Genomic DNA, 71,072 nt, shown 5'->3' with positions numbered 1-71,072 from the left:
TGATTATTATTATTATTATGAGTGATTATTACATACTACATAAGGCAGATCCTCTATGTAGAAGACAAATGCCTTTCCTACTATACTATCTCTCTTACGCTCTTAGATTTTCTCTTATTTAGAAAGTGAATCCTTCTTCTGAGTCTATAAAATCTTTTTCCTTTTATGCCTTAAAATGTATTTATTTATATTTATGATTATTTAAATTAAATTTTTAATATTTTTTACATTGTTCCCTTTATGCTTTTTTTGTTGTTTTTGGGCCACACCCGGTGATACTCAGGGGTTACTCCTGACTATGTGCTCAGAAATCGCTCCTGGCTTGGGGGACCATATGGAACTGTGGTTCATCCCAGGTCAGCGTATGCAAGGTAAACACCCTACCACTGGCCCTTTCTTTTATGCTTTTTATTGTACTTTACTTTTTATAGTCAAGTATGAGTAATGTGTTTTATATGGTTGTCTCTTTCCAGTGACTGACTAAGACCTGGTTATTGAGTCACTAAGATGCTACCAGTGTCCAAATCACACTGGCAGAGCACTTGGCAGTGATCGACAAACTTCTTAATCTTAAATCTGGCAAATGAGAGACAGAGAGACAGAGAGAAAGAGAGAGATAGAGGCAGAGAGAAATAAAAATAAAAGAGATGCTGACCAGGCACTTAGTTGGAACTCTCATCTGTGGAGAATTGTCCAGACACTCCCCAATCCACCATGACTTGTACAGATTGTTCTGGGAATCATTTTTATCCACATTTATTCCATTTTCCCCATTTTCCTCAGACTATTTTTATAATCTGGTATATTTTAATACTGAATTGCAATTAAAAAAAGGTTTTTCCCATGACTTTCAGAATAGAGAAAGGACAGTCTCCTAAAAAACAGTTTAAGAATATATGATGTTGGAAGCTGGAGCAATACCATAGCAAAAAAGGCTTTAGCCTTGCACACAGATGACCCGGATTTGATTCCCAACATCCTATATGCCCTCCCCCAGCCTGCCAGGAGTGATTCCTGGTGTGTCCTTCCCCCCAAATAATGAAAAACAAAAAACAGAATATATGATGTTGGACCTAAGCTATAGTATAGCAGATAGAGCACTTGCCTTGTATGCAGACAACCTGGATTCTATCCTTGGCATCCCATGAGGTCGCCTGAGCACTGCCAGGAGTAATTCTTGAGTGCAGAGCCAGGAATAAGCCCTGAGCACTGCTGGGTGTAGCCCAAAAATAAAACAGCAGACAAAATTAAAAATATGATGTCTTTTGTTTTTTTCCCCACACAACTTTTTCTATTCTCCATGTCTTTATCTTTGTTTTGTCCACAAATTTACTCTACCTAAAATGTTGTAATTGTTTTTTTTCCTACCCTGACAGGGACAGCAAATCATTATACACTTATAAAATGTGGGTATACACTTTTTTATTTCAGGTGAGAGGGTCACACTCAGTTGTGCTCTGAGTTTACTCCTTGCTCTGAGCTCAGGTATCATTTCTGAGTTAGTGTATAGAGAACCATATGGATCCTAGAATGGACCTTGGGTCAGTTGTGTACAAGACAAGCACCCTAACCACTATATTGTCTCTCCAGCTCCACATGAACTCCTGTTAGTGGCCATGCACATTTTGAACACAAGGATACACCTCAGGCTATGAAACCAATCTTGAAGTTAGGCAGTGCATTTTCCAGGACAGACAATGCTGTAATTCTAAACATTTTCTCAGCACTGCATAAAAACCTTTGGCACAAAGCTCTGTGCACATGATGGACCTGATGTGACAAATTTGAAAGCACTTGTTCCAGACTTCCAGTACCAAACTTGTCCTTCAGAGGAGAAAGGGTAGCTGAAAACAGTTTCACAGCATTGTCCTCAGCAGTGGACACCTTCCTCTGGTATAGGAACAATGAAAGCCCCTTCTGTGTTGTCATTGCTCAAGAACCATTTGCTATGTTGTAAGATCAATGGAGACTTTAGATGCTATGGAATAAAGACAGAACTGGAAAGAGGAAGGGAACTCAAATACTAGAGGAACTTATCCCCTGAACTACATCCACAGTCCTCCCTTCATACTGTAGTTTTATGGGTATCCACTGTATATTTAGGAGGTTGAAAAATGATGGTGTCTCAAATTCAGAAAGAGGAGGCATCTTTGACCCAGAGAGGTGTCCAGAACACCAGGTAGTGTCCCCCAAGACCGAGTTGGACTTTCAGGACATCTCAAGAGCTTCAGGGGTGGCACATTTTACATATGAACTATAGGTGGCGCTGTGGCTGTAAAAGTTTTGGACTAAGGATTTGGCAAAGCACTCAGGACTCTAGGAGGGAGAAAAGAAGAGAGAATAGCAAAAGATAAAGAGTGAGATGGGAGAGGGATGAGAGAGAAAGAGAAGAATGAAGGAAAGGAAGAGGAGAGATAGACTAATAAGAGGGAAAAGGGAGGGGACGTGCAATCACTGAAGGTTCATTCAATCCACAGCAGTTTCTGAGACCCACTTGGTACCTATTGCTAAAGTAGGTAATGGGGATAACCCAATGGACTTGGCAGCTTCATGAGCAAAGTTGTGCTGCCTGTGAAAGGTGAGGGAGGCTGACAGTAATTGGCCCAGATCTGAATGAATCCTGGCATGCTTGAAATGGCCTGAAGAAAGGAAAGAGGGTCTCTGAAGGCTTACGAGTCAATAGGTGTTCTGGTTTGGAAGCGGGAGAGGACTGTCTGAGGGGATGGCCCAACATAAGATACTTCCAGTGAGATTAGGGAGCCCAGAGTGAATGAGGGAAAGAGAAGACAGGGCCTCCTGGGTCAAAAGAACAACAGATGCAAAGGCTTTGGTCACAGGAGATGGGGCCCATTAGAGGATGCAAAGAGAGAATGAGAGAGGGCAGGGGGAGGTTGAAGACTGGATATGCAATGACACTATATTCACAGCCGAGACTCCAGTCTCAGCTGAATATGAACAGGGGTCAAAACGTATAATGCAAGAGAGGGGTCAAAGTGTACAATGCAATAGCTATGTTCAGAGTTGTTTTAGGGGCACACCTGTGGAAATGGATTGAGAGGACTACAGGCTGAACCGTGACTGTAGAAAGAAAGAGGGTGGAGCCCCAGATTCTGTGGGCAAAGTTGACAGAGTAAGACAACACCCCTACATACATGAGCACACACATATGCACACACACACACACACACACACACACACACACACACACACTGTTGACCTCTGGCTGTTGGCCCAATGTCCTCCTTTGAGCTCGCTCTCCCCTAGCTCCAGGTGGAAGCTATCTGTAGGCAAAGTGTGCTCTCTTCCTGCGCTTGCTGCTTCAGCTCATAGATGAGGCACTTTTACCCTTTCAGAAGAGTCAGGAAGAGAAACTCAAAGACATAGGTGTCAGCCTGATACCTATGCTTTCTTGCTGAGTTCTCTCTGCTTGCAGAATTGGCCTGCTCTGCTCTCCGTTCTTCACTGGAAAGCACAAAGGGCAGGTCCCATCTGCTTCCAGGGTCACCTGGAGGTCAGACCCCTTTTGTTCCCATTATTGGGACTCAGTGGGTATAAAGATGTGATTCTGAAGATTTGTGTTTGCTCAGCTGACCCAGATTCTCCCCTAAGATGGATCAACCCCAGGGACTGGACTTGGTATAAATTTCAGGAAGCAGGACTGAGGCTACCAACCCAAGCTGCATTTCCAACTGAGCTCCATCAATATACTACAGCTGCTTTCTTCATCTGCAATTCGATGATTTCAGTGGGTTCAGAATGGAAGGGAGGAGTGTGACTTATTACCTTACATCCATCTAAGTGCAGAAGCCAAATAGACTCACAGCTTGGAGAAGAGGTCTGGGCCAGAGAGCTATGTGAATAAGCTGTGAAGAGATCAGAGTGGAGGAGAAAGGGGCCCTTGGCGTGTGACTCGAGGAGCTGCAGCACTGGTCGAGAGTGATCGTGCCAAGCAAATACAACAGGAAGACTAGAAGGGAAGCCAGGAGGAGTTAGTCACTGAAGCCTGCAAAAGAGGTTTCAAAACAAGCCACGTGTTGGAGAGCTGAGCCAGTGGGATGGCACAGGGGCAGCTGGTGTCAACAGCTCTCTAGAGAAGTGTGCATTAGGTGTGCAGACACCTGTCTTTCCTTCTGGTTTTCCGGTCACTGCCCTCACCTGCCCATGGTTGGGGATGCTCCCTGCCCTGAGGCAGGATCAAGCTGAAAAGCAGATCCTGCCCCTGCACCTCTAATGGACTTGTGAGATATTCCTGCTGGCCCCGAGCTGGCATGAGCACAGGGCAGCTTCAAAGCCTTGCCAATCAGAAGAGTCCCTTGGAATTAGGAATTTCTGAATGGCTCTGGAGGGATGCTTTCTGAGAGCAATGGTGACTGGGAGAGAGGCTGCTGGGAGAGAAGCCTAATGGGGCTGTAACAGGAAGGTGAGAGGGGTTTGTGGCAGTGGTATAGTGGGTATAGCAATAGAAACAAACCCAAGATGGTCTCTCTACTGTTCTGGCAATTTTGTAAATCAACAATATATTTATCGTCTAGTTATCTTCCCTTCCTAGGGTCTCTCCATCCCTGAATGCCTAGTTATCTGGTTACCAACCTGCCTATGCAAGTAACTTTAAAATTTTGTTTTTAGGGACCAGAGTGATAGTGCAGTAGGTAAGTTCCTTGCACACAGCAGGCCTGAGTTTGATTCTCAGGACCACATATGGTCCTCCAAGCCTGTCAGCAGTGATTATCACAGAGCCAGGAATAATCCTGAGCACTGCCTGGTGTGGCTTAAACCTCTCCCTCACAAAAGCATCTCCTTTAGGCATAGTTCATGTACTCAAAATGAATCTGAGATACAGTTTCATGAGTTTTAAGAAATACATGGTCTGTATATTTTGGTTTGGCTTGACTTTTTGGTGCCAGAGCATCAGGGCTTGGGAAGTCACATAGTGCCTGGTCCTTGTGCCTGTGAGATATCTGCTCGTGACCCTGAGCACTTTTGGGTCAAGGAACAGAAAAAAACTTCCATCACTGCAACATGTTCTGTGAGCAATTGTTCCTCCTCCTCTGGCCAAGGGAACCACTTACTTATTTCTGTCTGCAGATGAGTTTTCTCTTTTCTAGAAAGTCACTAGTAAATTTCATTAGTATTTTTGTGCCTGTGGAGTGAATATTTGGCTAGGGACTTAGCAGGTGCTCTGGTTCCATCCCCACATCATAGGACACACTGAGTACCAGAGATGGAACCCATACCTCCAGCACTGCTCCAAATTTATTTATTTAATTAGGTGTTTGTTTTGTTTTGTTGCTACATCTAGTGATGCTAATGTGTTACTACTGACTCTGCTCTCAGGGATCATTCCTGACAGAGCTCAGGGACTATATCGGATGTTGGGGACCGAATATGGGTCGGCTGTGTGCAAGGCAAGCACCCTACACATTGTACACTAGCTAAGGCTCAAAATGTATTTATTTTAGGGGCTAGAGTGATAGCACAGTGGCTAGGGCATTTACCTTGCATGCGGCCGACCCGGGTTTGATCCCTTGCGTACCATATGGTCCACTGAGCCTGCCAGGAGTGATTTCTGAGTGCAGAGCCAGGAGTAACTCCTGATCACTGCTGGGTGTGGTCTCCAACAACAACAACAAAATAAAATAAAATAAATTTATTTACTTTTGTTCTTGGCATCTTTAGTTTGATGTTTTTCACCTTTATCCAGAATGGTCTATATGAATAGTCTCTGTTGGCAGCAGAGCTGTCTGTGCTCTCCCAATATGCCACCATGCTCCTCCTTTCAGCTGTTTGTGGATATTTACGTTGTAGCCAGTTTGGGGCTCTCATGAAGGAGGCCGATACTAGTTTTGTTGTGGACATATGTTTCAATGTCCTTTTAATCAATTCCATTTTTGCTGAAGTCAGTAAGAGAGCTGGCTTCTGTTATTTGTAGCTCAGAATTCTAACGGCAGCATAAAGAAAGAAGGGAAATTAGCTGGCAGATGGAAGGGGATGTTGGTTCAGAAAGAAGACTTTATTAAGATGTAAACACTTAAACAGGCTTAAACACTGATATTCACTAGCTGATTGAGAGGGAGCTAAGAAGAGGAAAAAAGTGGCTGGGGAAATGTTTGCAATGGAACTCTTGGGGCCAGAATGACTTGGATGAAGTGGGAGAAAGAGGACTCAGGAGAGGACAGGAGTGGGTGGGCTTGTAGGAATGGAAGCCAGAAGCTGAGGAGGCTGTCATCTGAGGACAAGGCCACACACCGAGAGTGAGGGAGAAGACAAAACTTGTCATAGTGACTGTGACATTTGAGGGATGTCACTCTGCCTTACTGTGGACTCCTTCCCATGGTGTTGAGGTTCTTGAGAACCAGACTGGAGAACAGATTGAGTAAATGGAAGATTTTTTATTTTGAGAAGTTAGGTGGTACTCGAACTAAAAATTCTTGGCCTACCCGTGGGACCTAACACAGCACTGTGTGTGTGGCAAGTTGAATATTTGCTGAATGGTTGAAAAGGCATGAGAAACAAAAACTTAGTGATGGTCTGAAACAACTATCTCACTGTAGATGAAAAAACATGAGATACAGAGAGGAAAAGGGATGTGGCCACAGTCACATAGCTTTCTGAGGGCAGAGATGGAATTTGATCTCAGGGATAACTCAGCTCAAGTACATTCTGTGCTGAATGTAAGGAGAAAGGCCTTTTTTCTGTTGGTGTGGTTCAGTGTTTGACTTCGGGTAAGTCTTCTAAATTCTGGATAGCATTATTGCTCCATCTTCTAGATGGAGTTAAATGAGACAACCAAGACCACATAGTTGGGAAAGGCCAAACAGAGATTTAATGTGCTCCTTCTTTTAGTGAATAGTTGTGTTGGTAACTGGATAGGTTAAATGCTGGATGACGTCTTCACACCCTTATAATATGATTACATAGCCACATTCTTAACAAATTTTTATTATATTATTTAAACACCGTGATTTACAAAGTTTTTCACTTGTTTCTGGTATTCAAAGTTTCACCATCAGTGTGACCACCAGTGTAACATTCCCTTCATCGTTGTTTCATTTCCCAACCATCCCCAAGTCTGTCTCCTTGGTAGGACAAAATAATTTACTTTATGTTACTTGCTACACAAAGTAGCAATGGAATTATTGAAAAAAAAATCCTTCAGTAGGAGAACATTTATGGAAATTTTTATATATCAGAATTGGCTCAATAAGTCATTGTCTGAAAATTTTCTAAGCTGTTAGTTGTCAGTCGTGCATTCTGTGTTGTTGTTTTTGTTTGTTGAGATTAGGTGAGATTAGATTAGATTAGATGCTACTTTCATATATAATTTGGTATGTTCCCTTTGGGGTGATAGCATTGAGGAATTTGGAGATATTGCGCAGTCACATATGAGGCCACATGCTGCAGAAATTTCAGAATCTATGGAGCTGGACTGATAATGAGTTGACATGATGGCGACTGTGGGACATGGGTGTGGCAGCTGGGGGTTCCAAAAGTCTGAAGGTATTGGAGGGAGGCAGCCCATTCCCACTCCAAGAAGACCCCAAAGTTTTTTGTGTGTGTGTGTGTGTGTGTGTATGTGTGTGTGTGTGTGTGTGTGTGTGTGTGTGTGTGTGTGTGTGGTTTTTGGGTCACACCCAGCAGTGCTCAGGGGTTATTCCTAGCTCCAGGCTCAGAAATTGCTCCTGGCAGGCACGGGGGACCAAATGGGACACCAGGATTTGAACCGATGACCTCCTGCATGAAAGGCAAACGCCTTACCTCCATGCTATCTCTCCAGCCCCGACCCCAAAGTTTTTATCCCCCAAACTGGTCTACCTGGAATTGCCATCAGGTTTGTGTCTCCAGAGATTAATTGTCTGCCATGTATTTTTGAAGTGCATTTATATATTTTTGGTGTGGTGAAATGCACAAAACATAAGATAAACAATCTCTATCATTTTAAATTGTTCTTTCAGTGGCAGTAAGTGATTCATGTGGGATACAATTATCACCACCCACTATTGCCAGAACTCTGCGTATTGCAGAACTTCAGTATCCACAAAGCAATAGTTCTCCACTCCTCACCCCAGCCACTGGCAGCCACCATTCTATTTTGTATCCCCATGAGTGGGGCTAGTTTATGCAGGTGGAACTGGGTGTTTGTCCTTTTATGAATGATGAATTTATACACTGTCCTTGAAGCTCATCCCAGCTGCAGCCAACCAGGATTTCCTTCCCTTTTAAAGCTGAATAACATTCCATTGTGTGTCTAGACAACATTGTGTCTTGGCAATATTGATGGATTGTTCTGAAGAATGTCTGATTTTCATGCACAAATACCTATCAAGCTGCTGATTTCTGTTCTGGAGGTAATGTCTAAAGGTGGATGCCTTCCTACTTAAAGGTTTTGTATCATATGGTAATATTATCCTCCCCCTCTCCGCCTCCTTTCTGTGAAGGAACTGCCACATCATTTTTCCATAGTGATTGGACATTTTTCACAAGCTTATTAATGGTGCAAAGAGTTCTAATTTCTTTATATCTTTGTAACACTATTTTTTTCTTTTGGGTCACACCCGGCAGCACTCGGGTTACTCCTGGATCTGTGGTCAGAAATCGTTCCTGGCAGGCTCGGGGGACCATATGGGATGCTGGGATTCGAACCACCAACCACCCTGGATCTGCTGCATGCAAGGCAAATGCTCTACTGCTGTGCTGTCTCTCTGGCCCTGTCACATTTTTTTAAAAATAGCCATCCTAATACATGTGAAGTGGTAGCCCATCGTGTTTTTCTTTTTGTTTTGTTATTTGAGGCCACTCCAGGCAGCCCTCAGAGGTTACTATGGCTCTGTGCTCAAAATTACTCCTGGCAGGCTCATTGGACCATATGGGATGCTGGGGATTAAACCCAGGTTGGCTTCTTGCATTGTGCTATCACTCCAGCCCCTCACTGTGCTTTGCTTAAGGACTTACATTTTCTGAATGATAGTTATAAGTATTTTTTTTCATGTGTATCTTTGGAGCTTTGCCCTTTTCAAATTCTCTTTTTTCAAAAAAGTAGGCATTGTAATTTACAAAGTTATTGATAACAGTTTCAGGAATTCAATATTACAACTTCAAACCCATTACCAATGCCAGCGACCTCTACCACAGAGCCAACCTTCCCTCTCTCCACCCCATCCCTTTAGTAAATTCATTATTTTTAAAAACTGAATTATTAAAGTTTGGCTCACATGCTAATACATACTTACCGTATTTTCCGGCGTATAAGACGACCCCCTAATCTTGCAGTTAAAACGTAAGTTTAGGCCTATATTCGCTGTATCAGACAGAATGTTCCTGTGCTGCAACTGTATGTACCACAGTGAGCCCACAACAAGCAAAGGTTCAAATGTTCTACTGTGATAGACTTCCTCTCTGACTCTGGCCAATCTGAGCAGGCTTTTTACAGTATAGATTCAGGTCCAGAAAATTGTCTAATTTGCATGCATCAAAAGCCTGCTTGAATTGGCTGAGTTAGAGAGGCGGTTTCCGAGCAGCCTTGCAGTGATTGGTCCCTTATCATAGGCACTTTTTCTGGCAATTCCCTGGTGGCGTCAGTGAATCTCCCCCACAACATGAACCAAACAACACCCCATCCTCGGACCCTAGCACTGAACCATCAACACGGTTAGCTGGGTTTTGCCAGAAGTGGCCCCCAGATCTCCTGAGTACTGTTTGGGAGCCCCCAAGAAAGAGATTTGGAAACTCTGTGGCCTGATATTTTTGTTGTTGTTGTTTCGTTTAGCAGCATATTGAAACATTTTTCGGGATATACTCGGCGTATAAGACGACCCCCGATTTCCGGTTGTCTTTTTTTGTTTCAAAAGTTGTCTTATACGCCAGAAAATACGGTAAATTGGGTCACATCTTTGCACGTGACTGATCTCAGGTCACTCCTTGGCATTTTATATGGTTCCCAGAGCCTGCCAGAGGTGATTTCTGAGTGCAGAGCCAGAGTAGCCCCTGAATACTGTCAGGTGTGCACCCCCACCATCATTTGATCTCATACTCTACTCATCTTTAAATCAAGTCATTTTGTTGTTGTTGAGATGTAAAAATTCTTTGTTTTCAATAGTAATGCCTCACTAGATATGATTTGTGAACATTATTTTCTAGGCTGCTTTGGCAGTCAGTTGATTACATCCTTTGATGTACTGTTTAATTTTATGTAATACAGTTTTATATATATTTTCTTCTGTTGCCTCTTTTTTTTTTTTTTTTTTTGAGTCTTATCTATGAACTCATTGCCAAGTCCAATGTCATGAAGCTATTTCTTCTAAGAGGTTTTTGTTTTGTTTTGTTTTGTTTTGTTTGATTTTTGGGGCCATACCTGCCAATTCTCAGAGTTTACTTCTGATTCTGGTCTCAGGGTCACTCTTGGTTGTGCTCAGAGGACCATATGAGGTTTTGGGGATCAAATTGGGGTTGGCAGTGTACAAGGAAAATGTTTTAACCCAGTTACTATCTTTCTGGCTCTCTTCTAAAAGTTTTGTATTTTAGCACTTTTGGAAAGGGTCACCCAGTAATTCTCAGGGCTTACTCCTGCCACTGCGCTTAGGGAACACAGGGTGCTTGGGAACTATATAGAGTACAAGGAATTTAATCTGGTTTGACTGCTTGCAAGGCAAACACCCTACCCACTGGACTATCACTTGGGCCCTCTATACCTTAGCTCTTATATCCAGGTTTTTGATCCACTTCGAGTTAGTTTTTTTTTCCATAGTCAATGTAAGGGTTCAATTTCATTTTGCACACGAATATATCTAATTTTTAACACCATCATCAAGGAAGGGGCATTTGATTTTTTATTTGAACTTTGTATGAAAACACAGATGCTGATGATTTGTTTTGTTTCAGTTTTATTTTTTTCAATATAGAATGGTGATGTCTGTCTAATAAAACATATTAGTCTATGAAGTGCTTGAGATAGTTTTTGATCAAGCATGGTCTTTTGGTGAGGGTCTAATCCACAGAGCAAATACATACCTGTGTGAGTAGGGGCAGGAGGGAAAGGGAGGCTGTCATTTCCAGCCTCATTCTCTGAGAACCTCCCTCTGAGGGGTGATGCAAATCTAAACATATCAGTGGCAATTTTAACCAAGAGTCCTTTGGCATCATTTGTGATGAACTTAGAACTGACTCGAAAAGCACTCTTGCTTTTTTGGTGAGCTTAGAAGATGTTCGTTAATGCATTTGATCTTAGGGTCAAGTTGATATTGGTGACTTTCTTAATGTCTTGAAGTGGGTTGAAAAGCACTGAAGCCAGAGAAGAGAGAGAAACTGTAGACAAAGGAGAGAAGTGTAAATGATGATGAAGACTGGAAAGGTGAGGGACAAAATAGGGATCTCACAGTAGTGAAGGGAGTAGACTCATTAGTAGAGAGAGAGGTTAAATTGCTTGTCTGTTGTGACTGGATTAGGGTTAGGGCAGCACCAAAAGTTGAGGAATTTCTAATCAAAGCTTCAAAAAAGTGGGAGGCACTCTGGCTTGGAATGAGGGCCATGGTGTGAGATGAACGTGATGAGGAATAGCAGTAAATTAGTGTGGGTAGGGGTGGGGTTTGCATCTTTCTGCTCTTCTGGTATTATCTTTCATTGATTAGCTGTCATCTCAGCTTCTGCTGTGACTCAATCTGGAAGCCACCTCTGGTTTTCTCTGATGCATATGCTCTGTTTTCCTGGACAGGGAGGAGTCTGTCTTGAGTGCTTTGGAAGCCCTGGCATTGTTTTCTTCTCTCTGAAGACTTTCCTCAGAGCTGGTAGGTACCTTTTACTTTTGTATCTCTGGTCCTTGCAAATATAGGTCTGCACTGAACTCTGTAAACTGGCTGGACAGGTGCCCTCTGCACACTGCTGCCTCTTGCTCCAGGGAGACACTGACCGAATGATAGCCACTGAATGCTGGCATTGGGCATTCACACTTTTGCTGCTATTCCATCTCTCAGGAGCTCTGCCTACTTCTCTCCTCACTCACCTTCTTTTTTGTGTCCTGGCCCTGACTTCAAAATCTGTTGGGCCTTTCAGACTTAGGTCTCTGGGTGCAAATGAGGACAAGAAGGCCTTTGCCTGGAGCTGTGGGTAGATTCACTGTTGCTCCGAGCAGAGCACAGAGCCCAGCTTCCAGATACCTCTTCACTTCTGAACCCAGACTCTGCTTTTAGGCTTCATCAGAAATATGCTCACTGCAACCTCTCTGGACCAGACTCAGGTTTCTCCCATTCCTCATCATCCTCATCACATTGATCTCTGACCCTAGCCAGGCCCTCAGAGGAAGACAGGCCTGTGCTGGCTCACACAACCACAGCAAGCAGAGCTCTTAGATTTGGGGATGAGCCTGTGAGGGACTCAGTCAACGCAAAGCTCCCTAGCCTGGACCTTGGTTTCTGGAGTGATTTTTGGCCCTGATTTATGTTCCTCCGCACATAACACAGGGCTGGGTGGAAGTTGAGAACAAGGAAATGCTATGATTACTGTAAGCAGTAACACAGGCCCAGAAAGTTCCCTTTTCCAGATGCAAGCCTATCCTGGGAAGCTCAAACATTGTTTGTCTGTGACTCCAACAGGGACCCCCTAGGAGGACCCCTCCATTGTATCTCCAGGTTCCGTGCAGTGACACACACAGAAGCCTGGCTTCACTGTGCACAGCATGTTCCACATACAATGCATAAAGCTCCTTTGAGTGTCTCAGGGCTATGCAATGACTGAGGGTGATCCCAGAACATGAAGCTAGGAGTAAGCTCTGAGCACTGCCAGGTGTAGCCCAAAAACCAAAGAAAGAAAAAATATCCCAGAGTCGTTAGTGGGAGCCAGGAAAGGCAAGGGATACTACTGTGGGGTCACATTAAAGACTCTTTCTGGCATTCTGGATGAGCTCTCTGGAAGAGAATGGTGGAAAGAGCGACTGGGCATAGAGGAGAGGTGCGATGGTCTGGAAAAGGCAGAATTTGTAGTTTTGGGCCTAGAGTAGTTGAAAAAATATATACATTCAGAGTTCTTTGGGCCTTAATTTTCATCTTGCTGAGTTGTGGGGAAAGCTCCTCATCTTTCTGAATTGTTTGTCTGTGCCCACAAAACAAGTCCAGTTGGCTTCACAGACAACAGAGTGTGGTGCTCTGTATTGAATGTTGGGGAAACCAGGACCCAATCAAGAGGTCAATGGAGGTTTGATGCTGCCCTTTTCCAGGTTAGAAACCAGCCTGAGTGCCAAGTTTATGACAAAAAAGAAGCTGTTTATAAAAGAATCTCATCTGCAAAGTCTTTGATCAAATGTCTCTCTGGGTAGTTGGGGGCTGTAAGGTGCTTTGAATTCTGGGATATGAATTCTCATGGTCTACACAGACCAGAGATAGCCATACCATAACATATGTAGAGTGGTGTTTTTTTTTTTTAAAGAGGAAATAACATAGGCTTTCATTTGAGAACATTTGAAGGCAGGCACAGAATGTAACTTACACAGAGCTTGCAATTAGGTAACACTATCATACTTGGATTTAAAGTTTCTGAAGCATCTTTATTTGTGAAGTCAGAGATGGGTATCCTCACTGTACTTACAGCTTGTAAAGCATGATTTCCAGGTCTGGGGCAGAATCTTCATGAAGGTTTGGTTTGGATATTTTTCCATCATGTCCTGCCCAATGTTGCTTGTGTGGCCAAGTCTACTGGCCTAGTTTTCAAATGAAGCCTGTAGATCAATCCAGTTGGTCTTAGTGGGCCATGAAAAGGAAATAACTTTAATGTTTTCTCCAGTCCCTCCCTTCAATGGGTTCTCTGCTTTCTGTCTATCCCCAGATGACCTCCTCGATAGATCCACCCTCAGTGGATATTAGCAGTCTTCATTTTGTGTATTAAAGACTTTGATCTGGGACAGATAGATAGCTCTATGGGATGAGGCATAATTTGCATTCAGGATGTCCAGGCTTAATCTCTGACACCACCAAGAGTGAGTCTCTCCCTCTCCCCAGGTGGATGCTACTTTTGATTCCTGTAAGGTGGGGAGATGGATAAAGAAAAGAAGTGTCTTTTCATGTGTCACATGTGTCTTTTATGTGACAAGTATCTAAGTATTGGTCTCTCTCTGTCTGAGGACTCTATCCCAACCCAGACCCCCTGTGAACCCTGTTCTGAGAGTCCACTCATTATTGCCCTTCTTCAAGGGGATTCTCTGGCCTCTTCCTTACTCCCAGGTTGACTGGGTAGGATAGAATGGTATATGAGATGCTATGCCAGTTCAGCCCTCAGTTAGTCCAGCAGTGCTGTCTTGGTTTCTTACTTCCAAATTGTCTTCTGCTTTAGACTTGGAGTCTCAGCAGACACTAGGAACATTCCAAGCAGCATCCTGCTATGTGAGATATGAGTTCCTTTGTCACAAATGCTCAACTTTTATCCCAACGACACATTGTGTAGGTTTTGAAGTTTGACATTGGTTAGATGACTTGAACCAATAATTCACAAGCTCAGAACCTCAGTTACCCGGTCTATAAAGCAGGGACAGAGTGAAGATCCTCACTCCCAAGGATGTCTTGAAGACTGAGCTATCTTCGTACACAGCAAGTTGTGAGGAGCTAGAAGCAGCTTTGTGTACAATTGGGAGGCCTCCCTACTTTCTCCTGTTCAACAGGAGAAGGAGCTTTGGCTTCTCATTTACATTGAGCATCTGGATCTTAGTTATACCTCACAACAGTCTACCAAGTGATAGATAATAATATCATTTCCATGTTAACAGGTAACAAAAGGCTCTGAGGTTCAGTCTAAGTCCCTTCTCTGCACAGAGTGAGATAATTTGTAAATAATAGGACTGGGATTTTATCCAGGTCTATCTGATTTCAAATTTCTCCTTTGTCTCAATGCTCATTTGATGCCCCTTGCCTGCTCTTTATCCTATCTCTTTGTTCCCTTTGCCCAGAACTCTTCTATACTCCTTGTACATAGCCAGCTATCTCTTTGTAGTCATTTCCTGTTTGAAGTGCATCCTATAAAAGGATCCTCTAGTATTCATTATATTGATACTTCCTGTGTTCCTTAATAACAAGTCCCCATTTACAGGTAATAGTGACCCTCATACGCTTTCTGTCTACCTCTGTTTAAGACACTTTAAAGCTGTGTTTCCCTTGAAGATGTCATCCAGTCAGAATTGATTCAGCATCTCTCTGGCATTTTCTGATCTCAAGCCTAGAATCTATTTTGAAAAATGAGATGAAAACAGATAGCCAAGATGTATGTGGAAGACACTGTGAAAAGGTCCAGGGGCTTAGAACAGCAAGAGGTCAAAGGTGAGAAGAGTCTAATGTCTGCTTGGGCAAGAAATGGGGTCTGGGACAGGCAGTGTCAGAGTCCTCAGGAGATTCTGAAGCTGGTTCTGAGCCTTAAAGACCAGGTAAAACTTGGATCAGTGGAGGTGAGGGAGACATATTTGGTATGTTGGCAGCAAAGAGCAAGGAGGGTCCTGGAACCCAGCCTGAATTCTGGGAAGATTTTTATTCAAAGTATCTCTTTTATAACCAAGAGTTCTTGCTGACTGCTTGGGGATTTTTATGACCTGTCTGTCCATCTGTTTGCAGTCAGCCTCGGATTTACTTTGAAATGCAAAGAAGAGAAGCTGAAAGGGAAGCACTTCTCTGAGCCAGCAGCAGCCTGGGCGGAAGAAGGAAACCACCTCCTAGAGCATAAACCCACAGGAGGCAAAGCGCATCTCTTGGCCTTGGCCAATGTTTCTGTGAATCCAGGGGGTCCCATTGCTAGAAGGAATGGTGGGTGATTTGTTGGAATATGCTTCTGAGCTGACCACCTCTGCGTCCACCAGCGGGCAGCCCCTACGGTTGTCTTGGCCTGGTGAAGGGGCTTGAGCTCTTTCTGACCTGATGTGTGTGCCTAGTCCAGATCTGACCAGCCTGTGTTTGTTTCTCTTACCTGTTCTGTCCCATTCAGGCTCAGGTCTTCTGTAGACACCCGACCCTGAGGCTTAGCCACTGGCTTATTTCTGAATTCGCTGACCCAGCTATGCCTCTGCATTCCTCAGGAGCCTCTGGAGCCCACAGAGATCAAGTTTTTCCATCTTCTCCAGTGAAATATGTGTAGTCACAATCATTGATTCAATCCAAAATGCAGTCTGGACTCCAGAGTCAGCAGCCAGCTGACTCCAACCTCAGTTCTTTATCCCTCAAGACCACCTCCTAGCTCGTCCCATTGCCTGGCCACCCTTCTCTAGCATGTGCTTGAATGAATCTTCCTTTCTGTCAGTCACATGCCATCAGAGGGTCGTTCTCATTTTCTGTGGGAAACTCGGGCAACTCTCTCTGATCAACTCGTCTGCATCCTACTCTCTTCTGGCAGTTTCTCCTACCTCCTATGCCAAAAACTCCCCTGAACCTGGGTGTGGTTCTCTGACCAGTGCATTTGGAGAGCTGTGGACAAGATGCTGGAGCTGCTACCAGGACCCTCAGGAAGTCAGAGAACCTGAACTCAACATGTGTGTGTGTGTGTGTGTGTGTGTGTATTGGTAAACAGCAAGCTGAGGGGCTTTAGTACTAAACATAGGACAATTTTTCAGAGAAGGAGCCCCAAGGCCTGTAGGTGAGATAAGAAGTGGGAGCCCATGCCACTTTCCAGTGGGAGAATTGGTGGGAACTCTGGCTTGGTTGGACACTATTAGAACCTACAAAGCAGAGGTTCTGAATTCTAATTTCCCACATGGGGCAGAAGAGACCCAAAATTGGATGTAGCATCTAAGGAGGGGACACAGCCAGGGGTCAGAGAGTCCTGAGTGCAGTTCTATTTCTTTTGGTGGGATGGAGCTCAGTTCCTGACCCTCACTGGAAAAATACCATACAGAAAAGATTGGGGCACAAATGAGGGTCTCAGGCCCTGGGGCAGGGTGTCTAGGCTGGGATGTGAGTGCAGCCATCTTGTTCTCAACACATCACAGATGAAGTAGTATCCAAGCCTCAGTTTCATTCCATCCTCATACTGCAAACATTTTATAGCATACCTTTCTTTACGAAAGGAAAATCCTGTCTAGCACCCAGGAATGTGGTTAAAATCAATTTCATGCTGGAAATGGAAGGACATGGGTTTGCTTGTTTGTTTGTTTTGGGGCTACATCCAGCAATGGTCAGGAGTTACTCCTGGGCTCTACACTCAGAAATTACTCCTGGCAGGCTCAGCAGCCCATAGGAATGGCAGGGATCAAGCTTGGGCTGGCTGCATACAAGTCAAGTGCCTTATCCGCTGTACTATCACTGTGACCCTGGACATGGTTTCTAATGCGTCACATGATTTTTGTGTGTGGACCTGAACCATCTCTTTCTCCTCTCTGTGAAGTCCCTATGAAGCATGAGCTTGGAGACACAAAGGAGTCCAGGATACCTCAGACACACAAGCAGATGGATTTGGGGAGGGACAGCCACTGGAGAGTTTGGAAAGAAACCAAGTCCCTTCACTCTCGAAGCTGTGAACACGGCATTCCTGGGAGATGCAGCAATGAAAGACATTCACACGTGGGGACTTTTGTGTCTGCATAGATGGCTCCAGACTTCAGTGATTTAACAGACTTTTCTCCCTTGTGAATGTCTGCCAAGACAGGCACACTGACAACAGGAGGGAAAGTGCCTTTTTGGTTTTAATATTTTTTTGGCGGTTGCTTTGAAGTCACATCTTGTGATGTTCAAAAGTTATTCCTGATTCTGCACTCAGGGATCGCTCTTGGAGGACTCGGGACCAAATAGGATGTTGGATAAACTAACATGGGTAAACTAACTTGTGTAAACTATATGAAAGATAAACCCCTATCACTATACTAGCCCCTTACTTTTAGTTTGTAAGGGTGATGAAGACAGAAGAAAATGAGTGACCTAGTCTGGAGGAATAAATAACATTTCCTGGGACTTCTGAAGAGGTGTAAAGGGGTTGGGAGGCTTCAATGTGGCTTCTACAGAAAGCATATGTGTGGTTCAGAAACTCAAACCTAGAAAGAAAAAAAAAAAGCAAATTTAGGGGCTCTGAAAGACAGCACAGCCGTAGGGCATTTCCCTTGCATGTGGCAGACTCGGGATGGTCCTCAGAATTGCCAGGAACAATTATTATTTTTTTGTTTGTTTGTTTGTTTTTGTTGTTTTTGGCCAGACCTGGTGATGCTCAGGGATTTCTGGCTATGCGCTCAGAAATCGCTTCTGGTTTGGGGGACCATAGGGATGCAGGAGGAATTGAACTGTGGTCCGTCCTAGGCTAGTGCGGGCAAGGCATAAGCCTTACTGCTTGCACCACTGCTCCGGCCCCAGGAGCGATTTCTGAGCACAGAGCCAGGAGTAACCCCTGAACACTGGATGTAGACCCCAAACAAAAACAAAACAAAAAAGCAAATCTACACATGCCCAAGGGTGGTCTCCTGCAGTCCCTGAGTTGAGTTAAAGTTTTTGAAGTCAAAGTGAACAGGATTCTAACCCCATATCCAGATTAGCTGCCCTGAGCCGTGGACAGATGAGACACCTTAGAGTTCAGCAAAGGTGAATCCCTTTCTCTGCAGCTCCCACTTTCTTTTTTTTTAATATTGTCTTCTTTTTTTTTTTATATAAATTATCTTTATTTAAACACCGTGATTACAAATATAATTATAGTTGTATAATTACAGTCATGTAAAGAACACCCCCCTTCACCAGTGCAGGATTCCCACCACCAATTTCCCAGATCTATCTACTCCCCACCCCACCCACACCTGTACTCGAGACAGGCTTTCTTTTTCCCTCATTCATTCACATTGTTGATAGTTTTCAGTGTTGCAGCTCCCACTTTCAAGCCACCTACCTGTATAGAGTTCAGACGACAGCCCAGATAGCACTGCCCCCTGGTGGCAATTTCCAGATGGCAGGAACAGCCTCCAAATCCAAACTTCCCATGTGGATTGCAGCGGCTGCTTTAAGGTCTGGACTTTGGGGTCTAGCTCAACTGGGCTGTCCCCGTGAGAAAGAGGAAGGAGAATTCTGTCCCGTGCTGTCAGGCACTCCCAGTCGTGCTGCTTCTACCCTCTCATCATCAGGACCAGATGACAGGCCATCTTGTTGCTGGGCGCCAGTGTCCTGGGGTGAGGCACGGCTCTATAAATACCTTCATTCATCCCCACTGCTACCACAAAGGATCCTGAGGCTTCAGGTTTACAAACACTGAAGCTCCTCGATGGGAAAACTAAGGCAGAGCAGCAGGCAAAACTTGAACATCAGGCTTTTCCGTAGCAGTAACTTTGGTTCTACAGCTGTTCCCAGGGAAAGTGCCTGTAACTTGGCCACAGCTCACAGCCCCTCATAACTGATCTGCCTACATCCTCTGTAAAGACAAATGTCAGGCCCTTAAGTGCATGGTCCCTGGGACCAGAGGTACATCTTCCACATTCGTGATGCTCCCAAGAGTAAAGACTCAGGACAGTTGCAAGCTCAGGCTCCTGTTGAATGGTGGTTGTGTATTCCACGATCCCCAGAGAGGGAGAGGGATTCCCATGCCCCTGTCTGGGTAGGACAAGAGATGCAGGTCTGGCAGCAATTCAGACACAGGAAATAATTCACACACAGTTGGGAAGGTATAGCAGAACAGAAACTAACTGCAAGCTGTTCACCTGCAAGCCAGTCACTCCACCATGTGTAACCATGAGCCAAGATGCAGGCCTTAGTAGCCTTTATTGGGAAAAAACAAAGCCCACCCCCAAGGGGATGAGGAAAAAGCCCAGATAAGGAGGCAATGGGGAAACATCTTTGAATAGGAAAACCAAAGGAGCCAATTGAGAAACATCTAATTAGAAGGCAATATGAGGACCAATCCAAAGGCCTCTACCAACATCTCCCCCCTACTTAATTCTATAAAAATTAAAATAAAATGGGAGAATACAAAGATTGAGAATAAGATAATGTTGGTAGAGCTGTGAGCTGGGGATGTGGATATCTTGTTGTCCACCTCAGAGTTCACAGTTCAAGTGATGGCACAGCTGGGTTGAGCCAAAAAATATTTGGATTTTGGCTACTTGGCTTTGATTCTGACTCTAGCACTCCCAGGTCCTGCAATTATGGCCAAGTTTTCCTTCCTTAATTTCTCGGCACCTCATCAGTGGTCAGGGAGAGATGAGGAAGAGTGGTTGTGAGGATAGTGTCTGATGACTTGAAAATTCTTACCGCCTTGTCTGGTGTACAACAAAATGCCCAATAAGCTATTCCTGTGCCACCATGTCATTGCCTCGACCTGGAGTGGGTCTTTCACATGTAGTCTTCAACATCCACCAACCACTGCCATGATGGCTCAGGCTTCAGAATATTGTTGGGAAAGGGTCCCCAGAGTCGACCCCATTGGGGCTAGGCTGTGAGGAACACATAGAAGTTCAACAGAGCAATGAACAAGTAATAGGGAGAAGAAATGGCAGGGTGGGAGGGAGAAGTGCTGAGGATGACAGAAGCTGGGAGGGAAGCATGCTGAGAGAGGTTTGGCCCCGTGACAAGTTCAGGGGGCCAAAGTGTGAAGTTAGCAGGGTCAGAGAGCCCTGCGACCCTGGCCTTTGTCCTGGGAGCCAGGCAAGACATAAAATGTCTTTACAAGCATAGAGGTATGTGGCCATGCATGCAGAGCAGAGAGTGCACATATAGCTTTAGGGAATGCTGTGATTCAAAGCAAGGTAAGGCTAGCCTGGGAAAAGCCAGGGGAGTAGATGGGGATAAGGAAAACTGTTGACCCCATGTGAGGTAGCCAGAGGCAGGGTACCCCCAGAGAGAATTCCATGTTTCAACTCTGATTCTCAGGGGAACAACTCCTCTATAACAGCAGCAGGGCGCTGTCTGGCTGGAATGGATACCTAAACCCCACTTACTGAGGCCTTTCCAGCCAGTGAACCCACCCGCACCTTCCTCTGATCACCTGCCGGAGTTTTGCAAGGCAAATGGGGGCAGGGGTGCCCTTCTAATTTCTGTGCTTCTTGTAGGGGCCTGGACCCTCCCATCCTCTTTCCACAAAGGTTCCCTGTGGCACAGGGGGGACTCTCAGCACAGAGACACGATCCTGTTGAATTCATAATGTCTTTATTAATATATTATGCTACAAAAATATTTTTGGCAAAATAACATTAATAGTATCTTTCTTTGTCTTCCATTATATTCTTAAAGAACTCTTCACGGGCATTCACAGAGATAGGGAGGGGTGCAAATAGCAACTCGACCGTGGCCCTCCAGCACCCCAGGGTCTGTGGCCATGTCACACAGAGTACACGGGTGGGTGAGGGCTACAGATGGGGCAAGGGCCTCTGGCTGCCCCATCTCTGGATTAGTGTCCCCCTGGACCAAAAGCCAGCCCCTGCCACCCCAGCCTCGGGTGTCCTAAGGTCAGAATGTCCCACCAGAACCACCTTGGACATGGACCCACTGAAAACCCACTTTCCCCAGCAGGTGGATCCTACAGGGTGATCGATCAAGCAGCCTTGCGATGGTCTTTCCTGATCCTGCTACAGTCTGCAGACCCAGCAGACAAGCCAGCTCCAGGTCTGAGGTGAGTGCACCTCTGGAGATCACCCCTAGAACAATCCAGGTAAGAAACCAGGGGCACATTTCACAGATGAGGAAATGAAAGCTCAGAGAGGGATGGGGTCTCATCCATGCTTACCCAGCAAGGTAAAGGGTGCCCAGAGCCTCTCTTGGAAAGAAGAGTCCACATGAGGAAAAGGTGGGGCAAGTGATAAGAAGTCCTGAGAAATTTGGGGTCTTCTGCATCCATGATCTCTCTCCTCCCTCTCCCCGGGCTAAGGCCAGGATGGTGGGGTCCAGTTCAGGCCTTCCCACTGCTCAGGAGTCACTCTGCTTCCAGAGACTAGGACACTAGCCCACTCAGGTCAGGCCTGGCTGGGCTGTGAAACAATGTGGGGGTGGCAGGGGATCTGGCTGGACTGACTCCACAGCCCTACTGGCTTAGACAGCCACTGCGTGGCTTTTATTTTGGCTGCTTAGAAGAAATTTTGGAAAAAGAAAATTTTTCAAAGAATTTAAGCATTGCAGAGCCAGGAAGGACCCATGGTGTCACTCTTAGCCCTTGCCAAGATTCCAACTCTCCTGCCACATCTTCAGCCAATGGCCTTCTTGCCCCTGCTCATACTTCTGTTGATGTGAAGCCCACTACCTGTAAATACCTGCCCATCTTCTCCACTGACAAAACAACAGAGCTATGTCCTTCCTTCCTTCCTTCCTTCCTTCCTTCCTTCCTTCCTTCCTTCCTTCCTTCCTTCCTTCCTTCCTTCCTTCCTTCCTTCCCTCCCTCCCTCCCTCCCCATCTTTGTGTACATAAGAATGTAAAGGTGCGGGGCAGGAGAGGTGGCGCTAGAGGTAAGATGTCTGCCTTGCAAGTGCTAGCCAAGGAAGGACAGCAGTTCGATCCCCCCGCGTCCCATATGGTCCCCCCAAGCCAGTGGCAATTTCTGAGCGCTTAGCGAGGAATAACCCCTGAGCATCAAATGGGTGTGGGTCCCCCCCTCAAAAAAAAAAAAAGAATGTAAAGACGCATTCACATAACTGTAGAGAGGCACTCTGTCCCTGAGGGGAGCAAAGGCAGTCAGATTGATCAGAGGAGTGACCAGCTTACGAAGCACTCAGTAACTATAGCAGTAACCTGGAAGAAGTGCTCCCTGAACTGATGCTGAGGATAGAAACCCTGCGGGGGTGGGAGTGGGGAATGGAACAGCACATGTCAAAGAACCTGTCCTAGAAACAGCCTGCTTGACTTGATTCAATCTAACATGCACAGAGGGACGTGGCTGTCAACCCAAAGTCCTAGAAACCCTAACATTGGCTCCAGTTCTTTTCTTGGCCACAGAACCACACAGATGTGGCAAAAACACTTCCAGGGGTGAACTACTGGCCTTCAAAAAATTTCTTTTGGGTGGAGGATTTGCTTCTGGGACCTATTATGGCAGAGATATAGGGCTCAAGACTGGGCAAGTGCTCCTATTTACCGAAGGCAGGAACCAGAAGGCAGGAAAGGTATCCCATGATGCAAGAAAAGGCCTCCAGCTCAGCTTCTGTGCTTTGTCTACTCTGGACTTGGGCTCAAGTATATTCAGTCTCCTAGAAGTTGGATTCATTGTGGTCCTTGTCCCTGCTTTACCTGACTGGCTGATGGGTCCAGAAAGCCTTGGAGCATTTCTTCTGCATTCCTGAGAAATGGGGGCCCAGGGTCACCACAAACTTTTGCCTAAGCAGGCCAGGTCACTTAGCCTGATGGCTGTCATCCTGCATCTGCTCAGTTGGCCTCTGGGCCAAATGAGAATGCCTTTCTCCAGAGTAACAGGGGTAGGGGGAGATCATTTAATGAAGCTAAGCACATTGAACATGCTGGGGAAAATGTCAATAGTGGCAGGCAGATGATTCCTAAAGTGCATGAGGGCGTGCTGAAGGAATAGTGGCTCCCTGGCCCAAGAGAGTAGCCAAGTGCTCCTGCCAGACAATGCGTGCACATGTGTCTGTGGCCTGGGCTTCTGGCAGTCCAAAGTCAGCAAGCTCACATCTCTGTGAACCCTGACCAGCAGAGGGGTCCATGGTCAGTGCACCCAGATTTTGCAATTCAGATTCCCCCTGGGTCTTGGCTGCCCCACATGCACTTGAATGCTTAGAGGAGGTTGTTAGGGCTCCCCCAATGAGCCCAGGGGAAGGATTCCCGGAAGATGAGGGCCTTGGACAGGAACATCCTCTCTGTTCCTTCTGGGCACCTAGCATGGGGCTGCTTGTTCTAGCTCGATGATGAGTTCGTTCCTCTAGGCCAGGAAAGGCGGCTAGATCCAGCCCCAACAGAGCCTGGCACGGTCTGGGCTCCATAATCACACACTGAGTTAATTTACCTCCTTGGCTCAGAGCCTGGCACAGATCTGGGCACGCGGTCAGGTGCCCGAGCTGCTTACCCAAAGGCTTCATCTTTAATTAACCTCAAGTTGCATCTCAATACATCTCATGCCACACTCTGCCCCAAACAGGGAAATCTGGCCCGTGTGCTTCTAATTCCTTTACACTTATCTCATCCCAATAAGGCTTGGCACCAGCTGCTTGATGGCCAACAGGCCCTCACAACTCGCTTTCAAGTCAAGCTGAGCCCCTTCCCGTTCAAAAAGAGGAAGTCACTTTTCTGCCAAGGGTAAATGGACACCAGCCTTGACCGGGGTCAAGTTCAGTTTATAGTCTGGTGCCCATGGGGCTGACTGGACCCTCTGAAGCTGAATTCAGGGCTCCTGCCAGGACTCAAGCTCAAACTTGTCCAACCCGGGTTGTGAAGAGAGTTCAGCTGCCTGCCAAGATGCCCCCAGGTCTTCTGACCAGCCAACAAACTGCCCAGATTCTACCATCACAGCTAGAAAACAGCATGCTGGGCACAATGGCACTAGAAGCCAATCAGTCACTACTAGAACTACCAAAGAAATGGGGAAGACACATGGGCACAGAGAGCTAGGAGGAGCTCCATGGGGCCAGCAGAGCTGCCCAGTTGTGCAGCCTTGTGGAAACATCTCTTCTCAGCCTTTGCTGCTCTCATCTGTCTTGTGTTGGCTCCTTTCTGCTTGGGCTCCAGAGTCACCAAACCTGTAGATCTTGGCCTAAGGGGTTGGCAGACCTGGTCCTCTGCCTTCCCTGACTATGCCTTGGGGACAGGGGAGTTTGTCACTCCAGTTCTTTACTTGACTATTACCTTCCCCTGCTTCCAGTTGAAAATTCCCTGGCTCAGAGCCCAGATTTAGCAGGAGGCAAGAAAAATTGGGGGATGGAACACGGGGCAAACAGCTGGTGGGGGCGACAAGCATGGTCTCTGAGTCACACTAATCCAGACCATTTCCTGGCTGGTGGCTGGTGACCATGAGCCAGTCTCTTTTTCCTCTCAAGGGGTTCTGATTCCTCATCTGTGAAATGGGGACACACAGTGACAGAGGTGTGGCTCTGAGGTGCTATGTTACCAGGCAGAACCTGCCCTAAGCTGGCCCTTCTGCCATTCTCACCTTGCCCAGCTCACTGGGACCTAAAAGACCTCTACTGGAATGCAAGCTGGACTCATGGCATAGGACAGGTTTTGACTAATTCCCAGCTTCCCAGCCCTGCCATGACCTTGGACAACCACTTTCCAGTCTTTGGATCTCAGCTCATCCATCACATGGGATTGGGGGGACCACTTCCCTCCCACAGTATATCCCCGCCCTTTGGGGCCTTTGGTAGAAACCCTTCCTGAGCACTCTGCAGGGCTCGTTCAAAGATGCTCAGGGGTTCACAATAGCAGCATTCTTGTCCCTAAAGTATCTCCCCAGCCTGGGATGCTCGTGCCAAGAGAAGGACCAGAGCAATCATGTCTCTGGCTCCCATGTCCAGCTTCATGGAAGTGAAACCTCCCTCTGAGGGCCTCACCGTGGAGAAAAGTCAAACCTGAATTCCAGTAGCTTCCTCTGAAACAGGAGCAAACTCACCACCGGTCTCAGATTGCATGAGAACTTGGGTGCACTGACAATTTGGGTCAATCTCCCGGGTTGGCAATGGGGCTAATTTCGAACTTACTCACATAGGCCACATGAAAATTGTTTTATCGGTAGAATAAATACATTTTTCTCTTTTAATATGGACATATTTTACAAAAGAGCCCCATAGCACTATGGGAAATTAAGATCCTTCTACAAAAAAGAAGATGTATCTCAGGTACATAAAGCTCTAGTGTTCTAACGGATCCCGTCTGGATTGCTGTGAGGTGTCAGGTTCCCCAGGAGGTGGCGGCAGGAGCAATGGGGTGTGGTTGCAGAACCCCCACAGTTTCTCTGGCTTCTCTGCCCCCTGAGGCCTCGGTCAGGAAGGCCGGAGTGTGCACAGCAAGAGGCTGGCGGCACAGGCAGGGAGGAGACCCAGGGCAGGCTGGGAGCCCTGCGTTGAGCTGCCAGCGGGCCCTGAACTTTCTTGATGCTGGAACTGGTTGGGGAGCTGTAAAGGAGGCTCGGCGGTCCCAGGACTGTGCGTGAGCTGTAGTGGCATTGGGGGCGGTGAGCCGGTGGTGCTGGCAGGAGAAAACACAGGAAACTTGGAGTGACTACTCCAGAGCGTGATTCTGGCCCGGGCCTCCCGGTGCCCTTGGAGTTGCTGTTTTCACATCAAGTGAAGAAGGAAACCAAGGCTCAGGCCAGGGACAAGGAAACCTGAGTCACATAAGCAGCTAATCAGACCAGGCCCTGCAGCACCTCTGGTACTGCTGACCCCAGGAGGAATCAGAGATGCACAGGTACTAAACAGAACACACAAGTCCCCATGTACCTGCTGCCTTAGAGCTGCTGCATCCATCGAGCTCACCTGGGCCCTCAGAATAAACCACCTCCTCTCTAATCAGATAATTTAGCCTAGAGAAGATCAAGGCCAGAGGACGCGTGGGTGGGGTTGGGGGGGGGATGTGGGGGGGTGGTATGTCCTTGGAAGTACAGCCTAGGGTCAGCCTCACTCTGAATATCTCTGGATAATGATGAATCCACCGAGGGGCATGGTTAAGACAAGGGTCTACTTAAGAGAGTAACAGAGCAAAGGGAGACAATGGGTAGGGAGAGGCTCCTAAATCTATGGCTCACATTACTGTGTATAGCCTGGGGCAGGAGAAGCAGAGAGAATATCGACAAGTCCTGTCATACCTCAGGGTCAAGGATAGAGGGAAAGCTGTAGGTGGAGCAGACATAGAGGAACCCTCTCAGTACAGGGCCAGGAAGGCATCCAAACGTCATGGTACCACCTACTGCCAGCCTTGAGTCTGGAGGTCTGTGCCAGGAACTCAGTGCACATGAACTTGTAAATCTCACAGTAACATCAGAAGGCAAAGATCTATTATCCCTGAGTCACTAATGAGGAAACTGAGGCACCGAAGAGGCTCAGAAGGGCTTGGGAACTTACTGTGGGACACACGTCAGTTCAGGGGCTGACCTAGGCTCATCTATGCTCTCAGGCAGGGAACAGAGGACATGAAAGGTGTCCCTTCCTGGCCAGCTTAAGTCATTATTCAGGACACCTTTCTTATAACCTCAGTAAGCCTCATCCAGGCAGTGGTCAGGGGAGCTGAGTTCAGCACCTCCTCCTTTGTCTGGCACCAATATCCAAAAGCTTTTAGTATCAAAAGGGGTCCTGTCTCCCTGCCCCGGACCCCCTTGCTCCTCTGCTTTTTGCCCAGCTGGACCACAAGAACCCATCCTGTAAAGGTTCTCGTGACGTTGTCTTTAGAAAACTCTTCCAGAAGCTGTCAGAGGAGGACGGGAAGCTACAGTGAAGGATGTATGAGGGATGGGTGCCCCAGCTGGCTTTCAATGTCTCCTCCACCTAATGTGCCTCCCATTGGCCCTGACTTCTTCCAGCACAGACCTCTGGCAGCTGTCTTTTCATCCAGGCCTGTCTCCCATCCCCACCCCATGTGATATCTACTACCTGCCCATTGCAAAGGTCTGTCTCTAACTAGTGCCCTAACCTAGAGGCTCCAGACCTGTTTTCCATCCCCTGGTGCCAGCAGAAGAGTTGAGCTCCTGGCAAACCATTTACATCTCCCATTGATAACTGTGAGTCCCATCCAGGTTTCTCTTTGTTTGGTGACTTGCATATAGCTTTCTTCAGGTAGCACTTTAGCCAGCCCTCCAAAGGTGGCATGTGGCACTATTTTTAGCAGCCATCGTGCCAGTTTTTCTCAGGAATAACAGCCTCTGTCTCTAGAGCACGCCCATGGGCCACAGACACAGTGACAGATGCTCAGCTGAGACGGGTGTCAGATTATTATTCCTATTTCCACGCCAAGGAAATGGAGCTGGCAGGAGGGCAGAATGTGGACATGCTTGGGGTAGCCTGGCCTCCCAGCTGGGCTATATCCCCAGCAGAGTGAAGGAGCCACAGTGGGAGGACAAGGAAGGATCAGCTGAGACCTGCTGCGACCTCCAGTAGCCTTGGACCCTGCAGGGGTCCTACCGGTGCTCAGCAAGGTCACAACCTCAGCTCCTTCAGTCGTTCCCTTTATTTTTTTCTAATAAAAAGAAAAGGCTCGCACGCACACACAGACACACAGATACACACACCACCACCACCACCAAACGTTTGTGTAAGTTGCTCCCAGCTGCTGTTGGATGCTTTAAGGGCAAGCGCCGGGGGGGGGGGGGGGGAGCCTGGTGTGCAGACCCTGGGCAGGAGTTGGGCCTGCCACTCCTATGCCCCAGCTGGGGTCAGGCTGGCAGCCAGCCCTGGCGCCGCCTCAGAAGGGAGACCAAGCGGGAGTTAGGAAAGCAACTCGAAAGGCGCCTGAAGGCGTTTGCTTTCGCACTTTGAAAACCAAAGAAGGAAAGTCTCTGTTGGAGCCTGGGAGGGTTTTTTATTGCTTGGAAGGAGTCCCAGGGAAATGGAGTGAGGTTGGGGTGGGGGGGAGGTTGGGGAGGGAAAGCCCCTCCAAATGCACCCCTTTTGTCCCCCTGCTCTGGGCCCATAGCTCAAAAAGCTCAGTGCCCACCCCAACCCCCCACCCCCGCCCCAGGCCCATGATGGGGAAACTGTCTCGTGGCAAAGGAGCCTCGAAGCCAAAGCAAACACTCAAGTATTCCCAGGCTCTGAGGATGGCTGGCACACAGGGGCCGGCTGCCCTGAGTGTAGGGCCCCCGAGTGGGGAAAGGATGCAGCCCGTGCTAGCTAGCCCTGTGTTCTCACTGGCTGTGAGACTTTGCATAAATCTAGCCTTGCAGTCTCAGTTCTCTCATCAATTCTAAGAAGGACCAGGTCCAGACTGGACCTCAAATGCTTTTAGGCAGTGGAATCGTGAGAGGTAGGAAGAGTGACTGAGGCAGGGCTGTCCTAGCACTGGAGGGTCGCTAAAAGTCAGGGCTGCTGGCCTGGGACATGACAGAGATGGGGATGAGGAGTGGGAAGGTCTGCTACCTTTGAGGGGCAATTTCCATAGGATCCAGCGGGAGAATACCCCATGTGAGCCTAATTACAGGTCTCCAGTAAGGTGCTCATGAGCAGGCAGAGCCCAGAGATGAGCATTAGTTTGTGGTTCCCTGTCTCCATGTCTGGGCCATGCCAGCCTCCAGGCCGTTAGCCACCAGTCTCCTGTGTTGGAGGTACCTGACCTCCCCTCAGTCTCGCTGGGGCCTGGCACTGGGAGGTCTATGGCCACCATAGGTTCCCCTCACAGATACAGGCTGCCTCATTTTAGGGTGCTGTCCCTGTGCCAGCCAGGGACAGAATCCCTCAGCCCCAGACAGTTGTGGATCCACTTGTAGCTCCCTATTTAGGGGAAGAGGGTGGGAACCAGAGACTATATTTCGAGGATCTAGTAACTGATTCTGGATGTTTTATTGTGAGTTATCAGATCTGGAGCTGTCTGACCACCTCATAGTTGCAAAGTAAGAAATGGAGGAGCCGGAGCGAAATACCTATCCTGTCTTATTTGCTGTGCTTTTATTTATTTATTTATTTTTGGAGAGAAGGGAACATACCCAGTGGTGCTTATAATTTACTCCTGCTTCTGTACTCAGAAATCACTCCTGGTGGGCATTGGGTTTCGTGAACCACATACAGTGCAAGGGATTGAACCAGGGCTGGCCATATGCAAGGCAAGGGTGCTACCCACTGCACTTTTATCCTGCTTCCACCTCTTAGCAACACAGATGCAGAGTCAGCACCATCCTCCCCTATCCTATCCCCAATGTGGCAGGGAGAAATCCCAAGGCCCACTGTGCCCAAAAGCAGAGCCAGTGGGGCCGGAGAGATAGCATGGAGGTAAGGCATTTCCCTTGTATGCAGAAGGATGGCTGTTCAAATCCCAGCATCCCATATGGTCCCACATGCCTGCCAAGGGCGATTTCTGAGTGCAGAGCCTGGAGTAATCCTTGAGTGCTGCCAGGTGTGACCCAAAAACCAAATAAAACACAGAGCCAGTGAAACGAGTCAGGAAGGGGATGGTGGGTTGGCTACTCATCAGGAGGCAAACTCAGGCCTATACCACTATATCATTCCCTTGCATGAGCTTCTAGGCAAGTTGAAAAACTGACTAGAAACTGAAGCGTAGGACAGTGACCCCAACCCCTCCATGATGGCACTGACAAGGCTCTGAGTCCACTACAACCTGATGCTACCTCTGTGACTTGCTTCTCTGCGCCCACACTTGGAAGTGCCTGTTTTTAGCACCTGCCCCATAATCACTGTCCTGGTGGTCCAGCATCAATCATGAAAACACACAGGCATATAGACACACAGACACACCAGCCGTGCACTGACAGAATGGTGCTGGGTGGACAGTCAACAGTCAATCTACATAAGCTCTCATGCATGCTACCTTGGGGTGCAGCTCTGCATACAGCCTGCCGGGAAATGTCTCCTATGACCTGTCCCTGGCTCACCCCAGAGCCTGTCATGGTCCTGCTGCCTCTTCCTCCTGGTTCTCAGATGTGGGAGTTCCCAAGAGAGCATTGTTGCTGCTACACAGTCATCTGTGGATGCACACTCGGCCTTTTCCACGGGTCCCAATAAATCATCCTGCCATGGGCTGCTGCTTCTCTAAACTTCCTCCGTGTGTTTACATCTTGAGGAATGAAGGGTGAGTGGAGGCCAGCCTACTCCAGGTGGTGTCCTGGCTGGGTGCTTGCAGCCTCTGACCCCAGCTCTCACTCCTTTCACTCATGCACTCGGTCAATAAGCTGGTGACCCAGCAAAAACCAAGTACTAGCGGTTTCCAGGGCTCCTAGCATGGACAGTTATGTGAAGTTGTTGCAGATTTTGTGACCTGTATAAGCATGGGGCTATGCCTAAATAGTAGGTACCTGGATAGATGGTGAGAAGCAGAGAGTTGAGAGAGGAGTGGAAGGGCTTAGGGAAAAAGAGAAAAACATAGATTGGACCTGAATCTCCAAGAAAAAGGATGTGTGAGGAGCAACAGAAGCTAAGCTCCGAATTTTTGGGGGAAACCTGAAACCATTCCTGAAGAAGTCTCAAGAAACCTCCAAAAACAGGCTGCCAATTGGTAGAAATTTCCTGCTCCAGCCCACCAGATGAGGGAGATCTCTTCAATAACAACTCACAGGGGCTGAAAAGTGACTTCTTCTTGCCAAAGAAAAGCTGTGCTGCCCCAATACCAGGCAGCGTGTGTCAGAATGAGGTGTGTCTGGAAGGGGGCTGCTTGGAGTCATTTGCTCAATGGTGCCTTTGGAGAGGTCAGGGACTAGGAGGCCTAAGAGGCCTGTACTGCATGGGCTGGATCAGCCGTGGTCAGGACTCTGGAACCTGCTGGATTTCAGGGTGCTGAGTCACCCCTGATGGCACCTTTTGACAACCAAGTAGCAGGCACCTCTGAAGCCTCCCCTTTCCCCAGGAACTCTAGGCCCTAACTCCTGATTTGAGGGATGTGCTATGAACTCAGCTCCCCTCCCCTGAAAAGCCTCTGCAATGCCGCTGCTCAGGCAGCCGGCAGCCAGCACTCTGCAGAAGTACATTTCCCTGGAACCCGAGCCAGATGTTTGAAGCTAGTGCCCAGCAGTCAGAGCACTTGGCACTCACTTGCTAGAAGTCTTTTTGTTTTTAATTAAAAATAATATTTTTTTGTTTCTAGGCCACACCCTGCAGTGTTCTGAGCTGACTCCTGGCTCTGAGCTCAGAGAATCACTCCTGGAAGTGCTCATGGGATCATATGGGGTATCAGGAATTGCATCTAGTCAACCCCTGTGCAAGGCAAGTGACCTACCCACTGTACTATCTCTCTAGCTCTAGAAGTCGTTTCCATACAGCACACCCCACAGGCTATGAGGTTGTGGGCTGGTTGTACCCTGGGTTGATGACTCTGAAACCTGGCTGTGAAGGGCAGGAAGTGGCAGCCACAGGAGGCAGGCCTTGGACAAGCTCCCCAGAGTGGGGCTGGGTGTGTGACAAAGCTCAAGAGAGTGCAAAGTGCAGGCTAGGCCCTCAGCTGCCTAGGCCCTGCTTGGCCTCTGATTAGTGTGGTCCAGCCTGGTTGGGCCCTATGCATTGGGAGATTTTTTTCCCTTCATGAAGCCCAGCCACTCCCCCAGGAGCTCTGCTGATCTGGTTCCCAAATTGATTCGTAATAAAGCAGATCTAAGGTGGCAGTTCTATATGGAACCTGGGTGTGGTGGAAGGTGACACAGACATCACATGTGGCAGGAGATGGATGATCAGTAGGCAGGCTATGGTCTACAAGAGCCATCCAAGCAGAGAACAGAGAAGATAGGCATGGCCTGGGAGTGATGTCAGCGAGATTAACACAAATCCCCCTCCTGACACAGAGCTGAGCAGGGCACCTGACACAGAGCAGCTCACTGCATGGGGGGGGGGGGTCCCCTTCTGTAATGTTTCACATCAGTCTGGTCCATGGTCTCCTAGTGTCACAGTCAGGCTCAGCAGACACAGAATCCTAGCAGACTCGGTGTGTCCAGAAAGTAGAAGGCAAGGCTGACTCTCTAAGTCCTGAATGAGGCACCCATCTCCTCGCCCTACTCTGAGTGAACGTGCTTGCTCTGCCTTTGTGGGTAAGAGCCGGAAGACTAACCAGTCTGGAGCACCAATGGGAGGAAGCTCTGAATGGGCTGTGGCCCTCCATGGCCTGCTTTCCTTAGAAAGAGCTAGTGGGGACTGTGTTCCTGGGCCAGGTGTAGGGATCTGAGCTGGGGGCCTACCAGCAACCTGCCTATGCACCTCATGATCAGGCAGTCTCATCTGCCCATGCACCTCACTGTCCTCAGGGTGAGATACACCTGCCCACCCACCAGCCTCACCTGTCCTCAAGACGGACCCAGAGATCATTAAACTGACGTGGCCGCGGGTGCTTATTCTGTCTCTTGTGCCACTTCTTCTGCCGCCCAAACTCCTCCAGCTGGCTTAGGCTGTCAGGGAGCAGGAGGTGTGGGGACAGGGCAGGGTCCTCCTCCTCAGGTGGGGTGGTGGGGGTTGCCGAGGGCGCTGCGGGTTCCACAGCAGCCAGGGTCACTGGGGCTGGACTCGCTGAGATTTCCTTGGGCGTGGGTGCTGGGCTCTGGGCAGCAGGGCTGGAAAGGACAACAGCACAGGTGACATGGTGTGTGGGAGCTAGGGTCTTGCTTCAGGGTAGAGGCGCAACTCTGGGCTATGTAGGGAGAGACAACCCCACGGTCTTAGAGTTAGGCTGCAGGGGAGATGGAGAAGATGGAGAAGATGTGCTACTGGCAGTGGCTACCTGTAGAGGTGAGGGGTGTGTGTGTTGCTGCTCATTGCGAGACAGTTGAACAGCAGAAGTTCTGCTCCACTATGCATGGCAGGTGAGTTACTTCATTGCTGTGTCTTCCTCAGTCTCCTAGGAAGTATGTGACTTCCTTGCACCAGCCTCTGGTGGACCTTCTAGAGCAAGTTTGCAAGGCCCTGAGATCAGCACTGGTACCAGGTCAGTGGCTGAAGCCTTTCCTAAAGGCCATCACTGATCAGAGGAAGCTAACATGGTTACTGGCCACTGAACCATATGTCATCATGTGACCATCGATTCACCAAGTACCTTCGTAGGAGTAGCAAGATGGGGCAAGCAGGTCAGCACTGGATTTGCAGGCACAAGGATGTGGTGTGTCCTGCCTCTGCCTCCCAGATAGTGACAAGGCAGGTGTGCTGTGGTGCTGAGCTCTGTGGGCAGAGGCAGGGTTTTGTGTGAGTCTAACCCAGTGCCCTGCTTGCAGTGAACCTGTAAACTGTAAGCAAACGGTTCTGGGATGCAGAGTGTGTATCTCACTGAAGTGGGTGACACAGCCCAGCCTGGGAGCATGCTTTTGCTTTTCCTCATCCTTGCCAATCTGGGGGCACATGCAGTGACCCAAGGAAGACCATTACTTCCCTGTCAGTGTCAAGTAGGAGCTGAGATAAGGCAGGGAATAGGTTCTTGAGGTGACAGGAGAGGCAGGTCCAAAGGCAGCCTATGGCCTGTCCCCTTAGCTTCTTTCCTGCCAGTCCCACATGAAAAAGGATTTCTTACCCATTAAAGGAGCAGGGCTGGATCTATCAGCCCTCATGGCCTGCTGAGTCTCCCAGAGTCCTGGAGCTAGTATAGTGCCAGGGAGATAATTCAAAGAGGCAGACAAAGGGGACCGGAGAGATAGCATGGAGGTAAGGCGTTTGCCTTTCATGCAGAAGGTCATCGGTTCGAATCCCGGTGTCCCACATGGTCCCCCGTGCCTGCCAGGAGCAATTTCTGAGCATGGAGTCAGGAGTAACCCCTGAGCACTGCCGGGTGTGACCCAAAAACCAGAAAGAAAAAAAAAAGAGGCAGACAAAGGAGGGTCCCATGAAATATTTGTTTCTCTAATGACTCTTATTGTCCAGTCCCCAGTTCCTGTATTTTCAAACTCAACCCCTGCAGGATTTCAGAATACTCAAGACTCTGGCAGAAAGCCCTTGGAGCAGGGGTTAGTGGGGAGCGAGGACTCCTCTAGGGTCCAGTTCTGAGATAAATAGAGGCCTGGACACATATAAAGAGCTTCAAGATGAAGATCCTTGGAACTCAAGGAAGGCTTGGCCTTTGGGCTGTGAGACCTCTCCATTCAGACACATCTGCTCATGAGTGTGATGCTCAGAGAACCAGATGAGCATCTCAACAGTGCATAGAAGCTCCACATGAGGCCATTTATTTGTAGGTGCCTCTCCCAGGATCAGGGGTCCTTCAGCTGGGAGACTAGAGGCTCCAGGCCTCACTTTTGTAGAGCAGGGACAGTCAGAGCTGTTAGATTTGAGTGCTCCCTCGAAGATCCCTCTCTGCCCCAGGGGAGAGAGAGTGACTGCATCTCAGGCAGCCTGTGCCCATGGACAGGAACTGTGTCCCCCTGCACTGTGACTTCTCCTCTCTGGCCTCAAGCACCAGTTTTAAGATGGGAGACACTACCAGGGGCCCTTGCTGTGGGGGTTTCCAGGATTTCTCAGGTTGAGTACATGTGCCTGGCACATGCAAGTGGGTGATAGCAGGAGTGCCTGTCCCCCTATGGATGAGGATGCAAAATGGGCAAAGGATAGGCTGTGTGGACACTCTCTACCCACCCAGTTTGAAATCCTATGACTACCTGTGGTGTACCTGAGACCCACCCATTTCTGGGAGGGGTCTTGGGAACCGGATAATAGGTGTGACCTTACCTGCAAGACCTCCCATTCCTGGGAGGGGTCTTGGAAAAGGTAGATAAGGCTGGGACCGAGGGAATTCGGCCCCTTTTGGCCGTTTCCTTTGGCCCTGAAGATGGCTAAAGTGAGTTAAGATGCAGGGCTAGCCTAGAATGGCTGAATGCTTGAAAGGTTATGAGTAGGCCACACACATGTGGTGAATAGGGCATGAATAAAGTTGTTGCTTCTGGACGCCTGCGTGTGAGTGAGTGATTTCACCTGGGCCTGGGACTCACCGGCTGAATGGGGTTGTGAAGCCACGTGGCCTGGAATGGCATCCATCACCATCCAGCCCCATCCAGCTCCATCATTAATTATGTAATACAACAACTACCCTCAGGAACTCCTCTACCCTGTCTTCTCTGGAGCTGGACAGGGAAGCCTCCACCAGAGAGAAGAGAGACATTATGGAGGAGGTGGTCCTGGTCAAAAGCATTCCTGTGGGGTCCTTAGCAAAAGGCAGCAATTGAGAAACTTGAGTGATCTCAGGAGGACAAGTAAGGGCAATGGATGGGCTCCCTGCAGCCAGGTCCTGACCTCCACCAGAACCCTACACAGCAACTCAGAGGCTCCCCTAGAGTCATACCCCGCCTCCAACACCCATCTAAATCCTAAACATCTCGATCACAAGCACTGCTGCCTGCCTCCTGCCCTCTCAAGAGTTTCTCTGAGGCAGCTTAGACATGGGCTTGTTCACAGCACCCCCTTGCAGGCATTAATGGGGTCAGGGTGGCACCTCTTACCTGTGGACCGTTTGCCCGGCTGGTGTGTGCTCCACCTCCAGTCCCCCTTGGCGGAGGACGTCGATGACTGTGTTGTTCCCCAGAAAGTGGCCTGGAACACAAAAGACACGAGGGCTTGACTTGAGTGGGGCAGCAGTGGATGTGGCAGGGGAAGTCTCTGGCCAGTTACCTCTGGCCAGGGACTCCTTGAGAGGAACAGAAAATAAGGAGTCTTGGCGCTGCTGCTCACTGGGTGTGCTAGTCCATGCCTCAGTTTCCTGCAGGCAGGCCTGTTGTGAGGAGTGGCGACAGTGGTGGGCATGGGTAGTCAGGGGTTCCTGGGCTGCTTGGAGCATCACTTTGCCCAGTGCTGCTAAGGAACTCAGCTCCTACTGTCCAGGCAGGAATCACTTCCACAATTACCCGAGGTCCTGCTCCAGGAAACCTCCTCTAGAGGGCCCACCAGTCCCTATTAAGTCTATGGCTTTTTTAGGTCCCATGTCCTGGTTTTCATGGGTTCTATGCATTGGTTTATACTCGGTTCTTTCTCCCTTCTCCACTTCCTTCACCTTTCCCATCGTTTCCTTCCTTCCTTCCTTCCTTCCTTCCTTCCTTCCTTCCTTCCTTCCTTCCTTCCTTCCTTCCTTTTCTTCCTTCCTTCCTTCCTTCTTCCTCCCTCCCTCCTTCCCTCCCTCCATCCCTCCCTCTCTCCTTCCCTGCCTCCCTCCCTCCTCCTTTTTACCCCCTTTCTTTTTTTTCTTTCCTTGGTTTTTGGGTCATACTTGGTGATGCTCAGAGCTTACTCTTAGCTCTGCACTCAGGAATCACTCCTGACAGTGCTCAGATAACCATATGGGGTAGCCAAATCTTGGCTACATGCAAGGCAAGTGCCCTACCCTCTGCACTATCACTCTGGTCCTATCTCAGTCTTTTTCTGTTCTGGCCTCCTCTCTATCTCCTTTTGTCTGGTCATCTCTGCTTGTTTCTCTCAAGTTGTCTTGCTTGTCTTGGAGCCCCTCTACTCCTCTTTCTCTTCCCTACCCCACCAGTCTTTCTCCCTATCAACTGCCCAGGAGCTCCTTCCCATGCGCAGACTGGGCTTCTGTGTCCATGTTTCCATACCATGAGTCTTCAGGTATTTGTTTATTAGTCATCTCCCAAGACTGAGGAATAGCCCTGGAAAATTCAGGGAGGTATCATAAGGTTGGGGGGAAGGACAGAGAAAGGGTCCCATGGTCACAGGACCCAGCAGAAAGAGGCATCGTGGGGGCACAGCTCTGAGGTGCCTGTGTGGAGGGGTCCCCACCCACAAATCATGGACCCCCAAACATGAGGCCCTGCAGTAGTAGGCACAATACAGAGGGAATGGTAGAGCCGGGAAGCCAGCACCTAACCACCCCTGCCTTTCCCCTCTCTTCAGAGTGGCACAGGAGGCGGGCAGGTGTTTGCCAAGAGCCCTTGTGGCCCCCTGCCCATGTGGCTTCCTGACCCTATTCCCGGGGCAGCACGCTTCCCTCCTGCTCCCCAGTTGGCCCAGAACTGGGGATCCCTGCTCTGTGACTCTAATTGGCCGTGACGGGCGGTGACAGGTGGGAAGCGGGAAGGTCAGTGTGCTGACAGCCCCGGGGAGGTCTGAGGCTGCGGACAAGCTGCTGGAGAGCAGAGGCTCCTGGGAGTGAGGTGGTGAGGTTGGAGAAGGACCATCGCTGTCTTCACAGCCTGGTCCCCTGGGTTTGGCTCCATGGCTCCCCATCCTCTCTCTTGCCACCTACCACAGTTCCTTGAGCCCATCTCTGTTCTCTGGGAACAGGGGGGCTAGCCGCTCACTCATGACCCATGACAAACAGAGGTCCCCAGATCAGTGCACAGAGCAGGGTGGGGTTCTACATCCCTATCCCTCTATCGCTCAGGATTTATGGGGAGGTTTCGTTGAGTCCTCTCTCTCTCTCTCTCTCTCTCTCTCTCTCTCTCTCTCTCCATCCCTATCCCTCTATCGTTCAGGATTTATGGGGAGGTTTCATTGAGTCCTCTCTCTCTCTCTCTCCTTCTCTCCACATGCTCATCTGATAAACTCAGTTCTGAGCATCTACCCAGCAGGACAGTGGGAAGCAGCAACCTCTCAGTTCTATGGCTCTGAACACTAATTCTTAGTCAAAAGAAACACCCAAGGTTGTAAGGCCCCCAGGAAGCACTGGATCTAACTTTGGGTTGAGGAAGACTTTCTAGAGGAGGCACTGCTTACTGAAAGATGGGAGCAGGATGAGAGAAATGTGGGGACACTAGAAAAGGTGTCCCAGGTGCGGAAGGGCATGCAGTCTAGGAGATAAGCACATGTGGCAGAAGAGACAAATTACGAAGGTAGGAATGGGTCTTGGCAGGTCTGACCTAGTGACTGTGTGCAGAAGGTCATTGGTTCGAATTCCATTATCTGCCAGGAGCGATTTCTGAGCATGGAGCCAGGAGTAACTCCTGTGCACTGCCAGGTGTGATCCAAAAACCAAATACCAAAAACCAACAACAACAACAAATAAAGAAAAGGTGCTTCTTCTCGCCTGCTATACAACCTTTCTGGTGTCTCTTCGAAGGATCTATGTACGTCTTAGATTTATCTTCTCAGGAGCTTGTAGTTGATTCCTTGATACATGTTTCTGGTTTTAGACACCCTGTGTTTAGGTTAGAAGATTTTTTTTATATTTTCCTGTAATGAGCTTATGCAAACAGCCGCTCTTTTATTAATGACTAGTTTTTCCTTTAATAATTGTAGACAATAGTTTGTTTACTACAAACGGGGGAATTGTTGTGTATGTAAACATTTTATGGGATTATTATGTTACTGACCCTACCCTGATCAGTGATTGTGCCCTACCCTAGGGTGTGACCTGGCATTCTGCCCCCACCGTAGGGTGGTACCTGATTCTGCTTCCACCATTGGGTGGTATCTGATCCCACCATTGGGTGGTACCTGATTCTGGGGGATAAAAACAAGGGTCTGTGGAAGGCGAGAGGCTTTTTGGCTGGAACTGAGGCTGAGACTTTGGACTTCAGTCTTGTCCACCGAACAAAGCTAATATTTCCACAAGCCTGACTGTCTGCGAGCTGTTTACCCGCCGTTTCACCTCAGAACCGTCGGCTGGACAGGGTGGCAGACGCGTGCTCCGAGCTGGAGGGGAAAGACCTCATTCTCCATCCCTCCATCAGTCAACCTTTTCAGGGACTGACTTGCAACAACTGTGAGGACAGGAACTCTGCCAAGGGCATGAGTCTCTAGGAAGTGATCCTGAGATCACTGAGATCATTGAGATCCTGAGATCCTGAGAAACCACTTGGTTTCTCTGCCTTAGTCTCAGTTTCCTGTGTACCAAATGGGCATACAACAAATTGTTTGTCTTTGTAGTGGTATTATTATGTTAACTAATGTGAGAAGAACATACTTCTTTGGAAAGACCAGAATCTACTCCAGGGTGACGAGCTAGATGGAGCCTGATAAGAGGAGTGCTAGAAGGGAGAGGCCTGGAAGGAGCAGACTAGGAGAGGGTTGAAGGGAAGAGTACTATAAGACAGTTGGCTGGCAGGGAAGGCAGTTGGAAGGCAGTGGATATGTGTCCTCGAGTGCATGGATGCAAACTCTCTGCTATCAGTCTTAAAACATTTCTGGGGAAGCCAAGGAACTTCCTTTTCTGCCTCCCTGGACAGCTTACGAAGGGGGTTAGTGGGATCTGCCAGAGTTGCTTCAGTGTCCCTGCCTCCAAGCTGCCTGTGAGTTGTAGCAACTACACTGCGATGTGTAATCCACAGTGGCACTTGGAAAATTTGGGGCCCTGGGCTGATGCCATGCCCTGCCCTTTCTCTCTCCGTGGCCCACACATTCAGAGCTGTATCTGAAGATGAAGCTCTAGGTGCTTTGGGATGTTGGAAGCAAGTGGCAAATATAAATCTATTCCCTCTTTCTGAAAGCCATATTCCCTTGTACTTTCCTTTGGAAGGAGAGAACCTTATTTGCTCACCCTAAGGATGATATCCCATGCAACCAGGCTGTAGGCCATGGTACAAGTGCTTCCTCTGGCTTACCAGACCTCACTGCAATGCTGCCTCATTGGAGCCAGTACATCATTCGATATGCTGTGGTTCTGTCTGTCTGATTGACTCTGGAGATGCTCACAGCACCTTTCCTTCCCTGTCCACTGCCTGTTAGTGTGAGAGTTCCTATCTGCAGCCACTTTCCTTCACTTGGCTGGAGAACCACGACCCACCTCCTGGCCTTAGTGTTCATACAGTTAATGACACAGAGCTAGTGCCTTTGCCAAGGCCCCTTGTACAGGTTGGACATTCCCCACGGCCTCTCAAGAGCTCCCTGACCCAATCATTCCTTCTCTCCTTTGATGTACCCAACTGTGCTCTGCTGTCCATGTTAAGGGGCCTCTTCTCCCCACCAGTCATAATAGTCTCCAGATATTTCTGCTCAGCTTGTCCAACTGCCTCTAGTGCTTGAGTATATGCCTGAACCAGTAGAGAGTGCAAGAATGAGCTCCTCCTAGCCCTGAATCCACACTGTTACAAAGTGTGCCTTTATGCCATGTATGGGGAAAGACCCTAAGCTTTCTGAGAGGGCAGGGCCTGTGCCTAATTCATCTCTGCCCTTGGGACCAAGCCCAAGTCAGGGGAGTGTTTGTTGAATGAATGACTAAACACTCTGCTCCATCTCTGTTCCATGATCTCATTGTATCCCCAGGGGACTTGAACTCACCAGTTCCCCCTCCCTTGAGCAGCCCAAGTAGGGCCTCTGGGAGAGGCCCCTTGAGATTCCACCAATCCCAGGAGCTTGGCTTCTGGGGCCTCTCCTGAGTCAGGGCCCAGCATATACCAGGTCCCCAGGGCCTGGCAGACAGGACTGCCTCCAGCCTCCAAGATTAGAGTCCTGAAACTGGCACCACATCCCTGCTAGAACTGTGGGAGGGTCAGGGCACTTTTCTAAAGGGGCCTACAGTATTGGCACTCAATCCATGTGGTTCGCCCAGGCTCCTGGGGTCTCCTGGCCACTGGTCAGCAGCGCCTTCTAGCTCCGCCAGCTCTTCTCCTGCCAGCTCTCTGCAGGAAGGCATGTTCCATCTCATCTGCCAGGGCCATAAGAAGAGAAAAAGAGAGTGAGGGTGAAGGGTGGGGGTGCAAAGAGGAGACTCAAGACAGGCAAGACAATAGGAGGGAGACAAGAGGAGATGCCAACATTAAAAGAGATACAAAGAGATGAGGTCAGAATAGAAAGAGACAGAGAGATAGAGACGGGAAAGTTCAAGGAAGTGGAAAGAAGAAGAACCCAGTACAAACCAGGGCATGTGACCTGTATAAAACAGAACATGGGGGGTTGGAGCAATAGCACAGTGGTAGGGCATTTGCCTTGCATGTGGCCAACACAGGACAGACCCTGGTTTGATTCCCAGCATCCCATATGGTTCCCTGAGCCTACCAGGAGTGATTTCTGAGCACAGAGCCAGGAGTAACCCCCTGAGCAGTGCTGGGTGTGACCCAAAAACCAACACAATAAAATAAAAAAAAAAGAAACAGAACATGGGACCTGGTATAAACCAGAAAATGAAAATGGGGGACTGGAGTGGTGGTGCAAGCGCTAAGATGTCTGCCTTGGACAAGCTAGCCTAGGACGGACTGACTGGCATCCCATATGGTCCCCCAAGCCAGGAACAATTTCTGATCACATAGCCAGGAGTAACCCCTGAGTGTCACCGGGTGTGTGTGTGTGTGTGTGTGTGTGGGGAGAGAGAGAGAGAGAGAGAGAGAGAGAGAGAGAGAGAGAGAGAGAGAGAGGAGAAAGAGAGAGAGAGAGAGGAGAAAGAGAGAGAGAGAGGAGAAAGAGAGAGAGAGAGAGGAGAAAGAGAGAGAGAGAATCAGACACATATAAATCAGGACATGGGGACCTGGTGCAAATCAGAGCATGGTGGTGTGGAAACTAGTCACAGAGGACATAGGGAAAGGCTCCCCCTGGCTGATGGAAGAGCCCAGGTTTGGGAATCCCAGGATTGTGGACTACAATGAAGCTGCAATGAACACAGGTCAGTAGGGGTGCCTGGGAGCCTGGAGCATTGTTTAAAAGATGTGGAGTGCAACCACAACTGCAGCTCCAGAGCCTCAAGGAGCATCCACACTAACAGGGAAGGAGCCTGTATATGGCCACAGTCCCAGAACCAGACTGAGGGGAAACAGTTCCCCCTGCACCCAGAGAACAGGGCATGGGCTGGTGCCTGCCTGAGGGCCCCCGTTGGCAAAGGAGGGTTGAGTAGAGGAAAGAGTCGCCTCCTGGGGATCAAACCAGAAAAGTAGCTCAACAAACAACTGTGTGACTCCAAAGCACGTCCTTCCCCAATCTGTGCCTCTGCTACTCTGCCTGGTGGTCAGGGCTGGCCCCCCTCGACAATCCATCTATGGCCTTGGTGAACCATCTGGTACACGAGGCGTCTCAAATGATCCATTCTACTCTTCCGCAGGACCTACAGTTTTCAGAGGAGGAGCCAACTGCTCAGGACACCTGCCCCAGGTCACACAGCTGGTCAAAGACCAAGCTAAGCCCCACTCACTGTGGGGGGCAGGAAGTGGTCAAAAACACAAGGCCCTTCCCAAGCAGGCCCAGCAGATAGGAGACAAGAATGTGAGAGCTCCCGGCAACAATGCTCCAATTAACCGGGTAATTGCAAGACAGTGTTGGGGGGGTGGGTGGAGGGGAGGACCAGATGTCCCCCGGCCAGCACACGTGTTTTCTTGCCAATGAGGGCGCTGGGTATCCAGCTTCCTCCTCCTGGAAGGGGGCTTCTGGGCCCATATTTTTATTTCGTCTGAAATTAATGCAAAGGAAACTTTCAAATGCTAATCTCGCTGCCACCGGATGGCAGGCGACAGGGGTATTTGTTTTCCTGAGGAAGTGTGACAGGAGGGGCCGCTAGCCAGACCAGATAAATGGGGGCTCTTGGGGCTCCTCCTGGTCCCCCAAGGAGATGTGTGTGTGTGAGAGAGAGAGAAAGAGAGAGAGAGAGACCCTGGCAAAATAAGGTTTCCTTTCCCCTGTCTATGGGTCAGCTTGGGGCACAGCTGAAATGGCCTCTCCCCAGCACCTAGTCTGCTCCAGGAGGAGACCCTGAGGAAGCCCTGGTGTAGATGGATGACAGTGGATCTGTGACTGCAGTGAGGGATGGGCCCTGATGAAGTCCACAGAAAGGGTTAAAAGGGGAGAGAAGGAAAGGGCCCTTGTGGCTGGTTTAGCATAGCATGGCCAGAGGGTCAGCATGGACACCTGTGGGTCATCAGCAGTGGTGTTGGCTGGTCAGAATACAGTGGCAGGGGTTGGCCATGAATGGGGTGGGAAGGAGAAATGAGCGGTCATTTCACTCAGGGTGGGACAAGGCTAAGGGAAAGTTTTGGGTACATCACAGGACACGGCTCTAACAGTAGTGTGAGAGCAGGAGAAATATCAGGGCTCAGGTTTGCACAGATGACTCACACACTTTTGTAGAGTTGTGTGCATCTGCATGGAGCCCTGTTCTGCTCTTCTCACTGCTCTGCAGCCTTTGCCACACCCGCCTCTTGGGAAGCTGCTGGAGCGGGATGTCAGACCCCCGAGTCCTAGGATGTTGCAAACTTGCTCAGACACATGGAGAACAATGCACTCCTCTTCCACAGCACATAGGTGGAGCCCACCACTTCGGTTTATTTGCTCATACAGCCTGCCAATGTTCCTGCTGATGCCCAAAGAATGTGTGTACTCAGGCATCACAGCAGAGTGTGGCTGAGCAAGGTTCACCTGAGGATTGTGGACACGTGTGCCAGGCTCAAGGGTGGACACAGCAAAGGCTCTCTCAGGGGTCAGGAGCTAGTTTGGGCCTTGGACACTGTGTGGCTTCTGCAGTTACTCACTTTGTCACTTTGGAGGGTCTTTGGGAACCTCTTTGGTTATGGTTTCATTCATTCATTCATTCATTCATTTATTTAGGTTTTTGGGCCACACGCAGGGTTTACTCCTGGTTCTGCGCTCATAAATGGCTCCTGGCTCAAGGGACCGTATGAAATGCCAGGGATTCCTGGGTCAGCCGCGTGCAAGGCAAACACCCTACCAATGCGTCATCGCTCTAGCCCCAAGTTTTGTATTTCCACATAAAAGGGTTCCCCACCCCATCTCCCACCACGCCTGCTGCGTGACCAAACTTCATTGTGGGTGTCAAGACCTTGGGTCAGACTGTTGTTCAAGTAACACATGGTGGAGAGACAAGGAGGCCTCCTCCAGATGCCCCATGGACGGCACTGGAGACAGTGAGGCTCTGTTTCCTGAAGACCTGTCAAGCAAGTTCTAGGCCTCAGCACCTTAAGAGAGTCTCCCACCCCTGGTGTCAAGATAGCTGCAGATTCTGACCTCGCACAGACACAGAGGAAGGGATGCAAATAGACACCCCACCACAGACAGCATGTGTATGCTTCTGTGAATCCAGGGCCCACCACTCTTGACTGCTTTAAAAAACTTCCTTTCTGGGATGGCAGCCTAGGGTGCAAGGAAGTAGCCCACCCATTCCTGGGCCTCATTCTAACTTGGATTTGACTCTCCCCATGGTGTGGAGGCCCTGCTCTCCAGAGGGGCCAGGGAACCTGAAATCATATGAATTCACATGCCAAGTGAGTACAGCCAGCCCGAATCCTCGGGTGTCCCAGGAAGGCTCCGGAAACTTTAGCCCATGAGAAGTGTTTTTCCAGCACAGGGAACCTGGTGCAAGCTTGAACCTAGGGTTCTTTCTCCTGTTCCTTCCTTTCCCAAGATGCCTGTGATAGTGCTCAGTATGTCGCTGACACTCCCCGCAGGACCTTGGAGGGTGCACCTGGCCTACGGCTCCTGGGACTCCCTGTCCCAGGCCAGGGGCTGGGTGACTCCAAGGAGCTGCACTAACAGATGGACTGTTTTGCTGCTGGCTGAGCACTCTGAGCTGAAACAGGAACGGTGACTCCGGCCAAGGACTGCAGCCCCAGCAGGCCTGCCAACTGCCAGATGTGCACATGGTGGGGCCGCAGGCCCTTTGAAGCGGTCGGTGTTGGAAATTCTGAAACACGTCCGGCATGGGAGGTTGGTAGGCTTGGGCGTGTGCTCAGGAGAAGAGAGCGTGGCTGTGCTGTGCTGCCCATTCACTGCGCCCCTTGCTTCAAGGGCAAGATACAATCTATATGGTCCCTCACCACCCAGCTCTTCTGAGATCTGGGTGGGAGCTGACAGGTGAGGGGGAGGGCTTTGAATCCTGTGGCCTCAAAATGAAGCATTATGACAGGAAAGAAATGGGTGCAGGTCCTGCCTAGAGAACTATGAGGAAGAGAAGAGGAACTAGACCTGTATCAGGGAAACCACCATAGGTTCTCACTCCTCCTTCTCTGACTTACCCTGAGGTCTTCCCGTAAACATGTACAAAGACCTCAATCTTTACCCCATTCAGGCCCCTCACCTTGAAGTTCTGGAAGGGGAGGCACTGAGGCGGCCATAAATAAGGTGTTGGGAGCAAAGTATCTCCACACAGCTCTTTCCATTCTCCATGCCCATGGCTGAAACCCAGCTCCCCTTGCCCTGCTTCCTTTCCTTTCTCCTTGACTCTCTCCTTAACTGCCTTGCTTTCTGCTCTCACTTAGCACTTATGGCTCTCTTTCTCCAGCCTGAGCATAAGGCTAGGCCAAGCACAGTAACTGCGACTCAGTATTTACTGGTTCAGAAGTCAAAAGGCAGCTCTGGGACTGCTGTACCTCTGGGGCTTCAACCTGGGGACAGCAGATGTGGAAATTTATCCAGGATGTGCTTTGGGCCAATAGGGGTACGGGCAATCTCACAGGCCGGAAGTGCTACCACTGAGCCATATCCATGACACCACAATTCTTGGAGGGGAATAGGAGGGAACTTATTGTCCCACTTCTGGGCAAATAGCAATGCAAATGGGAAGTGAGAAACTCAAGGCTTGTTCATTTGTTCACTCACTCACTCACCCACTCACTCATGGATTAGAGAACTCTTAAGAGCTCAGAGAGTGGACATTCTAGTCCAGGAAAGAGTGGAAGCACTTAGCATGCTCAGGACTATTATGAGGAAACTCCATGGGTCTGGGTGATACTGAAGAAGAGGATCACTTCCTGCTTGTATCTCTATTTGACCATCTGCCAAACAGATAAGTGCCCTCCTGTGCCCCTCCGAGAAGAATTATGGACTGTGAATGTGGGGCCAGTGGTAGTACTTAATGGGGGATAAGAGAGACTGGCAGATGCCTAGGTGTGGGTGCTGGGTGTAGGGCCATTTGGGGAAAAGCTGTGTCAGTTCTACAAAGGTGTCTGCAGGTGCTGAAAGAGTTCACTCAAACTGAGTGCAATGAGCTATGCCACAGTGTTAGGGACCATGATGTTAGGATATTGGGATATCAGAGTCTCAGCACCCCAGGTCAAAGACTTTGGGAAGTCAGACTGATTATGAGACTTCTTGGGGGGTCCTGGAATATAGGTAAAGACTGAATTTCAGTCTGATATGAACAGGTTCTAGTGGGCACTTGGTCTATCCTGGCTGTGTTGCCAGCCCAGTTCTGACAGGTCCTGTATTACTCATTCTCTTCTAGATTCCTCTTTGCAATTCTGGGAAGGCTGAACAAGTGAACACTGGCTGAGAAGCCCAGGTTCCCTGGAACTACCGGCAAATGGCCATTTTCTTCTGGAGCCTGAGGCCCAGTAGACACCATGTAACTGAACAGAATCAAGTTGATTCCAAGTGCTTCGGCCCAGTGTGTCTTGAAAGAACATTGTTAGGCACCAACAAGTCTGAGGTATGGCCCTGCTGTAGTTTATACCCAATGGGGTGCTCACCGATAGGGGATGAACACAGTCTGGGGAAGGACTAAGATGTAGTACCCACATTTACACCTAGTTATTAGGGGTTGTTCTCAGTGATCTCAGAAGCTGGGCCAATGCAAACCGTAGGCCCTTGGGGGAGCCCATGTTGCCTCCATCTCTCACAGTCAGAGCAGATATCCTATGTGTCTTGTTCCTAGTCCGATGAAGATGTCCCTCGTCAGCCTCTGTGGCATACCTACTGCTTTACCACCTTTCACACAGCTGCACTTCAGGGATTCTGGCCCAAGCTACCACAATGGAACCCTAATGTAAGAGCCATCGCCTCCTACTTGTCAATGCTGTAGTCAGAGCCTCCTGCATTCAGGCCTAAAGCTTTCCCCTCTTCAAACCAACAATCTCTACTGTTGATATGATAATGTTAACTTCTAACAATAATTAGACCTGAACATGCCCCTGGACATGCCCTTGGAATGGGACCTGGACACACCCCTTGGACAACAGCCCCATGTAATGGACAATGGCCGAGTAGGTATTTAAGGAAAAAGTTTGACAGTTGATGGGCAGGCATGAGGGGCAGGGTAGAGTTTGGAGCAGAGCCTGCTGGCCTGCTGGAGCCAGAGAGAAAGTATCTGTGAGATGCTGCATGTTCTGCCTCTCTCTACCTTCTTCTATTCTCTCAAAGTCCATACCTACAGGTCTCCCCCAGCCCTCTCTGGTCAGTAAATTACCCTCCAGACACCCCACCACCACCACTCCACCTCCCTTGCAGTGACAGATTTCAGACTGAGAATAAAGTAATACTCTCCCTCCCTGGTCACTACACTCTACCTCCTTTCTCTGCAGCCTTCCTTACCTCAAACTTGATCTATTACTAATTTATTTTTTTCAGTGTGGAGATGAAATCCAGGTGCTCCATACACACCTCCCCAGCCCCCTCAAAGTCTGACAGCTCTGATTGGATGCCATCAGGCCACCTGTCCACTAACAAACCACCTGCTAACTGGTCTCCTGGATTACTGGTGAGGCCAAGCCAAAAATGGCCTTTGACCCATTTCTGGTTCCTTTCTGACTTTTTTGTAACTGGGCCTTACATTTCCCCAGGTCTTCCTGAGTTGCCAGCTTCACCCTCATACTCTTTCCTTCACTGTGGTCTTTTCTTTCCTATTGTTTGAGAAGGTGTGTGTGTGTGTGTGTGTGTGTGTAGCAATACAATTACCTGTGGCTTACTTTGCCAAATAAGGACTTTTGAAGATGACCTTTGCTTTATACACCATCATCTGTTTCATTTTATTTTATTTTTATTTGTGTGCCACACCCAGTGATGCTCAGCAGTTACTTCTGGTGGTGTTCAAGAAACCCTATGGGATGCTAGTTTCAAACCAGGGTTGACTATAGGCAAGGCAAAGGCCCTACCTGCTGTACTATTGATCTGACCCCAAATTATAATCTATTAAAAGATGCTTTACTTCAAAACAGAATGAAGAAAATGATTTCAAAATGTAAGATAAACTCATAAATGGAATACATGTAACAAATACAACCCCTACCCTCATCTTGTACTTCTCTTTTTCTTTCTTTCTCCTTCCTTCCTTCCTTCCTTCCTTCCTTCCTTCCTTCCTTCCTTCCTTCCTTCCTTCCTTCCTTCCTTCCTTCCTTCCTTCCTTCCTTTCTTCCTCCCTCCCTCCCTTCCTCCCTCCCTTCCTTCCTTATTTCTTTATTTCTCTCTCTTCTCTCTTTCTTCCTTCCTTTTTGCTACACCCAGATGCATTCGGGGTTACTCCTGGCTCTGCACTCAGAAATTATTCCTGGTAGGGGCCGGGCGGTGGCGCAAGAGGTAAGGTGCCTGCCTTGCCTGCGCTAGCCTTGGACGGACCGCGGTTCGATCCCCTGGCGTCCCATATGGTCCCCCAAGCCAGGAGCAACTTCTGAGTGCATAGCCAGGAGTAACCCCTGAGTGTTACCGGGTATGGCCCAAAAACCAAAAAAAAAAAAAAAAAAAGAAATTATTCCTGGTAGCTTGAGGGACCATATAGAATGCTGGGATCCAACCTGGGTCACCAGCGTGCAATGCAAATGGTTTCCCTGCTGTGCTATCACTCTGGACTTGTACGTTTTTTTTTTTTTTTATAGTTGTTGTCTTCTATAGACAACCCATGGATGTGTATGAGATCTGGGGGATTTCATACCCTACTTCAGGGTCAGGGTTGGTTGGGTGTTCCCATGGCTGATATGGCTCTTCCAGGCAGTAGCCTGCTCTTTCCAGAATACTGAACAGTTCGTAGTGATTGCTGCAGGACTGTGGGGAGCCCTGGGGATGAAGTTGTAGGATATGGGCCCTGAATCCAGCATGGCAGCAGAGAGGAACAGGGGAAGGACAGGGGAAGGGACGGGGGTGGTGGTGGTGGTGTGGGTACTACCAACAGGCCTGACAGGGTCAGCTGGATTTAAGGGACAAGAAGAAACGGTCAAGGCTGCAACAGCCAACAAGAACATTCATGTCTGATGGCAGGAGTGACAAGACAAGGAAGCATGTGTCCAGGGCACCTGCACCCAATAAATTTTCCCCTTCCATTTTACTTGATGGCATTTGGAAGAGGCACAGGAAGACGAAACTGGCTATTAGTCTTGAAGGATCTGGGGTAAGAAGGTATCTGCCCCAAATGCCGTCACATGGCCCTGCCATGACGACACTTCTTGTCTTACATTACTGTATTTCTCCTGTAACACCCCAGCAACAGCCATAAAAGGGGTCCACACCTTTAAGAAAGACCTTAACCAACTGTCATTGGCTGGTAGTTTGGCTAGGGGTATAAACCCCACCCTGAGTGAGGCTTGGGTGGGAGTTGTGAGGTGGCAGTTTGAGGAGTGGCGGATTGACGAACAGTTTCTATTACTGGCTGCAATTTGTTCTCTGATTTCTATGAGACTGACTGTATTTTCCTTTATTCTTTTGCCTTATTTACCTGTTCCTTGTACCTGACCCTCAATCTGACCATATCTTGGCCCCAAGCCCAGCTCTCTCTCCCTCTTACTCCTTCTCCTGACCTAGGGGTATTTCATACCTGACCTCCCTGTTTGTTAAAGTAGTCTTAAAGAAACATCTTGTCAGAGTCTTGCCTGCTCAGATTTCTGACAGGTTGAGGGCCTCATGGACTCTGGCAGACACTCAGACATCCTCAGGGCCTTTCTGGGTTGGGCTCCCTGGGCCTCATCCTGCTGGGCCTGGCCTGTGCCTATAGCAACTGTGTGATGGGCTGGGGATAGTGAGAATGGAACAGAGGCCATGAGTGCCCATGGACACAGGCCAAACCATCTGGTTCAGGCACATAGTACTGGGGAAGCTCAGTCAGCCTAGACCAGCAATGGCAAACCTATGGCACGCATGCCAGCTGTGGCACGCAAAGGCCTTGCAGCTGGCACTAGGGAAGGTCCACAATTAAGATATGCGGTGCGGTGGGAGGTGAGTGTGTTGGTGTCTGCTTTGGCAACAGAGCTGGACTGGCCATTGGAAGGATGTGCTGGCACTTTGAGGAAATTTTTTGGTTTTGTGTGGCAGTTTGGGCACTTGGGCTCAAAAAGGTTAGCCATCACTGGCCTAGACTGTTTAAGTAACAGAAATAGGTAACAAGCTACATTGCTGGGGGAAAGCTGGAAACAACAATGCCACTTGCCGGTCACCTGGTGACTATGGCTGTCAGCAACAGGGACAGTGAGCTACCCCACTTCCTGGCATGAAAGGTCAGAGGTCCGGGGCCAGAGAGATGGCATGGAGGTAAAGGCGTTTACCTTTCATGCAGAAGGTCATCGGTTCAAATCCTGGCGTCCCATATGGTCCCCCGTGCCTGCCAGGAGCAGTTTCTGAGCACAGAGCCAGGAAAAACCCCTGAGCACAGCCGGGTGTGACCCAAAAACCACAAAAAAAAAAAAAAAAAAAAAAAAAAGAAAGGTCAGAGGTCCCAATACAGGAGCTAAGTTCATTGTGTATGAGGTGATGACACCTATGAAGATGTTATCATGATGACTTCATGGCAGCAGATGCCACTTGTCTCTCCTAATAACGGCAATTAAGCTAAGTACCTTTCTGAACAATTTCCCTTTCCTCCATGGCTTCCATATGACTGTATGAAAGAGTTAATGATAATGCCCTTCATTTAAAGAGAAGAAGGAGCCTTTGAGAAGGTTCTAAGATGGGTCCACACAGTCTATTTTGGGTGAAATCAGTACAGTAGCCCCCCCCCTTTTTTTTTTTTTTTGGTTTTTGGGCCACACCTGGTGACGCTCAGGGTTACTCCTGGCTATGCGCTCAGAAGTCGCTCCTGGCTTGGGGAACCATATGGGATGCCGGGGGATCGAACCGCGGTCCGTCCTAGGCTAGCGCAGGCAAGGCAGGCACCTTACCTCTAGCGCCACCGCCCGGCCCCTGTACAGTAGCTCTTGAGCCCACCCTCTGCATACCGCCAGGAACCGCACAGCCCTCCCTCTGCTGAGTGGGAGCTGGTTCTATCCTAGGCTTTAGCATTGCCTTTGGGGCATGAAGGGCACAAATGCTGTTCTTTCTGGGCAGGGGTCACTCTTCCAGAAACTGACACTGTTGGGAAGACCCCAATGTATTCACTTTCATCTGGCTCTGAACACTCTATGAACTTCCTTGTCCTCTTCTGGCACTCGACTTTCCTTTAAGGTAGAGTCAGTCAGGAGAAGAGCCCTGAAACCTCTCCTGCCCCGAGGCTCTCCACACATTCCCTGCTCACTTGGGCTACCTACCTGCTCCAAAAGCGAAGAAGCAGATCTTGTCCTGGTTCTCCTGCAGCAGTGCCAAGACCCTCCTGCCCATGCGCTCATTCCTCTTGTAGATGAGCTCCTGGCGGAAGTAGCTGTCGATCTCCTGGGCTGTCACCTGCTCGTGTGGTGGAAGGGTGGTGTTGATGAAGTTGGGCAACTGGAAAGGCAAAACAGAGGGACCTTCAGATCCACCTAGAGCAGGGCTGCTGTGTTAATAAGGCCCCATCCACCTCCATCTGGTATTCCATGGCAAATATAGGAAGTTCACTGTTTACAAGAAGCTTGTCTCTACCAAGGAAGAAAAGTCAAGAAGGCATCCCCCATTTAGACATGCAGATGCCAAGATGTGCATGAGGATGGAACAGTCCTGGGGAAAGGCAGTGTGTGTGAAAGTAGGATTTGGGGTCTGCTACAATTGCCCCAGGTAGATTGGGGGAGACTCTGAGCTATCTTGAATGCAAAGACAGAGTGTGCAGACAGGATGGGAAGATGCATGGTCAGCCCATAAGACAGCCATGTCTTGGCATGTGGTACCACATGCCAGTGGTATTGGCATGTGTGAGGGATGGCAGAAGGATGTGAGAGTTGGAAGGCTGGAATGCTGGAATAGGGCCATGGACCTCTGCTGAGATTCTACATTGAGAAAAGAGGGGTTCACTGTGGGATGCTGAGTAGGGAGGTGCATGTCCTGGCAAACTGACTGTTTAAGCACCAATACAGAAAGCCTTGCATGGTGGTAGAGGTGCTGGGAGAGTCCTGCTTACATCTAGGGTGTCAATGAGGGGTTTCCCATGGTGGGGCACTTGGAGGGAGGAAGGTGGTATTTCACAGAGAAAACTGTAAGGATTGTGGCTGAGCAGGGGAGCAGGGAAGCAGGGAAGCAGGAAGAGGAGTGAGCAGAGGAGACCTGGATGGAACCTGGACCAGTAAAGGCCACTGCAGAGCCACTGCCATCTCCTGGAATTGGTCCTGAGGACAAAGGACAAGTATGGAGGAATCCAGATTGAGGGAATCTTTCTGTCAGAACTGGTGTGGAGAAAGAAGCATGGAGTGGGTGCTCCAGCTCAGAGGAAATGCTGTATTCTTTATCCTGATGTATTCCCTCTGAGACTTTCTTATTTTTTTCTAGCAATGCCACAGAAGCCTGAGTCCCAGAACCACACAGGCCCTTGGTCTGCATTTCCCACCTGGGTAATAGGCCTTCAGCTGTGCCTTCCAGGAAAGTCTCTGCCTGACTCTCCACAGGTGAATGAAGGGAGGCCTGTGCCTGGTTCATAACTGTCTCAGACATGCCAGTTGGGTTTCTGGGCCCTGCCTTTCCTGCTGGTGACTGTGGCTATGTGTGGGAGGAGGAGGCTCACCTGGGACGTGTCATGGTTGAAGATGACAGCATTGAGGTCCCCACAGTTATAGTGTTTGATGAGGTCCTCAGTGGTATAAGGTGCCTGCAGACTCCCGGCTCTCACGCTCTCGTGCTGCAACAGCGTCTGGTTCAGTGCAAACAGCACCTGGAGACAAGGAGAAGACTGAGGTCTGTGCTGTAGTGGGGCTCGGGCCCTCCCACCTCAGGACGCAGAGTCACAGAAAAGGTGTGTGTGGTTGGCTTAGCCAACTGTTCCCACATCTGCTCTTCACTCAGGCCTCTGAGCTCCTGCAGCATTCTGCACGCATACCCCAAGCCCTTCATCCCACAGCTCAACAGTCCAATGTCAGAGGCACTGATGCAACAAAAGGATAACCCGTCCTGTCTAAGATGTGAAATTAGAGACCTGTTTCTCTCTTAATGCCTTTTCTCTCCTGCACTTGAGAAATGTTGGCAAGAGGATACTCTATAATTAAGTACACCCCAAACAAGTCAAATGAACAAAGTTAAAGGACCAGCCACTTAGTTGTCGAGGGCCAACCTAAATGCCACTTCTAGAAACTGTCTTCCCAGAACAGAGGCCCAGGAACCGCAGTCTTGAGTCACAGTCCAGTTGGCCTGTGACAGTCCAATTAGCAAATATGCACATGGGTTATAGTTGGGCCAGGCCTGCTGGCTGAGTACTAGGGTGGGAGAGGGCTCCCCAGGAACATCGAATGCATTATAGTCTTGGAGAGGAACTCTCAAAGGAGCCTGGCTTTGTGTCCACAGACCATTTTTGTGGCTGAGCAGGGGAGCAGGGAAACAGGGAAGCAGGGAAGCAGGAAGAAGAGTGAGCAGAGGAGACCTGGATGGATCATTTTTGTGTACAGTCTGGTGCTTCCACTCTTGAAGACTGCAGTGACTGATGGAGTGCAACCCCAAGAGGTCACTTAGGATGCCCCATTTAAACAGGGAGATGAAGGCCCATGAGGAAAGTAAAGTGATTTGCTCAGTTCCACATGGCTGTGTACCCCAGTTAAGAAAAAAGAGGAGAGTGACTATGACTATGGTCTAAGCACAGATGGGGTTGGGGGGTAAGAGAGGACACACTCAGGACAGCTCCTGCACAGAAGGTGGAGCTGGTGGAATGTCCTGCTGACTCTGATTGGTCCTTGGGCCCTGTTCTTCCTGAATGAACACTGTCTTGTTCAACATGCCCCGACTCTCAGGTCTGGGCTGGTTTTGTCAGGCCCTTTGAGAAAGTCCCCCAACATTTCCTCAGGTCACCTCCTCTCTACCCCTCTTGTGGTCTTCTGCACTGGTCATCTTTTAAAAGTACGTATGAAAGGTCACTCCTATTTTTTGTTTTTTGGAGGGGAAGTGGAGGGCACACCTGGCTATGTTCAGGGGCACATCTGGCTCTGTATTCAGGGATCACTTCTCAAACCTGGGTCAGTCATATGCAAAGCAAGCACCTTACTTACTTACAAAGCAAGCTCCCTTCCTCTCCATCTGTTTTTTTTTAGAACTTGGACAGATACCTCCTGCCCTGTTTTTAAAGGCTCAGACCTCCCCACCCACCACTGTCCCCTGACTTTCTCTCCCAGTCCTTTTGCTATTTCTATCTCTCCATGCCTCTCACTCTGTTCCCTGAACACAGCACACACACCCTCACTCCCCACACCAGACTCCACTCTCAGATCCCTACCTGGAAGCTGTTTGCAATTTTTAAAGCTTCTTTGACCCCCTGTTGGCTGGTGAGCCAGGACAGCTAAGTGTGTAGCAATTCAGGCTGCTCCCCGTCATGCGCTAAATAAAGATGAGGCAAGATTCCCCACACCTTATATCTAGGCTTCTCCCACTCTGGTCACCACATCTGAAATCTGATCACCTACTGCAGAATGAGACAGCAAGAGATGCCTTGAGAGCAGGAGGAAGGCCCTGATGCTGGGGACACCACCATGGCAACGGCATGTCCTTCACATGCACAGGTCAAGGATGAAAGTAGTTGTGGCCTGGAGGACACACAGATCTTCTGTGGCCATATTCTGCAATTGCACATTCCTACCCTGGTTGGACGTCACCTGGCCTATAAAGCCATGAATGTCTTCCCTAGCCTGTCTCTGCACACAGGGCCAACCTGAGTCTCAGCCCCCAGGAAGGGTAACTGTTGTAGCACAACATTCATCAGCCTTCGAACACCTAAGGATCAGTGCTGGTTTGTGGTCTGCTTTGACCTGTGCTCTATACTGGTCTCTGGTATGCTCTGGTCTAAGGCTTGCTCTGGCCTGTCGTCTATACTGGTCTGTGGTCTGCTCTGGCCTGTAGTCTGCTCTGGCTTGTGGTATGCCCTGGTCTGTGGTCTGCACTGGTTTGTAGTCTGCTCTGATCTGTGATCTGCTCTGGTTTGTAGTCTGTAATGGCCTGTAGTCTGTTCTAGTCTGCGGTCTACACTGATCAGTGCACTGGGATGTGGTCTGTTTTGTCTCTGGTCTGCACTGGTCAGTGTTCTGCGCTGGTCTTTGGTGTGCTCTGGCTTATAGTCTGCATCAGAGTCTGGTCTGCTTTGATCTGTGGTCTCTCTGCCTGTGGTCTGTGCTGGTCTGTCATCTATGCTGGCTTGTGATCCTCTCTGGTTTGTGGTCTGCTCTGATCTGTGGTCTCAGCTGATCTGTGATCTACTCTGGTTTGTGGTCTGCACTGGCCTGTGATCTACTCTGGTTTGTGGTCTGCTCTGGTTTGTAGCCTGCTCTGATCTGTGGTCTACGTTGATCTGTGGGCTGTACTGGAAATGGTCTGCTCTGGTGTCTGGTGTGCTCTAGCCTGTGGTCTCTACTGGTCTGTGGTCTGCATTAGTGTCTGGTCTGTTCTGATCTGTGCTCTTACTAATCTGTGATCTCTCTGACCTCAGGTCTCTGCTGCCCTAAGATCTGCACTCATCTGTGGTCTGCTGTGGCTCCTGGTCATTGGACCAAGGGTTGCAGAGGCTAGTGAGCTAAGTCTGTTACCTTCGATATGATGCTCAGCATAGTCTTGGCATGTAGTAAGTGCTGGAGAGATGCTTGGTGAAGAAAACATTAAAGAAAACCAACCTGAGAATTTCCAGATCGGAGTGAGCAGGGCCCCTGGAAGTCATTTGGTCCTGTGCTTTCTTGAACCAATTTTAGCCATGGAATGTTTTTTGGTTCTTACTATTTACCAAAGGAATCTTTACTTGAAACTCCAAATGTGGAGTAGATACATTTGGAAAGCTCCCCAAGGTGAAGGAATCAGACTGGAGACTGTCCCCCTCAATGCAGGGGCTCCTGCATGGATCTGTGGGGTCGATAAATGGTCCTGAATCCTGTTGGGAGAACCTTGTGTCCTGTGCTCTTGCCATTAACTAATGGAGGGAGATGAGGGGCTGGACCAAAGTCATAAGGGGTTTATTGGTTAGATCAAGCTCTTCTACTCATCCCTCTCTATACATTGCCCCCTTTCAGGGTATTCAGTATCCCCAGACACTTACCCCTCGAATTGCCATGCCCACTATCCCAGAGGCTCTGAGACAGCCAGCAGCAAGCTGAGACGAACAGCTGTTAGCAACAGAGAGAGAAACAGGTAGGGCCTTCTGTGAAGCAGCCCCATTTCAGCAGAGAAGCATGTGCCAACACCAGGCTGAACCTCAAATCCATGCTTCTTACCTCCCACCCCCGCAGATCCCTGTGTGGTTCTAGACTGTAAATGCTGAGTAACGGGAATTTGTGTTGTAACATGGAGAGCGGCAGGGCAAGGAGCTGCTTGTGAGAGAACAGACACCGCGGAACTGCTCAGGAGGGAGGAAGGGTGTGGGGTCCTGAACCACCATGTTCCTCAATCTTTGTAGTTCAGGATTCAGGCTTCATTGGTACTACTGGAACTTGCTCTGTGTCAGAAAAAGCCTCCTTGTGCTTATTTATTTACTCCCTTATTATGGTGGCATGGAGAAAAACCCATGCCATTCACTCCTTTTTACAAAATTAGATGAAAAAAAAATTAAAATCTTGAGGCCACAGCAGGTAGGGTGTTTTCTTCACACACAGTCCACCCTGTGTGGACTTTGATCCCTGGCATCCCATATGGTCCCACAGCCTACCAGGGTCTTTTTTTTTTAATTTTTTCTTCTCATTTTATTATTTAATTTGGTTTTCCAGAGTATTTTCTGAGTGCAGAGCCAGGAGTAATCCTTGAGCAACACCAGGTGTGGCCCAGAATGCCCACATCGATTTTATTTTTATAAATCATAACAGTGGGGGCTGAAGAGATAGCATGGAGGTAAGGCATTTGCCTTGCATATAGAAGGACAGTAGTTCGAATCCCGGCATCCCATATGGTACCGTGAGCCTGCTAGGAGCAATTTCTGAGTGTAGAGCCAGGAGTAACCCCTGAGTGCATCCGGTTGTGACCCAAAAGCAAAACAAAACAAAAACCAAAAAACCATAACAGTGGGTAAGGCACTTGTCTTGCACATGGCTAATCCAGGTTCTATCCCTGATACCCCATATGGTCTTCAGAACACGGCCAGGAGTGATCTCTGAGTGTAGAAACAGCAATAAATCCTGAGCACTAGGTTTGGCCCCCAAATCCAAACCAATTAACCAATAACAACAAAAAAACAACAACACAGCAACCAATGGTAATTTGCAAAAGGTAGCACAATTGAAGGATGGGAACAAGTCTATGCACCAAAGCAGAGCACCCAGAAGCCTGACTCCTTGGGTCATCACTACCTGCTGGGTAGTCATATAGAGAAACCAAGGCACAAAGTGAGAGGTTGGGCCCCAGTCTCAGGGACTGTAAAGGACAGAGAGCCACAGTATGAAACCACATCTCTCTGCACTGCCCATTGGATGCCACAGGAACAATGTACTTCTTCACCTGCATTCTGGATGCTTCCGTAGGTCCAGGAGATTGCTTCCTTCACTCATTCAAACACTCAAATATGCACACGCTACCTCACAAACACAAACGTTCACAAATAGACTCCTTCACTCACGCACACGCTCCCTCACACAAGCACTCATGTTCATGCTCCTTCACTCACAGAAGCACACACATACTTACATAATCACTCTTATATGTACTGCCTCACTTCCTCACAAACTCATCCATTCAAAGCATATTTTCTGCCTGTTGGTTCTCTTCAAGGACCTGGTGTTGGTGATAGCCTGAGCTTGGTTCTCTCCCACATGGAGCTCATTTAGAGGCAGAAATGCCAACAGGCCATCCCAGTGGAGGGTGGTAAGAGGGGGTGAGCAAGGCAGAGAGGCATGCAGCCTGATTGCTGCTTCCTTCCCATTCATTCTGAATTCCCGAGCCTGGTGCTGCTCACAGGGCCCCCAAGCCTGTGCTCCTGGCCACTCTGGAATAACAAACCGTCCTCGCCTGTAGCCTCGGTGGCTCACTCTGGGATAATGTTTATGATAAGGCTTTGACATGAAAAAATAAACACAGGGGAAGGCGATAGCTGCCTTGCTCCCTGGATGGCTGGGATAGAGCCTCGGACACCAAGAGTCCCAGCGGCCCCTCACTAGCCAGAGCTCACTACTGGCCAGGAGGGGGCCCACGGCATCTGCAGAGAGCTGACCTGGAGTTTAAACACATCTCCAAACACGCGCCCATGGAGCAGGCAGGCGCCAGGAGGGTGGGGACAGGTTTATTGTTCCAGATTAATCTAGTAAACAGTCAGGGTAGGCGGGGTCCGGGAACAAGGGAGCTTTGCATTCACTGGATGGCCCACAGGTCAAGGGAGGAGAAATCCACACCACCCCCTTGTCAAGAATGCTGGGATCTGGGAAAATGTGGCTCAGGCCTGGCACTCAGGTTGGGGTTCTGAGGTGGGCATTGAGTGCCCACACAGAAACACTGGAAAATCACAGCCCAGGACTCACCCTTCTGGGCAGTATCCTGACCAAATGCCATACACTCTTCCTGGTGATGAGGTCTAGCCAGGGACTGAGCAGGCTCACATCATGCTCTACTGAAATCCTCATATGTGTGCAGGGTATGAAGTGCTGAGGGGCCTGGAGGGAAGCAACTTCCCTGCAGGGCTACTGTGGACTTAACTGTGGCTCTCTCAAACCTTCCACTCTGGGTCTCTTGTGCCTCTAAATCTCAGGCCATGAAGGGAGTGTGTGTGCCAGCTAAGGGAGATGCCAGTTCCAGGGATGGGACAAGAAGGCCAGAGATGTGTAAGAGATGGCCCTGGTGGCCAGGGTTGGCCCCTGGTGGGAAACCTAGATCTTTATTTCTGAGAGGTCTGGGCCATGCTTAATTCTGCCTGCAAATTGAAGCTCACGTCATTCCACTAAGAGTAGCTAATCATGGAGTAGAGAGTAAGTCCAAGAGATGGCTTAAGGATGTTCTGGGATTAGGGGACCCCTTATCATTAAATAGTCTCTTTTTCTGAAACTTGGATTCATGGTTTATCTGTTCTTCATTCATTAACAATCTTGGGAGTTATTGATCTATCAGCCCACTTTTTTGAGAGGGAAACTGAGGCTCAGAAAAATGCAGGTCCTCCTCTCTGCTGTTGGAACCATAGGCTTAATGCTTTCACCTGCCCAGTCTTAATGGATCAAGCCCTTCCTATCCCCAGGGATCAGCTTGCAGCTCGAATCTTCCATTGCTCCCCAGGAATCACCTCTGATCCTTGAAAGGGAAAACCCCCTGTGTGGTAAGAAATGAGCCTGATGGAACAGAATGTTACAGAGAGTTGGCTAAGAGCATCTTGTCTCAGTTACAAAGCTTTGAGGAAGGGAAAGTAGTAAGGATGGAAAGAGAAATATAATATCAAAGTTATCGGTTCAGAAAAAAAAAAAGAAAAGAACAGGGCTTCATTGGGACCTCCTGAAATATTCAGTGAAAGAACAGGCACAGGTGGGTGGAGAGAGAAATGCATTAGAGGAAGACAGAGAGGAAGTGCTGAGTGTATTTATTGTGTTTCAACTTTGAGATTTGGGGCTACTCTGTGGAATCCAAAGACTACTCCCAGCTCTGTGCTTAGGGGTCACTCCTAATGAATAAGGGACTGTATGGTGCTGGGATTCAATCCAGGCCTCATGGAAGCTTTGCATATGCCCAGAGGGTTAAGGTGTCTCTTCCTCCCAGGATGCATTTAGAGACTTGGGAGTTAGATCTGGTATTAATCTGGGAGTTAGGGCCCCAGTGGTGAAGGTCTTTCAGCTTCAGCTCATGTGCTCTGCTCTGTGCTCCATCTCGCACACATGGATGTTCCCTCTCCACAGGATCTTCAGGAGGGGATGTCACCATTGAGGACTGAAAGACCAGTGGACCCAAAAGAACCATGGATACCCATTAATGCACATGTCAGGCCATGGGGCTGCTATCATAGACCTTGATGTGGCTGCATGCATAAGTTTGAAGCAGAGTGAGTTTTTTCTATTTTCCTGCTGCCCCAGACCTGCCTGTTGGCACAGCTGTCCAGACTTCAAATAGTAAGTCTCCATTTTCATATGCAGAATCAGTATGAAATTCCCAGTGGGGTTGTCTAACTCCTGGTTTGACCACAGAGTAATTATCAATTGACTGGAAGGGGTTGTTAGAATGGAGGTGGGAAGGGGGAAGAGATCTTGCAGACCCTCCAGCAGTGTGGGAACCTCTGCTTTGCCTTGGTCCTGGCCAGCGAACCTCCAGGAGGTCTGCAATGGGAGATCAGGGGCTGGTTCTGTGAGCACTCAATGCTGAAGAATAAAATATTTTTCTTTAAGTCACAGGATGCCAAAGGCTGCAGAGACAAAGTGTGGAGAGCAGCACAGATCAGGCTCCACTGAGTTCCAATATGAATGATGCTGTGCACAGGCTGTGAAAAGGCCTTGTTGTGCTTCATTTGGGGATATGCGATCAGAAGGTGGAACTGTCTTTTACCTTTCTGGGCTTAAGATTTCACACATGCCAAATGGGGAGACTATCCTTGTTGACAGTTGTGTAAGCATCCATACTCTTCCCCGCCTCCTCCATCCAAGATATACTCACAGGGCATGGGGACCTCCCCTAGCGATTCTCAGCCAGTCAGACCAGACACTTAATGCTAAGTCTAAAGACTAGGTGCCTTTTTTGCTCTGTAGCAGTGCTGGGACCCAGGCCACCCTGGCTATGCTGGGGAGACACCAGAACTAAGCGGAAGCTGCTCAAAGCACCATAGGAAGCAGGATGAACTGTGGACCAGGAGCAGGTACAGGCAATCATGCCCCTTTAACCCTGTACTATCTCTCTAAGGCAGTTCTATGGGGCCACATTAGTTCTGTTTCTCCTCTTAAGAGCTCATAGTCGAATTGGGTTGGGATTGAACCAGGGAGGAGGCCTCAAAAGAGTCATACAACAGAATCACTTGTGAGAGTGGAGCACTGGGGCTGCTTAGGAGCACAGCAGCAATTGGGAAGGACTCAGAAAACCAGGACAAAGCATTTGCTATGAGGCAATTCCACAGCCCTACCCATGGAAACCAGTACAGCCAGAGTGTGGGCAGAGGTGGGATTGGGGCTCTGACTTTATGTGACGGCTCAGGGGAGGCCCCTAAAGGGACATGGGGACAAGAGTCAGGCTTTGAACATGGCAGCAGCTGAGTGCTACTGAGTGGAGCAGGGTCAAAGGGTGTAGGCTGCCTGTGGGAGTTGTTCCTCCCCACAGTGAGGTGAATGAGTCCCCTGGGGTCTAGTGGCTCTGTGGGTACATGGAGAAGTGAAGCAGGTCAGACTCGAATCTTCACTGTCTTGGATGTTCCTAAATCTTCCAATTCATGGGGCTCCAGGGCTCTCGCTTCTCTGCAACTACTTTTTTCCCCCAGTCCTGAATTTTAAGGCTCCACCCCTCTTTCCTTCAGGAAACCACAAGACAGCTATGGAGACAGCTGATTGGAAAGGTAGGCCCAGAAGTGCAGGAGGAGTGACAACTGTGTGGCAAGGACTTCACATGACACTGTAGGTGAGTACGGAATCCACTCTTCTAGGTCCTCATCTATTTAAATTTGCAAAAGACAGGAAACTTGCCAGGAGCAGATCAGGAAAACTGGAGACATTTGGCTCTAGCCAACTGACCAATAGACAATGGAGTGTCCTTAACTCCTGCATAGGCCTCTTGGTGGAGAGAGGATACAGAACGTCCAGAGAGTGGACACAGTAAGCCAGGGGTTGCAGACCCAGGCAATAAAAGGGATCTGTGAGCTTTATCTGGCAACAGGGTCCCAGTCTTTAATGTGTGATTTTAATATTGCTTTATGTCTGCTAAGCCCAATAATCAATCTAAGTGTTTCTATACCAAATTAACCCCTTTACAAATATCACAGTTAAGCACAACTCTGTGAAGCAGATCACTTTTTCACCCCATTTTGCAGATGAGATATGAAGCAGTCAAGCGAGTGAGTGGTTTAAAGTCACACAGCCTCAGAGGAGGCATCAAGAGAGCCTGGATATTTAGCCACTGCCCAGCAGTCACCTCCCCAGTGTCTGCTTCTCTCCTCACATCCCGAAGTCCAGGAGCTGCTCCCACTCTAGAAAAGAAGGGTAACATCAGGCTGGACTCCAGGCCACAACCTGCCCCGTCTCCCACAGTGGAGTAGGTAGGTGTGCTTTTCCAGGGAAAGCTGAAAGGAGCCTAAGGTGGAGCCAGGAGTGGGCAGCAACCCAACATCTGAGTAGAATGCCAGGTGGGGGGGGCAGATCCAGCTTTCCAGTGGCAGCATTGCTGCTTCCCAGGCCACTTGGGGCGCTGCACAGGCCAATTAGTGCCCAGGGGCTGCCATGGGATGTGGGGGAAACTCCTCTCCTGCCGCATCCACGTGTCACAGGGCACACATGTGGCCTCAGGAAAGGACTTGGTTGTCCCGTGGCAGCCAAGGACCTATGGGGGGCCTCGCCTTCCTCCCTCCTCTCAGTGGTACCCGAGTCCCAGCCGCCAGCCCGGGAGGTCAGTAAGCCTGGGAGGCTTCCTCCACCTCCCGGGCCCCCCTTTGAAGGGGATCAGGTTCCCCCACAAACATAATTGAACAAAAATATGAGAGAGAAAAGGTCTTTGTTCTCCCATTTACAGCGTCAGAAAATATGTAACAAATTAGCCGTTTATGAGGTAAGAGAACAGGGTTGAGCGCTGCGGCCGCAGGCAGGGCAGCGGTACAACAGGGCCTTTCAGCACGAGCAAGCGTGGGGGGCAGCCTGCGCCCAAAGACGCCCAACGACGTTTGCTCTGCCCAGGGCTTGCCTGCCTGCAGCAAGGCTGAAACCCACAGATGGGGAAGGCCCCCGAACACCCGAGGCTTGGAGGGGGTGAGGCTGGCAAATGGCAACGTGGGCCAATCTGTTGCCAGGGTGCGTGGGGTGTCCACGAGAGGGAATGGGGTGATGGGGTCTGGCTCCCCCACCTGCCTTCCTGAGCGGCCCTGCAAAGGCTCAGGGCTTGGCTGCCCATCCTGCTGACCTCCCAGAGAAGAGGGGCCTGGAGGTGTTTGGCCCAGGATGTGTCTCTCAAACACCTCTGGATTTTCTTCCTGGGTTTGAGCAAACATTCCAGCGGCAGCTTCACAGGCTGTTGTTAAGGCCAAGGACAGGGATGTGTGTGGCGCCTGTAAGGGCATGGCTGACTAAGCACAGAGGCTGGAGCTCAGCAGAAGAGAGAACACAACTCCCTCCTTGCCTGTTCCCTCACGGCTGGTCCAGAGCAGCAGTGAGGGGTGGAGAACGACGTTTCCAAAGATCCCCTTAGGGCTCTTCCAAACTTGATGAGTCTGAGATTGCCCAGCTGCAGTGCCAATGCCCTTGATGGCCCTTTCACAGGACTATTAGACAGTTGCCCTGGCAGTCTCTGGCTGCGGGCTGACAGCACATGGAGTTGCTCATTATTTGTGTCAATCTGGCATTTTGAGGCCTGTGCCTCCCTGGTCCCCGTATTGCTTTAGGGTGAGGTTTGGTGGGTGTCCCACAGGTATGGGGGTATGGCTTGCCCTGTTGTAGCCTGGGCTCCTTTGGTGCCACGCTGTTACATGATCATGCTATAGTCTGTCCTGTCTTTCCTCACTGGTCACACAGGAGCAGGAGGTACCCAGTAGCCCGAGGTGGGAACAGCAGAGTCTGGTGAGCTCATGGATCTATGACAGTCTAGAGTTAGGCATCCCCGCAAAAAAATGGGGTGCGGGGCTCCAGTATGAATATCCTGAGTGTTTGGCCTGCAGTCACAAACACATCGCTTTCCTGGATCTGATTTTATTTATTTTGATTGGATCTTAACAGTTCTTTACAAGGCTGAAACCGAAGCTGCCTGGGGTCCCCGGGAGACTTGCTAAAACTTCAACTGCACCCAGTTTAAGCAGAGCAACTTGAAAGTCAATCAGCGGCAAGGGACAATTTGCCTCATTATTTCCAGCCCTGGAATTTGGCAGCAGATGGAATTTTGGGCCTGGTGTGGACGTGGCAATGGGAGATGAACACAGCAGGGTCTGTCGCTTTAGCTCTGAAGTGCAGGGTCTGGGGCTGCAAGGGCTGATATTCCCTCTGGGCTGGGTGGTACCAGGAAGGATTCCTGAAGGGGCTGAGGTAGGGGTTTGGGGCAAGAGCAAAACTCTCCGGACCCCCATAGATCCATCCTTTGCGGTCAGAATTTTATGCCTGCCTACGCAGACTGAGACCTTCATGTTACAGAAGAAACGGGGGTAGGAAGAGACTTGGTTGCTTCCCTCCAGGCAGTTGGGAGAGATAAAGGGTCACTTCTCAGGGCTGGAGAGTAGTGCAGTGGGTAGGGCTCCTGCTTTGCAGGCCACCAACCCAGGTTTGGTTCCCGGCACCTCAAATGGGCCCTTAAGCCTGGCCAGGAATGATCCCTTAACATTACTGGGTGTGGCCCATAAACCAAAATGAATAAATAAAGGGGAAATTCTCCAAGTGGGTGTCCAGGGCCTGGCACTCAGGAAGGCTTTCTCTGAGGTCCAGCACAACCCCCTACTTAAAAGAGAAGCTACGCCTCTCTAGTTATTTATTTACTGAACCCTTCCCCACTTTTCACTTCACATACCCCACATTTCCCCCCACTGGAAGGCAAAACCTCCACCTGAACAGGGTCATCAGAGAAGTTAGCTCATTCCTCTCCACCCCCAGCAAAGAAATTTCATTCCACAGCTTTATATCACACAAAAAGGTGAAGCCAGTGGCATCAGATGGGCAATTCCTGGCTGTGTTGGAGCCTGTAGGGAAGCATCAAAAATGCTTAGCAAGGCAGTGACAACAGGGTGGATGAGTTCTTCTTCCCGTTCGTCTTTCTGTTTACCTGACCCTTCCCCCTTTCTCCTTCCTGATTCCCTCACCCTGCAGAAAGAACAATGCCACGAGGATTCAGACTGCACTTACACATACTCTCACTTGGTACCACTTGTATGACCACAAAGATTTCCCTAGAGAGTCACAAATGCAATAGAAACAGGGCTGGGAAGCCCAGACCACCTGCTAAGGACATGGGTAGAGGGAAAAGTGCTGACCTCACTTGGATTCTTGGGCCATGCATCCTATGGTGGGGCCTGTTTCTGCTGCCCTCCTCTTCACCCTGGAGCTGGTCTCCCTCAGCGAGACCCAAAGACAGAGACATCATGTTGAAGGCTCAGTACTAGGACCTGAGAGGTGGACAGGCAGGCAGCTCTCAGAGACTCTCAGCTCCAGGGGGTCATGCCTGTCACGGCCTCACCTGGAAAATGGGTCTAAGAAATCGAGGGGATGATGAAAGAGGAATAGAGGAGCTAGACCCTATTCCAGAATATGGCCTCAGAAACCTAAACTGCAGGCCTGGATCGGATCTCAAGACTGGAAGGATGCCTAGGCTTGGGAGGCAGCCAGAGATGCCCCTGCCGAAGGCACTCGGGGCTGAGCCATGCAATGGCCCAGCTTTGCACCCCTGCAATGGCCAGAGCATCCTCTACACCTGTATCTCTCCAATTCTGGAAAGTGCTGTATCAAACCAGCCTAGGGATAGCATAGAACTAACTATGCTATAATCCCAGATAAGTCACAGGTGCAAGCAGGTGATCCAGAAGATGCCCAATTCAAACAGCAGTGCTAGGTCCTACCTGCAGCCTCATCCCTAGTTCATCCTCAGGCTGTCAGCATCCCTCTTTATAAGCAGATACAGGCATTTGAGGGGGAAAACATCTACATGGGCTGGAACAATGAGGCGGCACTGATTAACTCCCAGCCAACCAGAAAATGTAATTAACCTCACTGCCCAGCGCAGCCCAGCCCTGAGTGACGAGTGCTCCGTCCCTTTCCACACTCAAGCACACACGGTCACACGCCAGTGCAAGCCCACACCCAGTCTCTCAGATACATCTGGACGAAACCCTGTCTCCTTCTAGTCACACACGAACACAGATACACACATGCGTAGGTATTTGCAGTCACACACAGGCATACCCAATAATAGGCACACACACTGAAAAACAGCTACACACAGTGACCCACACTGACTTCACTGATGTGCCTACACACCAGCACACAGCCACACACACCAACAGACATGGACAGACACAGCCATATATGCTCATACCCACACTCATTCCCAACAGACAGTCAGTCAACACGTGTACCTGAGCAGATGCAGATAGTCACATGGCCACACAGTAGAGTCACACACACAGTTCCACAGGCGCACACACACACTAACCAGTTTCAAAGACACAATCTCATAAATGCACTCAAACGGGCACACAATACATGTCACACATAGACCATTGGACACAGACAGCGTGACCTATATACAGTGACAAACTGGCATAGACATCACAGATACGCACACATCCAGGCAAACAGTCACATGCTGACATCTGACACAACCACACACACTGACTCTCCATAAAAGACTCAGGTCATTCCTAGCCCTAGACATAGATTCACACATGTGGCCCAGGGGTTTCCTTCTCAGTCTCAAGGATGAGCTGAAACTGTAAGAAGCTGAACTCAGTGAGTTTCACATTTCAAACTCCTTCTCCTTACCCATGAATAGGGCGCTATTCCTACACCGTCCTAGGGAAGAGAAATCTGAGGCCTGGCTGTTGGCATCTCCTAAAGGGGAAAGCTGAGCCTGGGACATTGTGGTTGGGGTTCCAGCCCTCTTGAGTCTCCAAGGAAGGTCTCACCTGGCCAGACTCTCTAAGGGACATGATGCTGGTCATGCTTCCTGGAATTTGGGGGTTAGAGTGGTAGGCCCCACAGTCTTGCTGTGTCTCACATCCCTTGGCTATGGAGCTTGATGTAGGTAAGTGAACTGAAGTCTGGAGAGGGAGCTGCAAGGGAAGGGAAGCAGCAGGGGAGTTTCTGGTCTGCACAACTCCAGAGACTTCTTGAAGCAAATGTCCCAGGACCAGACGCTCAAATTCACTTTCAAGCAGAAGTAACAAGTGGGGGTCACTGCCTGGGGTGAGGGTGCTGCTGAGGCAGCTCCAGCCCTAGAGCCTGTACTGGTCTCTGCTGGCAAGCATAGGCTTGGACTGGGGAGGGCAGCACTGAGGAGCACCTGACTGGGTTGAAATGCCCCCAGCCCCTCAGCCAACTTGGTCATGTCTTTCCTTTTTTCCTCCAGCTGTGCTGGCTGCCTTCAGAACAGGGTTGTAAGTATTATTCCAGCAGCTCTGTAGAGCTGGTGTCAGGAAGCCCTCTAGCTGTAAGGTCATGGCCACCCCCTGGGCATCCTGCAGTCAGTCCTGAACTGGATCCCTTCAGTCACCCATGCTGTATGGAATGGAACCTGCTCTCGACCCGGCTGCCACTCATTCTAGATAAATAGTTCTCACCTTGCTCCAATTCCCCAGCCCCTTAGGCTGATGAGGGCACATCATCCTGTTAGGGAAAGAACTGTGGCAGAGGTGACTGGACCTTGAAGGTGAGAGGTCAGAGATAGGTGACTGGGATGACTGCATGACCCAGTGGCCCAGTGATCAGGCTATACTTGAGGTGAGGCCGTTAATTGGCACTTTCCCTCACACTCCTATTGTTCTAAAGCCTGGAGCAGTCTGTGAGCTGCTAATCACAGGCAGTTACAGCAGTGGCACATCATAAACAGTCCGTAAAAAGGGCCTGGGAGTTGAATGCACACCACACAGAGCCAGTCAGCACCCCAACACACACACACACACACACACACACACACACACACACGTGCACACACAGACAGGCATGCATACAGATACAGACACACAAAGTCAAAGGAACACACAAGTACAGGCACAGGCCCTGAACAAACAGCTTAAATTTTCTTCTGGTAGGCCTGGGCTCAGAGAAAAGGGGGGAGGTGTTTTCCCAAGATTATATAGTGGGTTGAGATGGGGGTAAGGAATAGATATCTTTGTTTCAAAAACAGTATGAGTAGAGCGGAAGGAATGGAGGCAGGACCCCTTGCCCTACCAATAGTTTCCAAAGTTCTTCCTCACTGGCTTCTCATGAATGTCCCACCAGCAATCTTGAAACTAAAGCCAGTGAGGTCCAGAGAATCACTCCATTGCTTCCTGCAGCTGAAGGCTCTTCTCCACTGAATTCACCCACAGAGCCTCACCCCCTGCCTGTAGGTTCCCCGTTAGTCCTCCTCTCCCTCTAGATGCTGCCTTCTACATGCCCCAGACTGATTCTGAAAAGTCTGATGAGTATCTCTCATCTCCCTCGCCATGTTAATTCCTCATACTGCGAAAAAGTCTCCGGCTGCCCCTCCTGTGACCAATGCCCATCTTCTGTTGGTCCATTCTCTAGGGATGATTTAGTGGGATGATTCCTGAGCTTCTCAGTTCCCCAAGGAAGAAATTTGGGGGTCAGCCTGGTGTGGAGTGTATCCTCAGAAAGGTTCACCTAGATTCATAATGTCCTAGAATCATAATGTCTTTTCAGAATGTATCCCTATAGGCTCAGGAACCCCACTGCATGGACAGTGCAGCGAGAAGGGACGGAGTTGCCAGCATCACTGCTGCCCGCTTTGGGACCAGCTGTTTCTTGTGCTGGTGCACTGGTGAGGGTGAGGTGGTGATTAGGAGTACCTGGGCCTCTTGGTCTGTTAGGGTACCTCTGACCTCAGGTCACAGAACCTAGGGGGCTGGGAACTTATTGTGGTTATGCCTATTTATGGCTCAGTGGCACCAGGGCCAGGGTCTCTTTCTAGATGTTCATTCAGGGTGAGCTCCCTGAAGGTCCCTCTGTCTTCAGCTTGTGTGGGTGTCTCGGCTCTGGAAGAGACCAGATCTAACCTACCGGTAAAGTGAGCCCCAGACTCAGTGACCTCTAGGCTTGAAAGGCAGGAAAATGTGGAAGCCCTCAACAGCCTCTCATGTGAAAAGGCAGAAGGCAGCAGAGCCTGAACTTAAGACGCCTGGGCTAGGGTCCTTCAGCTACAGCAGGTGGTGTCCTTCTGTGCAGCTTTCTGGCCCATGCATGCCCACTCACTTGATGCTGGGTGACATGTTATGGAGGTGATGGGATTGTGGGTGGCTCTCAGCTAATGCCTGCCCCCCTAGCCTGTGATAAAGGTGGGGAGACGAAGCATCCTTAAACAGAGGCTCAGATGTCCAAAGTCTCTCAGAGAGGCCTGTATGGGGCCTCCACAGCTCATATCAGGATAAGGCCTCGTCTTTTAAATCCTTATAAATAGCTCACTTGAAATCTCCAGGCTAGACTCAAGGCAATGCTGCCTGATTTGGTCTCTTGGAGAAAAATTGCAGGATCTCCAGTCACTCAGTACCGCCCCTAATGGAGGGGCTGCTCAGGTTAAAGGGGAGGGTAGGCAGGAAAGTGAAACTTAGCACTTTCATGGCTACAGAGACCTTGCTCTGGGTTTCAGCCTGTACTCCACCTTCTTAGCCACAGCACTCTAACTTGGATCTTCTCATTTACTTCCTAGCTCAGGTCTATATTCCTCTTCCCTGCATCCCACTGCCAGGCCCCCTCTGACTTCTCTCCCTTGTCTCTGTCACCTTCACTTCATTTTTCATAAGGTCTGAGAACCCATCCCAGAATATGCTCTCATGGAACATTAGACAGGGCCTCCAGAAGTGAATTCACAGTTACAACACACTTAAGACATGCTTAAGACATTAACTGCAACAAAAAGTCCTTTGGTGCCACCAACATTCAGGAACAAAGTGAAGCTGTCACCAGTATGGGTGGGGGGGCTCTGCTATCTGTCTTCCATCACTTCCCACCTCATGGCTATATCCAGGCAGAGCCAGGCCCCCATCAGCCTCTGGGCTCTGAGCTCACTGCCTGTTCCTCTCTTTCCCTTGACTTTTGTCCATTTTTAGGAGTGCAGCCTCTCGAGCCTAGGCAGGGGTCCTCTAGGAAACTGGCAATGATTTCATCTTTCTAGCACCTCACTGTCTTCCCCGGATGCTGTCACACACCACAGAACCTCCCAGAGAGTTGCAGCACACCCAGCCTTCTGTACCCTATCCACATTCCCAGTGCAAAGGACACCCTCACACCTGCAATGATCACAGGAAGACAGGGAAGTCTGCAGGGGCAGAGACTGTGCCCTTGGAAGACCACCAGGAATGGGGTCCAGGGCTGTCTACACTGCAGGCCTTGGCTTTGATGCCTGGACTTGAAGCGACTGAGCACACTCACGGGAGGGAGGCCGCCCTCTGCTGGCAGGCAGGAGCTGGCTTCTGGGGGCAACCTTGCCTCAAATCTCCACTCTTCTTGGTTTCCCTCCTCATCTCAGTGTCAGGACCCCACTTTGCAGGACTCTGAGGAGTACATGAGGTGACAGTGCTGAGATGACAGACTTGCTGGAGATGAATCAGAGGTGCCTGACAAGCACGAAGAAGCTCTAGTGCGTCTGACAGTGGCCAGTTTGTGGTCAGTCAGGAGACTTGTTATCTCTCCTCGGATTTTCTTTCCAGGAAACGGCCAGCCCAGCCCGCCTACGTTATTGTTGGCACCAAGAGCCACGTGCGAGAGAAAAAGAATCTTTAAGAGAGACTCTCTGGGGGACACTAGTATTTTTAAAGGTTTTGTGGGTTATGAAGCAAATCTCTGTTCTCTGTATTATATATCTCGGCTGAGACTGAAGAATGTTTGCAGAGTCTTTGGTGACACTGAGCAGTAACCAGGAGAGGGGAGGGTGAGAGTGTGTGTGTGTGTGTGTGTGTGTGTGTGTGTGTGTGTGTGTGTGTGTGTGTGTGTGTGAGAGAGAGAGAGAGAGAGAGAGAGTGTGTGAGAGAGTGTGTGAGAG

The 71,072-nt window shown here is 49.4% G+C and overlaps 1 protein-coding gene across 1 annotated transcript; it reads right to left on the bottom strand.

The window, feature by feature from the left end:
• Positions 1-25,818: 25,818 nt before the first annotated feature.
• Positions 25,819-63,462, bottom strand: LOC126011672 (metalloprotease TIKI2-like). The gene is made up of 7 exons (XM_049775486.1): positions 63,014-63,462; positions 62,328-62,382; positions 52,873-53,019; positions 51,494-51,668; positions 35,897-35,987; positions 32,765-33,034; positions 25,819-26,031 (listed from the first exon to the last, which is right to left on the bottom strand). Exons 1-7 carry the CDS (start codon positions 63,460-63,462, stop codon positions 25,827-25,829), a joined length of 1,392 nt encoding a protein of 463 aa, XP_049631443.1. The 3' UTR covers positions 25,819-25,826.
• Positions 63,463-71,072: the final 7,610 nt, after the last annotated feature.

Source organism: Suncus etruscus, chromosome 6 (genome assembly GCF_024139225.1).
Source record: "Suncus etruscus isolate mSunEtr1 chromosome 6, mSunEtr1.pri.cur, whole genome shotgun sequence".
NCBI lineage: Eukaryota > Metazoa > Chordata > Mammalia > Eulipotyphla > Soricidae > Suncus > Suncus etruscus.
This window is presented reverse-complemented; position numbering and strand designations above follow the sequence as displayed.

Excerpts from the sequence above, each read along its gene's own strand:
- LOC126011672 (XM_049775486.1), bottom strand. The coding sequence starts at position 63,462 with ATGCCCTTACAGGCGCCACACACATCCCTGTCCTTGGCCTTAACAACA. Across the intron at positions 35,988-51,493 it reads CTTCTTCGCTTTTGGAGCAG|GCCACTTTCTGGGGAACAAC; the intron begins GTAGGTAGCCCA and ends TTTGTGTTCCAG. Across the intron at positions 26,032-32,764 it reads TGGGTCCGTCTTGAGGACAG|CACCACCGGCTCACCGCCCC; the intron begins GTGAGGCTGGTG and ends TTCTCCTGCCAG.